Below are 72,089 nucleotides of genomic sequence, written 5' to 3' on the forward strand. Positions count from 1 at the left end.
CAGGGGCCGGCGTTGCACCAGCAGCTCTTGTGAGCTGCTGGTGCAATGTTAAATGTGGAGAGCGTATTGCTCTCCGCATTTAGCGAGGTCTTGCGGACCTGTTCCGCACTCTCGGATCAGGTCCGCAAGACCTTTGATAAATAGAGGCCTTGAAGTCCAGTGTGAAGTTTCCACAGTCTGTGTTGATTTGGGGAGCCATGTCATCTGCTGGTGTTGGTCCAATGTGCTTCATTAAGTCCAGGGCCAACGCAGCCGTCTACCAGGAGATTTTGGAGCACTTCATGCTTCCTTCCGCAGACGAGCTCTATGGGGATGCTGACTTTTTTTTTCCAGCAGGACTTGGCACTTGCCCACACTGCCAAAAGCACCAAAACCTGGTTCAATGACCGTGGGATTACTGTGCTTGATTGGCCAGCAAACTCGCCTGACCTTGCCAAGAGAAAGATGAGAGACATAAGACCGAACAATGCAGAAGAGCTGAAGGCCGCTATTGAAGCATCCTGGTCTTCCATAACACCTCAGCAGTGCCACAGGCTGATAGCTTCCATGCAACGCCGCATTGAGGCAGTAATTGCTGCAAAAGGGGCCCAAACCAAGCATTGAGTACATACAGTATGCATGCTTATACTTTTCAGAGGTCCGAAATTGTTCTATGTACAATCCTTGTTTTATTGATTGCATGTAATATTCTAATTTTCTGAGATTGTGGATTTGGGGTTTTCATGAGCTGTAAGCCATAATCATCACAATTATGACAAATCACGGCTTGAACTATCTTGCTTTGCATGTAATGAGTCTATCTCATATATTAGTTTCACCTTTTAAGCTGCATTAGTGAAATAACTGAACTTTTGCACGATATTCTAATTTTCTGAGTTTCACCTGTATATATAGAGGTTAATATGCAAGGTTTACAAAATATTGTATCAAAAAGCTTCTTTTTTTTTGCACAGAGGGTAGTTGAATATCATTACGAAATAGGTGGTGAGTAATTTTGAATATATAATTTTGATATTGTAAGCAACAGCATTCTTTCTATATATATTATACAGTGGGTATTGAAAAGAATCACCCCCCCCTTGAAAATAATTACATTTTGTTGCTTTGCAGCCTGAAATAAAGACAGACAGAGTTTTTGTTTAACCAGTTGCAATTACTCAGAGCAACTTATAACATCCAAGTCAAAGATTTAACACCATAATGTCAGGCAAAAATAAAGACAATTCAAAAACAGAATCACTGAGTTGGAAAAAGGATCACCCCCTTGTGTCAGTATTTTGTTTAACCACCATTTGCTTTAATTACAGCCTTTAGTCTGTTGGGATATGTCTCTACTAACTTTGCACATCTAGACTGTACAATATTTGCCCACTCTTCTTTGCAGAATTGCTCCAGTTTCATTACAGTTGATGGTGACCGTTTGTGGACTGCAGTCTTCAAGTCATGCGACAAATATTCAATGGGGTTTAAGTCTGGGCTCTGACTAGGCCATGCAAGGACACTTACCTTTTTCTCCTTCAACCACTGTGTGGTCATTTTTGCTGTGTGCTTTGGGTCATTGTCATATTGGAAGGTAAACCTTCTTCCCATTGACAACTTCCTGGCAGAGGGCAGCAGATTTTCTTCAAGAATTTGACAGTATTTTGCCCCATCCATTATTCCTTCTATCCTGACAAGTGCTCCAGTGCCTGCTGCAGTCAGAGAAACACCCCGATAACAGGATATTACCACCTCCATGCTTTACTGTAGGTATGGTGTTATTTGGATGGTGACCTGTATTGGATTTCCTCCAGACATATCGTTTGGTGTTGAGGGCAAATAATTCAATTTTAGTCTCATCTGACCATAATACCTTTTTCCATGTGGCCTCAGAATCTCCTAGGTGTGTAATGGCAAAGCTCAGTTGTGACTGCATGTGACCTTTCTTGTGGAGTGGCTTTTTTCTTGCAACCCTCCCATTTTCTTGAGGAGTGACTTTTTTCTTGCAACCCTCCCATACAAGCCACATTTGTGGAGAATTTGTGATATTGTTGTCACATGCACACAATGACCACTCTTTGTCATAAATTCCTGCAACTGTTTCAGAGTTGCTGTCGGCCTCTTGGTAGCCTCTCTGACCAGTTTCCTCTTGGCTCTTTCATCCAGTTTGTTGTGATGTCCTGATACAGAGATGGTCTATGTTGTACCAAATACCGTCCACTTCTTAATAATAGACTTCACTGTGTTTCTAGGCATTGATAAAGGCTTTGATATTTTCTTGTATCCATCTCCTGAATTGTGCCTGTCCACAACATTTTCCCGGAGATCATTTGACAGTGCCTTGCCACCCATAGTTGATTGTTTGCTTCAGTTGCACTACCAGGGACTGAGATGCTCCAGGAAAGTTGTTTTCATGCTAATCTAATCAATATGCCCACAGCTGATCACAGTTGAAGGTCAAATGGCTTTTTGTGTGCCGTTGAGAAGGTGATTAGCTACACCTGATTGAGTTTACAAGTAATTTTAGGAGGGGGTGATTCTTTTTCCAACTCAGTGATTCTGTTTTTGAATTGTCTTTATTTTTACCTGACATGTTGGTATTATATCTTTCACTTGGATGTTATTTGGACTGAGTAATTACAACTACTGGATAAACAAAAACTGTGCCTGTCTTTATTTCAGTCTGCAAAGCAATAAAATGTGAGTATTTTCAAAGGGGGTGATTCTTTTTAATACCCACTGTATATTAATGCAGTGGTGATCACATACGCTAAACTGAACATTAATTTAAAGCTATTAGTCAGTGAAATCAAAAGTATATAGTAAAGCTAACAGTACGATATGAGTTGATTCCAAATATGGAACTCTTAACAATAGGTCCAAAGAGCTGTTAATGAAATTAAAGCAGGTAATCATAAAAAAAATGAAACCATCAGAGAGATAACAGAAATAGTGATCAGATCAGATTCTTAAAAAGAAGAAACAAAATGGCGAGCTTAGCAATACCAAAAGGCTTGGATGACCATAGAAGGCAATTATGATATATCGCAAAATTCTTTCCTTGGTGAAGAAAAACCCCAAGTCAAAAACACATTCCAGGCAGTAGATGCATCACTGTCAAAGTCACAATCAAGAAAAGATGGTATGAAAGTAAATAGAGAGTGGTTACCACAAGGTGCAAACCACTAGAAAGCATTAAGAATAGGGAGGCCAGATTAGAATTTACCAAAAAATGAAGCACCAATCAGCAAGCGCTACCCAGGTGCTGGACCAGGTGCTGGTGATTGATCCGGATCCGGAAGGAGCGGAGCGTTTGTGTGTGCTCAGCTTCGCATGCAATTTGGAATACGGCAAACATCACCCATAACGCAGTATTCTTGGCCGACACCTCGTAGGCCTGAACCCGGGAACAGCAGTGCCGCATTAAGGATCCGAACAAAGGCAACGACCGCTTAATGGCTGAAGCCCACGTCAGACCTGGACTATAGTCCTACTAACGAGCAAGACCTCCACATGCTGCGAAGTGACTGGCGCATTCTGAATGAGTTGTAGCTGGGGATAAAAGGAAATAAGGTAACAAAACCTGATGGAAACCCCGCTGGCTACATATATGTATGCAAATGTGATGAGTAAAACGCTTGTGGAAATAGATAAAGGGTCGTTAAAAAGTGAAACTCAAAACTGCCTTGTAAATCATGGCAAAACACTACGCTTTCTGACTTTATTGTGCTCCCAAAACCGTGAGAAGGATAGGAGCTACCTACTGACCACTGTAAAGCAAAGACCTGGGATTGTAAAAAAGTAACTAGGTGTTGACGGCTGACGATATAATCTTTATAATGGATCACTGAGATCCAGATATTTGGAGTGCAGACTCCCATAACCGTGTATAGGGTAGGAGTTGGTTCTTTAACAGCCAACAGAGTACATGGCAGACGAACCATGTCAGCAATAAGGGCTGGACCATACTGCTCTAACAACATAATGCTTGGTTAAGACATTGATTTATAATAATATTACCCACATAGAAATGACTTTGTGAAACTTGCAAAATTTACGAGCAATATACAGGAATGGTGTCTGTCTGGTAATCAATACACCATCTCCCATAACCCTATTCAGGGAAGGAGAACAGGTGTGGGAACTTTGACTGTACAACTATACGCCTAACAGACCATGCTGCAAACTTAACAATTTGCTTCTGACTAATGCTATACTAATAACGCAGTATATGTCTATAACTTTGTGTTTTGTCACTTCCTTAATCTTGGTCTGAGCATATAAGACTGTCGGAGGAATAATAGAAGTGACTTGTAAGACAGGGATTCATTGCATTCTGGGACAGAGTATATAGTTGCTGCAAAATGCGCTCCCAAGACCCTGATGTAGGACAGGAGCAATCATTATTATATCCAGATTATATTATTCAGTATCTGCTAAAGAACTGCGGGACTGTATCATTAGTAAAAATAAGTGCTTGTGGATACACTAACTGGTTATTTGATTGCTGGATTTTGCTTTACTGTCCGTCTTTATGCTCTGTTTTGTTACTTTTTCTTTATTTTTTTTATTTATATATGCATTGTCACTGTAATATTGTGAATACCTGAAGTAGCTGTTGTGGTACTTCTTTTTTGGCAGACTGAAATTTAAGTAACCAAGTTTAACTACATCCATATCCGTGGTTTAAAGGGACAGTTTACTCAAAAATGATCTCCCCTTTAATTTGCTCCCAATGATCCACTTTACCTGCTGGAGTGTATTAAATTATTTACAAGTAGCTCCTTTACCCTTATATTGGCATTTGAAATAGCTGATTAAGCATGTGGTATCCCCACCTATTCTGAAAGTTTGTGGCTGCAGGTCCAAGCTATAGATAAGCTTTGTAAACACAGCCAGCAGAATAAATTACACTCCCAGTGGGATATATCAGAAATAAGTTAATAAAATGTTGATTTTCCATTGCTCTCTCCAGGTTCTGGCGATTGCTTTATGGACAGATATAAGATAAAGAAGCAGGTATGTGTACACAATGTGATACAGTAATGAGATCTGATTATACCGACAAGCTCAACCCATTTCATTAGGTTGTGGCTTCAAAACACAAAATCAGGGCTTTAATATACATAAATAAACCTTAAAAAGCTAATTTTCATAAATTTTTACTCTGCAGTTGTTAAAAAAAGCAATTGTAAACACATTAAGGGAAAAACTATTTTATAGTATACTGTCCCTTTAATCTAATTTAGTAATTTCACCTCATTATGGGTACCTGGCCATAAAATACACTAATTGTTTTTTCTTTTTTTGGTTTCTTTTTTCTCTTCACGCACTCTCCCCTTTAGTTGCATATTGCTATGTGTCTTGTTTTGTTTTTTTAATTCTTGTGCCATTAATATACTGCTCTATACTGCGCCTTAACACACTATAGGGCACATGCATCCTTTGTATCACCATATTGTTCTCAAAATTTAGTACCTTCCTTTCATTACTTCTACAGCACAAACAAGGGTTTTGCTATCCAATGGATAGATTTGTGTCACAACCTAAAGGTAATTCACCAGCCATGGCCCCCAAGAATAGGGGGAAAAAAACCCTAAATCCTTAGTTACTATTACTAACTCCTTCTCTGAACAGAATGAACGTCTGCCTCTAAATTGGGATCTAAATTTCACACCTAATTACTCAGAAATTAGAGAGCCTTAAACAAGAAATTAAAAGTGATATTAACAATTTAACTACCAAAGTGAGACAATTTGCATCCAGGATCACCGAGGTAGAGACTAGAGTATCAGAACTGGAGAATAGAATAAATATAGTTGAACAAGACAGTTTATCCTATGAGAGGAAGTTATCCATGGCCATGTTGAGGCTAGAGGACCGCTCATGGCGGAATAACCTTCGTACCATAGGATTACCCGAAAATCCTGAATTTCAGGATCTCATGGATTTCGCTACAGTAAAACTACCACAATTAATGGGAATACAAGATATAGCCACCCTAATACAAATAGAAAGAATTCATAGGGTTGGTATTCAACGAAAAAATTTAAATGGCACCACTAGACCCAGACCAATAATCATGAAATTCTTGAATTTTCAAGATAAGCTAGCATATCTCTCCCATTATAGGAAGATAAAATCACTTATGATTAGTCAGAATAAAATTCTTTTATTCCAAGATTTCTCTGCCGAGACTTCTCTAAAAGGAAAAGAAATGTCTCCTTTTTGCACGAGATTACTGAAAGCTAATTTTAATGTTAGAATGCTTTACCCAGCAAAATTAATAATCCATGCGGATGGAGAAAATAAAATCTTAAATTCTCCATCTGAGGCCAAGCAATTCTGTATAGATAATGGCGTGGAATAAATAAATGTTATGTATTGTATATCTGGATGTATATGAGAATACTGAAGAATAATGCGGTCAGCAGGTTTTATCCTTATGTTTTTTATATTTTATTTATTAGGCTGTATATATATATATATATATTTCTTTGTGGGGGGGGGGGGTTCTCCTTCCTCTCCCTTCCCCGCATACATTTGATCCCTTTTTAAGATGTCTTATCATTCTATATTCTATACATTGTATTATGGGGTCACTTAAGATTTTATCCTGGAATGTGGGGGGGGGGGGGATTATGTCTCCCATTAAAAAAGGAAGGCTATAATCAAACTTTTAGGGGTACATAAACTAGACATAGCTCTGCTACAAGAGACCCACTTACAACTTCAAGAATCAGACAAACTTCAAGAATCAGACAAACTAAATGGGTGGGGGAAGTACTCGCCGCACCAAGTCACTCAAGGAAAAATGGGGTCTTGATCCTGATAAATAAGCATCTAACATATGAAATCATTGATCATAAGGTTGATTCGGAAGGTAGATTCCAAATTATTAATATTAAAATAAACACAGCAGTACTTACCCTTTGTAACATATATGGTCCTAATAAGATCAATAAAAAGTTCTGGGATGACCTGGTCATAAAATGAATTAAACATAATGGTCAGAAATTAATTATTGGTGGTGATATGAATCTCACATTTATGCCTAATTTAGATAGAATGTCTAAAAAAACCCAGTTTAAACGCGATCGGAAAGTCCGGATTCTTAATAATTTTTTTAATAAAGTAGGGTTGAAGGATATTTGGCGTATCCAAAACCCTGATTGTAAAGCCTATACATGTATATCGAAGACACATCAATCCTTGTCAAGGATTGACATGTTTCTAATATCTGAGCGTTTGCTCGGGCTAGAAATAAAAGCCGAGATTGAAGGAATTGTGCTGTCAGACCACGCAATCATATCCTTAAAATTCAAAATCAGAGAGATTCAAATAAACACTACCAATAACTTTTTATTTCCGAAATACTTACTCCATAATATTAAATTTCAGAACTGGTTAAACCACAAATGGAATGAATTTATGCAATTAAATAGTTCTTATTTAGATAAAATAGAAACGTTGTGGGAGGCTGGGAAGGCTGTGTTGCGGGGAGAAATTAAGTCTTATCTGTGTACGTTTAAAAAAAAAGCAAAACAGATGGAAATTCAAGTATCTAATAATGTGAAAAATAGCTATAATGTATATATTGCCAATCCTACGAGAGAATTCTGGGACAGATATAATTATCTTAAAACTCAAAGAGATCTAATGATAAAACAAAAATGTGCCCAGGAAGATATACGTTTAAGATTTGTATGGCGGCTTTAGGGGTAGAGCTGCCAAATTCCTGGCAAGAATCACTAAACATAGAGTTAGTAACCATATTCCAGCAATTAAAACTGGCCAGAAAAGGGTAACAACTAATTTAGAGATACAGAAGGTTTTTTTTTAGTTTTTCCAGAATCTGTACAAAGCCGACACTACAGATGAAACTCAAAAATCTAGATTCTGGAGTAATGTAAAAGTACCAAGGCTACCGCAGGAAGCAATGACCCAAATAAACCTCCCAATTACACAAGACGAGATTCTATATGGGATTATGCATGCTAAATGAAATAAGGCTCCGGGGCCCAGATGCACTGCCAGTTGAATTCTATGGAATACTACAAGAACAAGTTATATCTATACTACATAAATTATATAATTCCTATTATATAACAGGCTCCACTAGCTCTAGATATTTTACATCCTCAAATATTACCTTAATATTAAAAAAAGATAACGCAGAAGATCCTGCATCATATAGGCCTATATCTCTTCTCAATTTTGATTGCAAATTACTTACCTCCATAATTTCTAAAACATTAGCCCCATATCTAGTCGATATAATACATGTAGATCAATCAGCCTTCATACCTGGTCGGAATCCTGTTAAAAATATACGAAAAACCATGATAGTATTGGATTATTATTGGAATAGGTATAAGGCAGATACACAAAAAATTTAAAATGCCGCAATATTAACGGTTGATGCAGAAAAAGCATTTGATTACATTAGCTGGGATCATCTATTTTATACATTACATAGATTTGGATTTACAGGTAATATTAATCATTTTATACATCTAATCTATAATAACCCCCATTTAGCTGTCATTGTTAACGGTGAAGTCTCTGAAACCTTAGTGTTACACATGGGAACCAGGCAAGGATGCCCACTTTCCCCACTCCTTTTTAATATGGTGATAGAACCTGAAAAAGGAGAGAAGCGCACGCAAGATTCAAATATAGAGATCAAAGTTTTATTTATAGCCACATGCTATGTAGGTACTCACAAAATATATAAGATTAAAATGCACATCTCTATACGTCCCCAAATAGTGCTGGGCTCAGTCGGTAGTATAATCCTGCTGTAACATATACTTTTCCGTTCGCTGGAAATGACCAATAATGCAGGTGTAGAAAACTGACCAGGTTGGGGAGCGTGAGCGTGGGAGATTAACAAAAAGCGCCCTCTGCTTTTCGTCAATAGGAATCCTCCTTACGATACACGTATTGCACGTGATACCAGAGGTCCTACGGCAGCCTCATAGGGTCAAACAGGAGCAAATAAAAAGATGTTCTATGCATTTTGTCCCAGTCAGAGGGACTTTCTCAAGAACTGATTTCTGTTCGATGTTAGGCTTCTAAAAAAAGGGAAATATCCCATACCTGCCCTTGTCTCTAAACCAATAGGGTTGAAGCTTGATGTGTGGTTGCCGATAATCAGAGGATTATATCTATTTTGTAACCTTTACATCTGGAAATGCACAGTGCTATTTTAATGAAGCCTAACATTAATTCAGAATATATACATACAGGGAGTGCAGAATTATTAGGCAAATTGTATTTTTGACAATTAATTTTATTATTGAACAACAACCATGTTCTCAATGAACCCAAAAAACTCATTAATATCAAAGCTGAATAGTTTTGGAAGTAGTTTTTAGTTTGTTTTTAGTTATAGCTATTTTAGGGGGATATCTGTGTGTGCAGGTGACTATTACTGTGCATAATTATTAGGCAACTTAAAAAAAACAAATATATACCCATTTCAATTATTTATTTTTACCAGTGAAACCAATATAACATCTCAACATTCACAAATATACATTTCTGACATTCAAAAACAAAACAAAAACAAATCAGTGACCAATATAGCCACCTTTCTTTACAAGGACACTCAAAAGCCTGCCATCCATGGATTCTGTCATTGTTTTGATCTGTTCACCATCAACATTGCGTGCAGCAGCAACCACAGCCTCCCAGACACTGTTCAGAGAGGTGTACTGTTTGCCCTCCTTGTAAATCTCACATTTGATGATGGACCACAGGTTCTCAATGGGGTTCAGATCAGGTGAACAAGGAGGCCATGTCATTAGATTTTCTTCTTTTATACCCTTTCTTGCCAGCCCCGCTGTGGAGTACTTGGACGCGTGTGATGGAGCATTGTCCTGCATGAAAATCATGTTTTTCTTGAAGGATGAAGACTTCTTCCTGTACCACTGCTTGAAGAAGGTGTCTTCAAGAAACTGGCAGTAGGACTGGGAGTTGAGCTTGACTCCATCCTCAACCCGAAAAGGCCCCACAAGCTCATCTTTGATGATACCAGCCCAAACCAGTACTCCACCTCCACCTTGCTGGTGTCTGAGTCGGACTGGAGCTCTCTGCCCTTTACCAATCCAGCCACGGGCCCATCCATCTGGCCCATCAAGACTCACTCTCATTTCATCAGTCCATAAAACCTTAGAAAAATCAGTCTTGAGATATTTCTTGGCCCAGTCTTGACCTTTCAGCTTGTGTGTCTTGTTCAGTGGTGGTCGTCTTTCAGCCTTTCTTACCTTGGCCATGTCTCTGAGTATTGCACACCTTGTGCTTTTGGGCACTCCAGTGATGTTGCAGCTCTGAAATATGGCCAAACTGGTGGCAAGTGGCACGCTTGACTTTTCTCAGTTCATGGGCAGTTATTTTGTGCCTTGGTTTTTCCACATGCTTCTTGCGACCCTTTTGACTATTTTGAATGAAACGCTTGATTGTTCGATGATCACGCTTCAGAAGCTTTGCAATTTTAAGAGTGCTGCATCCCTCTGCAAGATATCTCACTATTTTTGACTTTTCTGAGCCTGTCAAGTCCTTCTTTTGACCCATTTTGCCAAAGAAAAGGAAGTTGCCTAATAATTATGCACACCTGATATAGGGTGTTGATGTCATTAGACTTAATTGGTAGTAGGCTTTCGAGCCTATACAGCTTGGAGTAAGACAACATGCATAAAGAGGATGATGTGGTCAAAATACTCATTTGCCTAATAATTCTGCACTGCCTGTACAATTAATAAATTTCATAAATGAATAAACAAATCTTATAAACATATATACAACATACTCAATATAAATTCCATATTACGAATACACATGAATATACCATCTCAATAAAATACATTAGGTCAAAAAATTAATTACAAAAGTGTATCCATATGTATATATATATATATATACACATTAAAATGATTAATCATTCCATTTAGTATATCCAATTAATATATATATACACACTAAAAAACACTAAATAATAAAATATAATAAATAGAAATAAATATATTGTCCTGCTCATAATAAAGCTAAAATGTCTAATTCAATATTTAACCCTTTTGGATCAAGACAATCCAGTGTCTTGAGCCAAAAGGTTTCCCTTTGTCTCAACTTCAACAATCTGTTTGTTTCCCATTTATTGGGTGCCACCCAATCTATAATGCTAATGGTAAGATCTTGAGGGTTTTTATTATGAAACAATTTAAAATGATAAGATACACTATGATTATCAAATCCATTTATGATGTTATTCATATGTTCTCTCAGTCTATACTTTATCTTACGTTTAGTTCGTCCAACGTAAATCATTCCACATTTACAGGACAATTGGTACACCACATATGTAGTATGGCATGAGCATCTGCTCTTGCAGTTGTATTTTTTACTACCATCAAAATTTAAAAACTGAATATTATTAGGTGAGATCCGGGGACACATGACACAATCTTTCTGTTTACATGGAAACAGGCCTACATTTGCACCACACCAATTAGTTAATTTACCTCCATTCAATGGTTGGCGAAGTTTAGTGGGAGCTATATAGTTTTTAATGTCCTTATTTTTTCTAAAAATGACCTCCGTTTTTTTACCAAGTATTTTTCCCAACACAGGATCTAATTTGAAAACATTCCAATGCTTGGTTAAAATACTTTTTATTTTATAGTGTTGGTTGTTAAATTTGGTCACAAATTTGGGACCATTGTTCTGTGTACCAATGCTGTTAGTAAATGGTTTAGACTTGTTGTTAATTAAATCCATTCTATTCATTTTGTCAACTTTATTGAAGGTATCTTTCAGTAAGCGTGGATCGTAACCTTTTTCTAGAAACTTATTAGTTAAAATTTCAGATTCTCTTTTAAAATCATTAATGTCAGTACAATTTCTTTTTATTCTCTGGTACTGGACTAATGGAATATTATTTTTCCATTGTTTTAGGTGTCCACTTCTGGCATTTAACAAACTATTTCTATCGGTGATCTTGCAGTATTTTTTAACAGCGACCTTATTCGTAGCTGGATCATGATATAAAATTAAATCCAAAAAAGGAATCGATACAGCGGATATCTCATGTGTGAATTGTAGATTATATACATTCAAATTCATATGTGCAATAAACTGATTGATTTCTTCATTAGACCCCTTCCATATAAGTATAATGTCATCTATGTAATGAAAATATTTAATAATATTTCCTTTGAAAGGGTTATTGCTCCATATCATATTTGTTTCAAAGTGGGACATAAATAAATTAGCATACGATGGGGCAAAAGTCATCCACATCGCTGTCCCTTGGATTTTTTTGTAGTACATCCCTTCAAACAGAAAAAAATTGTTAGTTAGAATAAATAAAATAGAATCTACAACGAATGCAATTTGATCTTTAGGTAATTTGCTTTTATTGAGTATCTCTCTAACTACTGATGTCCCTAGTAAATATGGTATGCTAGTATAAAGTGCGGAGACATCGCACGTTATCCATATACATTATTTTTCCCATAAGAAACCCTCAAACTTATTGATAATATCGATAGTGTCTCTGAGATAGGCTCTCGTATCCCTCACTACAGGTTGTAGATACAAATATATATATTTAGATAAATTATCACATAGTGAGCCTATCCCAGAGACTATCGGTCTACCAGGGGGATTGTCGGCGTCTTTATGCACCTTCGGAAGGTGGTAAAAACTTGCTATCTTAGGTGCTATTTCATATATATACTTATATTCTTCCATGTTCAGAATATTTAAAGCTTTTGCCTCTGTTAGAAAGAACTGTAGCTCTTTCTTATATTTCTCAGTCGGATTAAACATGAGAAGGGAATAGGTCTTTTGATCTTGTAGGAGTCGATGAGCCTCTCCCAAGTAGTCCTTCCTATTTTGCACTACTATGCCCCCTCCCTTAGCTGCGGCCCGGAATATAATGTCTGTGGAGTTACTGAGCTCTTTCAAAGCCACTCTTTCTCCTTGTGTTAAATTGTCTCTACAGAAACCGGATTGTTGGTGAGGGTTTTTGGAAAGTAATTCAATATCTTGACAAACCAATTTATTGAATATTTTTATATATTCTGTTTGACTATTTGTAGGATAAAATATTGATTTTCTTTTTAGAGAACAATGTTGCACCAGAAAATCTTTCCCCTCCTCGTAAATAGATAATTCTAACAAATTATGTTCCTCAGTGAGGTTCTCCCTTGATTCAACTTCATCCAAGATCTTAATAAGTTCCTCATGCAAATGATCTGAATGAAAATCTGAATCTGTACTACAATCAAATTGATTTCTATGAAAATAACGTTTAAGAGTGATGTTCCTAATAAAATGTTGAACATCAATAAATACATCAAATTAATTAAAGGTGCTAGTTGGGGCAAAGTTCATACCTTTAATAAGTAAACTCAATTCGTCTTTTGAAAACTGTCTATCAGAGAGGTTGAAAATAATTTTCATCCCTTCCTCTAATTCCATCTTTCTCTGTTTCTCTTTCCTTGATTTTTCTCCTCCTCTAGTTCCCCTATATCTTCCTCTTCTAATGGTCTCTTGGGATTTCTCTGTTGTAAGGGGTATTGAACTTGGGGGCTCATAAGTGCCCCCCCCCATTCCATTAGGCCAGTACCAGAGAATAAAAATAAATTGTACTGACATTAATGATTTTAAAAGAGAATCTGAAATTTTAACTAATACGTTTTTAGAAAAAGGTTACGATCCACCCTTACTGAAAGATACCTTCAATAAAGTTGACAAAATGAATAGAATGGATTTAATTAACAACAAGTCTAAACCGTTTACTAACAGTATTGGTACACAGAACAATGGTCCCAAATTTGTGACCAAATTTAACAACCAACACTATAAAATAAAAAGATTTTAACCAAGCATTGGAATGTTTTCAAATTAGATCCTGTGTTGGGAAAAATACTTGGTAATAAACCAGAGGTCATTTTTAGAAAAAATAAGGACATTAAAAATTATATAGCTCCCACTAAACTTCGCCAACCATTGAATGGAGGTCAATTAACTAATTGGTGTGGTGCAAATGTAGGCCTGTTATGTAAACAGAAAGATTGTGTCATGTGTCCCCAGATCTCACCCAATAATATTCAGTTTTTAAATTTTGATGGTAGTAAAAAATACAACTGCAAGAGCAGATGCTCATGCCATACTACATATGTGGTTTACCAATTGTCCTGTAAATGTGGAATGATTTACGTTGGACGAACTAAACGTAAGATAAAGTATAGACTGAGAGAACATATTAATAACATCATAAGTGGATTTGATAATCATAGTGTATCTTATAATTTTAAATTGTTTCATAATAAAAACCCTCAAGATCTTACCATTAGTATTATAGAATGGGTGGCACCCAATAAATGGGAAACAAACAGATTGTTGAAGTTGAGACAAAGGGAAACCTTTTGGATCAAGACACTGGATTGTCTTGATCCAAAAGGGTTAAATATTGAATTAGACATTTTAGCTTTTTTATGAGCAGGACAATATATTTATTTCTATTTATTATATTTTATTAAGGTATAATGTTTTTTAGTGTGTATATATATATATATATATATATATATATATATATATATATTAATTGGATATACTAAATGGAATGATTAATCATTTTAATGTGTATATATATATATATACATATGGATACACTTTTGTAATTAATTTTTTAACCTAATGTATTTTATTGAGATGGTATATTCATGTGTATTCATAATATGGAATTTATATTGAGTATGTTGTATATATGTTTATAAGATTTGTTTATTCATTTATGAAATGTATTAATTGTATGTATATATTCTGAATTAATGTTAGGCTTCATTAATCTAGCACTGGGCATTTCCAGATATAAAGGTTACAAAATAGATATAATCCTCTGAATATCGGCAACCACACATCAAGCTTCAACTCTATTGGTTTAGAGACAAGGGCGGGTATGGGATTTTTCCCTTTATTTAGAAGCCTAACATCGAGCAGAAATCAGTTCTTGAGAAAGTCCCTCTGACTGGGACGAAACGCGTAGAACATCTTTTTATTTGCTCCTGTTTGACCCTATGAGGCTGCCGTAGGACCTCTGGTATCACGTGCAATACGTGTATCATAAGGAGGATTCCTATTGACGAATAGCCAAGGGCGCTTTTTGTTAATCCCCCACGCTCACGCTCCCCAACCTGGTTAGTTTTCTACACCTGCATTATTGGTCATTTCCAGCAAACGAAAAAGTATACGTTACAGCAGGATTATACTACAGACTGAGCCCGGCACTATTTGGGGACGTATAGAGATGTGCATTTTAGTCTCATATATCTTGTGAGTACCTACATAGCGTGTGGCTATAAATAAAACTTTGATCTCTATACTTGAATCGTGCGTGCACTTCTCTCCATTTTCAGCTTTTAGACTTTGTTTGGGACATCAGTATCATCATTAAAGAGGAGCTGCAGCACACATTTGAAATTTGGATTACTCTCCATACAGAAGCCTATGAACTTATACATATCCATATAAGTATTGAACTTTTCTAATTTGTTTATGCCTTATTTAGAATTCTCGGGAGCGCTCAAAAGAGCTTAAGAGTATCTAAATAGCAAATAACAATCTATATACACCAATATAAAATGTCATTAAAAATAGGATATAATACTTGTAACTTACAAGCGCAGAAAATTAACCACAAATGTAAGAACACATCTAATCTAATATCTTCTAGAACCAAACAACAAATAAATGAAGAGCAATAAAGGTGCCGGTTACAGTAAGAAACACATTTAATCAAAAATCAATTGTATTTAAAAATAATTCATGTGTTATTAAAAAACATTAGCAATATACCAAAATTAATAAGCAATTTTAATACATAAAATATTTCATCTAGGTCGACCTAGTACAATAAATGCATTTAAAATATAAATAAAAAATAAAAATGGAAAACAATATAAACAGTAATCGAAACACAGTTAATTTAGGAACAATAACTGCTAAGCTAAACCTAAATAATATTGCCTATAAGAATCTATATCGACCCAAGAGTAAACAGTGTTGACACTGACTAATCGTCTCAAATATCGTGGGTTCACAACATACAGCCTAAATAGCGTCAGTATATAGCTGATATCAACCCCACAAGTGGACAGTGTAGACACTGGCTGATCGTATCAGAGGCCTTGGGTATAGAACAAACAGTCTGTTAATGGAGTCGGCGTATAACCGGTAATAGCCAAGTCTTTATACGGATGTATAGGAACTCCAATACTGACGTCCGGAGTCTTTTTAACAGATGACAATGTACTCCTATGGACGGAGAGTTCTTTTAGTGTAATATCAAAAACTTCGTATTTAAGAAGTATATCCGTACTCACATCTCAGTTTAAGAAAGTTGGCATCAGGTATACAATGCACCGATCATGCTGTGTACCTCCCACAAGGTGAACCTCTCATTTAACAAATGGAAGTACTTGCAATATTTTAAACTAGATTTGGCTGGAAACCCAGTGAACACCAGCAGTTTTATCTTATGGGTTAGATTGTCAATACAAATACAAACACCCAAGACCCACCTGAATGGTCACACTGCTGTATCACCGCAAAGGGTTATTTTGCCAGAATCGGTTATTAAGATATAGAAGCTCCCTAAACAGGAGCGGCAGTAAGAGCAACGCGTTTCAAAACCGTAGTTTCTTTTTCAAGCTTGGAGTTATTGTTACTAAATTAACTGTGTTTCGATTACTGTTTATATTGTTTTCCATTTTAATTTTTTATTTATATTTTAAATGCATTTATTGTACTAGGTAGACCTAGATGAAATATTTTATGTATTAAAATTGCTTATTAATTTTGGTATATTGCTAATGTTTTTTAATAACACATGAATTGTTTTTAAATACAATTGATTTTTTATTAAATGTGTTTCTTACTGTAACCGGCACCTTTATTGATCTTTATTCATTTATTTGTTGTTTGGTTCTAGAAGATATTAGATTAGATGTGTTCTTACATTTGTGGTTAATTTTCTGCGCTTGTAAGTTACAAGTATTATATCCTATTTTTAACGACATTTCTCTTGTTAAGTGTATCCAGTCCACGGATCATCCATTACTTATGGGATATTAACTCCTCCCCAACAGGAAGTGCAAGAGGATTCACCCAGCAGAGCTGCTATATAGCTCCTCCCCTAACTGCCATTATCAGTCATTCTCTTGCACCCAACGAATAGATAGGATGTGTGAGAGGACTGTGGTGATTATACTTAGTTTCATACCTTCAATCAAAAGTTTGTTATTTTATAATAGCACCGGAGTGTGTTATTCCTTCTCTGGTAGAATTTGAAGAAGAATCTACCTGAGTTTTTCTATGATTTTAGCCGGAGTAGTTAAGATCATATTGCTGTTTCTCGGCCATCTGAGGAGAGGTAAACTTCAGATCAGGGGACAGCGGGCAGATTAATCTGCAAAGAGGTATGTAGCAGCTTATTATTTTCTGACAATGGAATTGATGAGAAAATTCTGCCATACCGATATAATGTAAACTCAGCCTTAAATGCAGTAGCAGCAACTGGTATCAGGCTGTCATGTATGTATATTTTACACTTCAGTATTCTGGGGAATGGCACTTCACTGGAATTATACTGTATGCATAAAACTTTAGCCTAATTTGCAGGGACTAGCAACAGGCTTTTTAATAACACAATTTATTAATGTTAAACGTTTTTTGCTGGCATGTAAAATCGTTTAATTTTCTGAGGTACTGGGTGAAAAAATGTTTTGGGCACTATTTTTTTCCACTTGGCAGTCGTTTTATTTAATTTATGACAGTTTACTGATCTCTCTCACTGTTATGTGTGAGGGGGAGGGACCTTTTTTGGTGCTTTTGCTACGCATCAAAAAATTCAGTCAGAAGTTTATTGTCTTCCCTGCATGATCCGGTTCATCTCTACAGAACTCAGGGGTCTTCAAAACTTGTTTTGAGGGAGGTAATCACTCACAGCAGAGCTGTGAGATTGTAGTTGACTGTGATAAAAAAAAACAGTTTATTTCTGTATTTTTTTTTATTTTTTTTTTTCTGCTATCAGGGTTAGTTATCCTTTGCTAATGGGAGCAATCCTTTGCTAAAATTGTGTTTTTTACAAAGATTTGATGCTATAACTTTTCAGTTTATTAATTTTCAACTGTCATAACTTTTTCTGTGCTTCTTATAGGCACAGTACGTTTTCATATTATAGTAAATTACTTGAAAAGTATTTCCAAGTTGCTAGTTTATTTGCTAGTGTGTTAAACATGTCTGATTCAGAGGAAGATATCTGTGCTATATGTGCTAAAGCCAAAGTGGAGCCCAATAGAAATTTATGTACTAACTGTATTGATGCTACTTTAAATAAAAGTCAATCTGTACAAATTGAACATATTTCACCAAACAACGAGGGGAGAGTTATGCCGACTAACTCGCCTCACGTGTCAGTACCTGCATCTCCCGCTCGGGAGGTGCGTGATATTGTAGCGCCGAGTACATCTGGGCGGCCATTACAAATCACATTACAGGATATGGCTACTGTTATGACTGAAGTTTTGGCTAAATTACCAGAACTAAGAGGTAAGCGTGATCACTCTGGGGTGAGAACAGAGTGCGCTGATAATATTAGGGCCATGTCAGACACTGCGTCACAATTTGCAGAACATGAGGACGGAGAGCTTCATTCTGCGGGTGACGGTTCTGATCCAAACAAACTGGATTCAGATATTTCAAATTTTAAATTTAAGCTGGAAAACCTCAGTGTATTACTAGGGGAGGTGTTAGCGGCTCTGAATGATTGTAACACAGTTGCAATACCAGAGAAAATGTGTAGGTTGGATAAATATTTTGCGGTACCCGGCGAGTACTGACGTTTTTCCTATACCTAAGAGACTTACTGAAATTGTTACTAAGGAGTGGGATAGACCCGGTGTGCCGTTCTTACCCCCTCCGATATTTAGAAAGATGTTTCCAATAGACGCCACCACACGGGACTTATGGCAAACGGTCCCTAAGGTGGAGGGAGCAGTTTCTACTTTAGCTAAGCGTACCACTATCCCGGTGGAGGATAGCTGTGCCTTTTCAGATCCAATGGATAAAAAGTTAGAGGGTTACCTTAAGAAAATGTTTGTTCAACAAGGTTTTATATTGCAACCTCTTGCATGCATTGCGCCTGTCACGGCTGCAGCAGCATTTTGGTTTGAGTCTCTGGAAGAGACACTTGAATCAGCTCCATTAGATGAGATTACACACAAGCTTAAAGCCCTTAAGTTAGCTAACTCATTTATTTCAGATGCCGTAGTACATTTAACTAAACTTACGGCTAAGAATTCCGGATTCGCCATTCAGGCACGCAGAGCACTGTGGCTAAAATCCTGGTCAGCTGACGTTACTTCTAAATCTAAATTGCTTAATATACCTTTCAAAGGGCAGACCTTATTCGGGCCCGGGTTGAAAGAAATTATCGCTGACATTACAGGAGGTAAAGGCCATGCCCTGCCTCAAGACAGAGCCAAACCTAAGGCTAGACAGTCTAATTTTCGTTCCTTTCGTAATTTCAGGAGGAGCATCAACTTCCTCTGCACCAAAACAGGAAGGAGCTGTTGCTCGCTACAGACAAGGCTGGAGACCTAACCAGTCCTGGAACAAGGGCAAGCAGGCCAGGAAACCTGCTGCTGCCCCTAAGACAGCATGAATCGAGGGCCCCCGATCCGGGAACGGATCTAGTGGGGGGCAGACTTTCTCTCTTCGCCCAGGCTTGGGCAAGAGATGTCCAGGATCCCTGGGCGTTAGAGATCATATCTCAGGGATACCTTCTAGACTTCAAATTCTCTCCCCCAAGAGGGAGATTTCATCTGTCAAGGTGGTCAACAAACCAAATAAAGAAAGAGGCGTTTCTACGCTGCGTACAAGATCTTTTATTAATGGGAGTGATCCATCCGGTTCCGCGGTCGGAACAAGGACAAGGGTTTTACTCAAATCTGTTTGTGGTTCCCAAAAAAGAGGGAACTTTCAGGCCAATCTTGGATTTAAAGATCCTAAACAAATTCCTAAGAGTTCCATCGTTCAAAATGGAAACTATTCGGACAATTTTACCCATGATCCAAAAGGGTCAGTACATGACCACAGTGGATTTAAAGGATGCTTACCTTCACATACCGATTCACAAAGATCATTACCGGTATCTAAGGTTTGCCTTTCTAGACAGGCATTACCAGTTTGTAGCTCTTCCATTCGGATTGGCTACGGCTCCGAGAATCTTCACAAAGGTTCTGTGTGCTCTTCTGGCGGTACTAAGACCGCGAGGAATTGCGGTAGCTCCGTACCTAGACGACATTCTGATACAAGCTTCAAGCTTTCAAACTGCCAAGTCTCATACAGAGTTAGTACTGGCATTTCTAAGGTCGCATGGATGGAAGGTGAACGAAAAGAAGAGTTCTCTCTTTCCACTCACAAGAGTTCCCTTCTTGGGGACTCTTATAGATTCTGTAGAAATGAAGATTTATCTGACAGAAGACAGGTTAACAAAGCTTCAAAATGCATGCCGTGTCCTTCATTCCATTCAACACCCGTCAGTAGCTCAATGCATGGAGGTGATCGGCTTAATGGTAGCAGCAATGGACATAGTACCCTTTACACGTCTACATCTCAGACCGCTGCAATTGTGCATGCTAAGTCAGTGGAATGGGGATTACTCAGACTTGTCCCCTACTCTGAATCTGGATCAAGAGACCAGAAATTCTCTTCTATGGTGGCTTTCTCGGCCACATCTGTCCAGGGGGATGCCATTCAGCAGGCCGGACTGGACAATTGTAACAACAGACGCCAGCCTACTAGGTTGGGGCGCTGTCTGGAATTCTCTGAAGGCTCAGGGACAATGGAATCAGGAGGAGAGTCTCCTACCAATAAACATTCTGGAATTGAGAGCAGTTCTCAATGCCCTTCTGGCTTGGCCCCAGTTAACAACTCGGGGGTTCATCAGGTTTCAGTCGGACAACATCACGACTGTAGCTTACATCAACCATCAGGGAGGGACAAGAAGCTCCCTAGCAATGATGGAAGTATCAAAGATAATTCGCTGGGCAGAGTCTCACTCTTGCCACCTGTCAGCAATCCACATCCCGGGAGTGGAGAACTGGGAGGCGGATTTCTTAAGTCGTCAGACTTTTCATCCGGGGGAGTGGGAACTTCATCCGGAGGTCTTTGCCCAAATACTTCGACGTTGGGGCAAACCAGAGATAGATCTCATGGCGTCTCGACAGAACGCCAAGCTTCCTCGTTACGGGTCCAGATCCAGGGATCCGGGAGCGGTTCTGATAGATGCTTTGACAGCACCTTGGACCTTCGGGATGGCTTATGTGTTTCCACCCTTCCCGATGCTTCCTCGATTGATTGCCAGAATCAAACAGGAGAGAGCATCAGTGATTCTAATAACGCCTGCATGGCCACGCAGGACTTGGTATGCAGATCTAGTGGACATGTCATCCTGTCCACCTTGGTCGCTACCTCTGAAACAGGACCTTCTGATCCAGGGTCCCTTCAAACATCAAAATCTAATTTCTCTGAAGCTGACTGCTTGGAAATTGAACGCTTGATTTTATCAAAACGTGGTTTTTCTGAGTCAGTTATTGATACCTTAATACAGGCTAGGAAGCCTGTTACCAGAAAGATTTACCATAAGATATGGCGCAAATACTTATATTGGTGCGAATCCAAGAGTTACTCATGGAGTAAGGTTAGGATTCCGAGGATATTGTCTTTTCTACAAGAAGGTTTAGAAAAGGGTTTATCCGCTAGTTCCTTAAAGGGACAGATTTCAGCTCTGTCCATTCTTTTACACAAACGTCTGTCGGAAGTTCCGGACGTTCAAGCTTTTTGTCAGGCTTTAGCTAGGATCAAGCCTGTGTTTAAAACTGTTGCTCCACCATGGAGTTTGAACTTAGTTCTTAATGTTTTACAGGGGGTTCCGTTTGAACCCCTTCATTCCATTGATATCAAGTTGTTATCTTGGAAAGTTCTGTTTTTAATGGCGATTTCCTCGGCTCGAAGAGTCTCTGAGTTATCTGCCTTACATTGTGATTCTCCTTATCTGATTTTTCATTCAGACAAGGTAGTTCTGCGTACTAAACCTGGGTTCCTACCTAAGGTGGTCACTAACAGGAATATCAATCAAGAGATTGTGGTTACATCTTTGTGTCCTAATCCTTCTTCGAAAAAGGAACGTCTGCTACACAATCTAGATGTAGTCCGTGCCCTGAAATTTTATCTACAGGCAATTAAGGATTTTCGACAAACGTCTTCCCTGTTTGTTGTTTATTCTGGTCAGAGGAGAGGTCAAAAAGCTTCGGCTACCTCTCTCTCCTTTTGGCTTCATAGCATAATACGGTTAGCCTATGAGACTGCTGGACAGCAGCCTCCTGAAAGAATTACAGCACATTCTACTAGAGCTGTGGCTTCCACTTGGGCCTTTAAGAATGAGGCTTCTGTTGAACAGATTTGCAAGGCTGCAACTTGGTCTTCTCTTCATACATTTTCCAAATTTGACACTTTTGCTTCTTCGGAGGCTGTTTTTGGGAGAAAGGTTCTTCAGGCAGTGGTTCCTTCCGTATAAAGAGCCTGCCTGTCCCTCCCGTCATCCGTGTACTTTAGCTTTGGTATTGGTATCCCATAAGTAATGGATGATCCGTGGACTGGATACACTTAACAAGAGAAAACATAATTTATGCTTACCTGATAAATTTATTTCTCTTGTAGTGTATCCAGTCCACGGCCCGCCCTGTCACTTTAAGGCAGGTAATTTTTCCATTAAACTACAGTCACCACTGTACCCTATGGTTTTCCTTTCTCTGCATGTTTTCGGTCGAATGACTGGTAATGGCAGTTAGGGGAGGAGCTATATAGCAGCTCTGCTGGGTGAATCCTCTTGCACTTCCTGTTGGGGAGGAGTTAATATCCCATAAGTAATGGATGATCCGTGGACTGGATACACTACAAGAGAAATAAATTTATCAGGTAAGCATAAATTATGTTTTTATATTGGTGTATATAGATTGTTATTTGCTATTTAGATACTCTTAAGCTCTTTTGAGCGCTCCCTAGTACTTTTTATTTTTTGCTGTAGAATTTTTATAGGCCTATTGAGAGAATCCTATATTCTAGTTGGAGTGTGTAGTATTACTTATTTGGCGCTGGTCACTTCATTTTTTGTTTTATTTAGAATTCTCACATTAATACATGAATTGTGTTGTTTATTAGGCTTGCTTTATATTTATATATATATGGTGAGTGGTTCACTTTTATCAGCACATTGACTTGTTTTTAGCCTATCATAGAAGGTTTTTATTTTATGCAACCAGCAGTTTAATCTTAGTTTTTATTTTAATCATATCTAATCTATATCTGCACTTCTCTTTTGCTACCCTGTGTTTGCAAAAAGTGTTTTAATGGCGATAGAAACGTTAGCAATTCTGCTACGGCAACATTTGGAGGGTATATGTATAGGTAATCAGCGTATTATCCTCTCACTCTATGCAGACAATTTGCTTCTGTTCTTGGGTAATGTGGAATCAGATCTAGACAGATTACTCATCGACATACAAGTCTTTGGATCATTTTCTGGATACAAAATCAATTTAGGGAAATCAAAACTTCTTCTCTTAGGTAAGACACCTATTTATCCTTTTTAGCATCCTTTTAAGGAAGTATATTAAATCAAATATCTAGGTATAATGCTGTCAAGGAACCCTGACGAGTGATATGAGTTAAATTTCCCCAGTTTTTTACGCAATGTAAAAAGAAACTATCCGATTGGGGAAATTTACCGATTTCCTTAGTCGCTCGAAGTAACCTGATTAAAACAATTCTGCTCCCCAAATTACTTTATCTACTTCAGAGTATACCCATTTTTCTGCGTATGTACGATATAAAGGATTTCAATCGGGTGTGTGCAAACTTTATATGGAAGGACAAAAAAACGCGTATCACCCTAAATAAGTTGACACGCCACAGGGAGGTAGTTGGCCTAGCATTTCCAAATATCAAGCATTATAATTTAGTGACAATCTTGAAGTTTGCAGCTGACTGGGTAACAGAAAAGGAGCATGTGACATTATTAGCATGTGAAGCAGATTTAGCTGCCCCATTTGATTTAAAAGCCATTCTACATTGTCCATTACCGAAAATACCTATAAATGTTTCTTGCTTTATAACCTTGAAAAATTGAATTATTGCATGGCAAAAATATTGTAATGAGATTAATTTAAACCCACACTGTACGGAATTTCTTCCAATGGTGGGCAATCCAGAATTCATCCCTGGTATTTATTATCCTATCTTTAAAGAATGGAAGAACAAAGGTTTATCGCAGGTCAAACAACTTATCTCAGATGAAAATACTATTTGTTCCTTCAATAATATCTTGAATCGCTTCCAATTGTCTCAAAGGGATTTTTTTTGCCTTTTTGCAACTTAGGCATTGTTTAGTTGAGTTAAAAAATAAATATGACCCTGACTGGTCATTGGGCCTGCTGTATAATAGGGTCAAGTTATACCAAGATGGAATATATTCTATTTCATATTTTTACAACTTAATAAATACCCACGCAGGCTCATTGCAATGGGCAAATATTTTAGCAAAATGGACAAAGTTTTTTCCTGAAATTGAGTTACAAAATATTCAAAACAGTTTTAAATTGATATATAAATCCTGGGTACCAACCTCATGGCAAGAATAACATTTAAAACGAATTAATCAAATTTACATCACTCCAGATAAGTTAACCAAATGGTATAGATACCAGGTTTATTGCGCTAAGTGTAACTCTAAATATGCAGATATTCTACACTATTTTTGGACCTAATGTACTAAGATTGTTCAGTTATGGGCGCAAATCAACTTTTGGACAAATAATGTACTCAATGTAGATTTTGCTGTCTCCTCACGGAACATCTTTTTCTTAGCCTCCCACTCCGAGGCAGGTTATAACTCTGACTTAATTAATACAATCATTTTATTAGTACGAAATCTCCTGCTAAAGAATTGGAAAGCGAGCTATGCGCCTAAATTTGCTTATTTCAAAAAATAATTAATTAGGTAAATTGTACTAAAACAATACACCATCCACAATCTTGAGAATAAACGTCTGAAGTACTTCTTCTATAAATGGCTCAAAGTTATCCAATCCCTTCAGAGGGACTCTCAAATCCGATTAGTTCAGCCTTTTAATAAGACAGAATATGTCCTTCAGAATATCCATGCATGCCATTTTCCAACATTCTGGGCCCAATAATAATAGATGTATCATAATGAATTATTACACGTGGTGGGCAGGAATATAGAAGAAATAATAGGTAAATAAATTTAAAATGCGGTGAGGGGAGGTGGGTAGTTCCCCCGTTTTTTTTGTTTTGTTTTGTTTTGTTTTTGTTCTGATGTGCCGATATGTATATAGTCTTGATACCATGCAGATATAAAATGGTAAAAAAATCCCAACAAAATGAATGTAAGATGGCAAAGATTTATGTTTTTGATTGTTTGTATTCTGTTTGTACTCTGTTTGTACTGCATTCATTTTGTTGGCTTTAAAATAAAGTATATATATATAAAAAAAAAAAGAATTTGCCAGAAAACATATAAAAAAAAAACTTTTTCAGGATCGAGGCTATTCAAAAAGATGCCTTAAGAGAGCACTTTATAAAGTAAAATTGGAAGAGAGGCAGAGTTTACTTTAAAAACAACAAACTAACCAAGACAAGGATGATAAGATTAGGTTCATTACTAAGTACAATTCCCATTGGGATAAAATCAAAATAATTTTGAATAATAATTGGTACTTGTTGAGTAATGACCGAGTCCTTCATTACTGTGTAGGTAACTTTCCACAAATGACAGCATGTAGAGTGAGCATCCTTAAAGATCTACTTGTGAAGAGTGAATTAAATTATGTACCTACACAAAATTGGTTGGAACAAAATGCACAAAAACTAGTGGGATGTTCTCCCTGTGGCCACTGTGTGTGCTGTAGATGTGTCCCAAGAACAAAATATTTTGGTACTACTACTGAAAAAGATTAAATAAGATTAAATCATTTATTAACTGTTCCTCTGCATGTGTGATTTATTTACTTTCATGTTCGTGCCCATTTTACTACGTGGGTAAGACGTACCGTGACTTTAGGTCACGTATCACTGAACATCGTAATGACATTTAGACCGTTAATACTGATAGCCCATTTGCTAGACATTTTTGTCAATATCACAACTCAAACATGGATGATTTGACTATCACTGGCATTTAGTTGGTTAAATCCAGCAAAAGAGGTGGAATACTGTTGCAAAAAGAAACCAGATGGATGTATACACTTCAAACCCTATCACCCACTGGTCTTAATGAAAAATGTGAATTTGCATCCTTTTGGGTGTAAAGATTTCTTGGTTAGGAAATTTTAGATTAGTTTGTGTAATATGGAGTCTCATGGATATTGCATGCAATATACTGAAAGAGAATAGTTGCATTTTTTCACCAAGATGAATAACAATTTTTTTCTGCTTAATTGCAGCACAGTTTGTTAAGAGATCAGTAATTTTGGAATGTCCAAGTACTATAGCGATATTGTCTACATTTGTCTCTACTTGATGTTCTTATACGAACTAAATAATTTGTTGCCATGTTTAGAATGCGGTCTGTATTAAAATACCAAATGAATAAACTTTTTTAGCTTAAGGAAAAGAAGCAAGGATTTTCTTGTGTCTACCTATATCATATGGGCTTGCATTGAATGATTGCTAATTGGAAATGTGTAAAACACGTTACTTTTTAAAATCAATGAAAAAGAACCATTCTTCGGATTACGACATCACCCAGAAGAAGCTCATGGCTGCATGTACAGAGGAACGAAACACGTGAGGATGCATTGGTGGTTTTGCAGCATACCCGTAGTGTGAACCCCCCATGGAACATAGTACCAGCAAGGCACCATTGTTTGAGCAACCTGCAGTTAGGAGGAGTGCCCATGCAGGAAGATACAGATATCTCCATAACGACCGGTATAGTCAGAGGACGCTCCAACGGCGATCTACCGGTTTGTTTGTTTGCGATTAAGTGGCACTATTCTTGATGGGTCGTATGAATATGGCCTTATGATTAACTGGGAAGAGGTCGATCTATACTTTGGGTCTGACCGGTCTTCTGGCCTGCACTGCCACAGCTCTCGATGCACTGTATTGAAGTTGTGCTTTTACCTTGGAACATTATAGCTGTGGTGCCCATTAGATTGCTTGCCAGCTTTAGTTTCTATAGTGTGGGATCCACTAGGGTATTTCTTAGTATTATGTGTATATTTGATTATTTATTCATTAAATCTTGCATGCTTTAACTGAAAACATGCCCGCATTGTTTGATTTTTTTAATGTGATTTTTTTAATGAGTGCTGTATCCTAATATTTTGAATGGATCCTATTTGATATATTCACTTTCTTTGTTTCTTTTTACTATAATACTTTGTTACTAGGTTGCACCTTCTTGGAAAACCTATTTGCTAATATTACTATCTGGGATGAGCAACCCTTTTTGATGTAGTTCCGTCTATAAAAAACCCTGCCCAGTTCTGGAAGAATATTCTTTGACAGATAAAACTACGATCGACCTGCACCAGAATGATGGGTAGAAAAGAGTATGGAAAAAGGAAGGGACAGATCTAAAGAATTAAATAATCTGTAGATCATTGTGGAGGCAGTTTTATGGCATGGATATTTATGACTGCCAATGGAACTGGGCCATTAGGGTTTATTGATGATGTGACAGCTGATATAAGCAGCAGGGTGAATGCTAAAGTATATAGGGCTATACTATCTGATCATATTTAACTAAATACTGCAAATCTTATAGGATGATGCTTCACAGTACAGATGGACAATGACCCAATACATACTGCAAAACAACCAAAAATATTTTCAAGGCAAAGAAGTAGTATATTAATTAATGTGCAAGCTAGTGACCTGTCCTTAAACCATTTGAGCAGGCATTTCCCTTGCGGAAGACAAGACTGAAGGCAAAAAAAACCTCACAAAAAGCAACGTAAGACAGCTACAGTAAAGGCCTAGCAAAGCATCACTAGGGAGGAAATCCAGAATTTGATGATGTCCATGGGTTTCAGACTTCAGTAGTTATTCACTGCACACTGCAAATGATTTTCAACCAAGTATTAAGAATGATCATTTTATTTATGATTATTTAAGGTTGTCCAATTACTTTTGAGTCCCTGAAAGGGGGGTATGCATTAAAATAACTGTAATTCTTAATGGTTCATACAATATTTTTGTTTAACCCCTTAAATTAAAGTAGAAAGTCTGCACTTGGATCACATATTGATTACTTCATTTCAAATCCATTGTGGTGGTGTACAGAATCAACATTATGACTCTGTTAAAACACTTATGGGCCTAACTATATTGCCCTTGTGAAGTATCTCATCTCTTAGTCAAGTTTCATTATATCATAGCTGAAGAGGTGATCTTGGTTTTAGTTCTCTTTAACTGTTTTCAAGTCTCCTTTTTTTGCATATGTTGTCAGGGACTGTTTTATAGAGGGAGTTTTTTTTATTTAATTTGTTTGCTCTATACTGTTTCAAACTCGTTCTATGGGAAGAGATGTGAACAGTTATGATATACAAGCTGCTCCAATAACTATAGTTTAGTGTGGCTTGCAATTCGCAAGAAAAGGCGCAGTTACAGATTTATATGAATTCTGTAATTTTTGAGTTCCAGAGTTTTGGTGTTTTTTTGCTGTAATGTATTGATTTCACAAACATTTTATTGCATCTATGCCAGTGCCTAATACTTATTATCCTAATTGTTCTGTGAGCTTCATGACAGCCATTATAGGTGCCAAGGGGTTTTGCTCACGTGCTGTGGTTGGCGAGGAGCTATAAGGCAGCTTTATGGATATTAACTGCAGAAGAGATCTTAAATAAACAGATATTTGAAATAAAGACCTTTTCTCAAAAACACTATATTCTAAGCAGTATATTCTGATGGAGGCCACAGAACATAAAGTTTATTATTCATGTACCCTACAGTTACATAGAAGACGGGAAAGCAAATTTATCAGATGCGTATGACACTTCTAACTTCCATTTACAGTGTAAATAATTGAGTAAAGTATGCAGTGGAATATGGTTGAACATTTTATAGTATTATAACAATGAAGAATGTCTCTTATTGTATGTTTTATAAAGCAGTAATGGCCAGTAGTCATTATTTTAGAAGCCTTAAGGTCAACATATAAATATATGACTTTTAAACAAACAAATAATAATATTCTTCCTAAAAATGGCCAGTGGGCAGGAGATTTAGGTAAGGTTGCAGGGTACCCTCTATCTATTTTTTTAGCCTTTGAGAAAGCCTTCGTTTGGCGAAATGCGCATCATGTGCTTGTTATGAGCTCTGCTACCTTATCCTATGTTTCTAATTTATATTATAAGTAGTATTCATTTAGTTAAGCATATTAGACTATATTGTTGACAGCTTTCTTGGGACTCAGACAGGATAGCATCACTCCAGTATTGCACTCAGAATAGTATAATTGTTTGAGGTCAATCCTCTTTTTTAGATAGTTCATATTGTGCAATCTGTGAGCATTTTTGGGTGCACACCTACCTGATACTCCCGTACTGTATATACTATCTTATCGTCACTGATTTTGATCCTACATTGTGTCACTTGATTATAGTACATAGGTATGGTTATTACCTGGGTATGCCAGCTCGCTATTTTAATCTAAGTTTTACATATACCTACACTGATAGTTTGTATCTATCTTTTATTTTATCTAATAAAAGTTAATTTTTAATTTCTCTTGTAAGGTGTATCCAGTCCACGGATCATCCATTACTTGTGGGATATTCTCATTCCCAACAGGAAGTTGCAAGAGGACACCCACAGCAGAGCTGTAATATAGCTCCTCCCCTAACTGTCATAGTCATTCTCTTGCAACTCTCAACAAGCTAGGATGTTGTAGGAGAGAGTGGTTAAATATAGTTAGTTTATTTTCTTCAATCAAAAGTTTGTTATTTTTAAATAGTACCGGAGTTGTGCTATTTTATCTCAGGCAGTAAATAGAAGAAGAATCTGCCTGAGGTTTCTATGATCTTAGCAGGTTGTAACTAAGATCCATTGCTATTCTCACATATGTCTGAGGGGATTACACAGATGAGGTAACTTCAGCGAGAGAATGGCGTGCAGTTTATTCTGCTATCAGGTATGTGCAGTTATAATTTTTTCTAGAGATGGAAAACACTAGAAAATGCTGCTGATACCGGATTACTGTAAGTTAAGCCTGAATACAGTGATTTAATAACGACTAGTATCATGCTTACTCCCAGGGGTAATACCCTTATGATATTGCAATATAAACGTTTGCTGGCATGTTTAATCGTTTTTATATATGCATTGGTGATAAAACTTTATTGGGGCCTAGTTTTTTCCACATGGCTGGCTTAAATTTTGACTAGAAACAGTTTTACTAAGGCTTTCCACTGTTATAGTATAAAAGTTACAGTTGGTGCAGTTAAAATTACAAACTGTGACATCCAGCTTCCCTCAGGAGTCCCCTGTATGCTATAGGACATCTCTAAAGGGCTCAAAGGCTTTCCAAAGTCGTTTATTGGGGAAGGTAGGACCACAGCTTGCTGTGGCAGTTGGTTGTGACTGTTAAAAAAAAAACAACAACAAAAAACAACAAAAAAACCGTCTATTTCTTTTTTTTTTTTTTGATCCGTTTTTTGAACTAAGGGGTTAATCATCCATTTGCAAGTGGATGCAATGTTCTGCTAGCCTATTACATACACTGTAAAATTTTCGTTTGATTTACTGCATTTTTTCACTGTTTTTCAAATTCTGACAAAATTTGTTTCTCTTAAAGGCACAGTACCGTTTTTTATATTTGCTTGCTAACTTGATTTAAAGTGTTTTCCAAGCTTGCTAGTCTCATTGCTATTCTGTATAAACATGTCTGACATAGAAGAAACTCCTTGTTCATTATGAAAGCCATGGTGGAACCCCCTCTTAGAATGTGTACCAAATGTACTGATTTAATTTTATGCAATAAAGATCATATTCTGTTTTTTTTTAAAAATTATCACCAGAGGAATCTGACGAGGGGAAAGTTATGCCGACTAACTCTCCCCACGTGTCAGACCCTTTGACTCCCGCCCAAGGGACTCACGCTCAAATGGCGCCAAGTACATCTAGGGCGCCCATAGCGTTTACTTTACAAGACATGGCGGCAGTCATGGATAATACACTGTCAGCGGTATTAGCCAGACTACCTGAACTTAGAGGTTAGCGAGATAGCTCTGGGGTGAGACAAAATGCAGAGCATACTGACGCTTTAAGAACCATGTCTGATACTGCCTCACAATATGCAGAAGCTGAGGAAGGAGAGCTTCAGTCAGTGGGTGATGTTAATGACTCAGGAAAGATACCTGATTCTAATATTTCTACATTTAAATTTAAGCTTGAACACCTCCGCGTGTTACTTAGGGAGGTTTTAGCTGCTCTGAATGACTGTGATACCATTGCAGTGCTAGAGAAATTTTGTAGACTGGATAAATGCTTTGCAGTGCCGGTGTGTACTGATGTTTTTCCAATACCTAAAAGGTTTACAGAAATTATTAATAAGGAATGGGATAGACCAGGTGTGCCGTTCTCTTCCCCTCCTATTTTTAGAAAAATGTTTTCCAATAGACGCCACCACACGGGACTTATGGCAGACAGTCCCTAAGGTGGAGGGAGCAGTTTCTACTCTAGCAAAGCGTACTACTATCCCTGTCGAGGACAGTTGTGCTTTTTTAGAGCCAATGGATAAAAAATTAGAAGGTTACCTTAAGAAAATATTTATTCAACAAGGTTTTATCCTACAGCCCATTGCATGCATTGCCCCTGTCACTGCTGCTGCGGCGTACTGGCTTGAGTCTCTGGAAGAGGCTTTACAGGTAGAGACTCCATTGGATGACATACTTGGCAAACTTAGAGCACTTAAGCTAGCCAATTATTTTATTTCTGATGCCATTGTTCATTTGAATAAACTAACGGCTAAGAATTCTGGTTTTGCTATACAGGCGCGCAGAGCGCTATGGCTTAAATCATGGTCAGCTGACGTGACTTTAAAATCTAAGCTACTTAACATTCCCTTCAAGGGGCAGACCCTATTCGGGCCTGGTTTGAAGGAGATTATTGCTGATATCACGGGAGGAAAAGGTTGTGCCCTTCCTCAGGACAGGTCCAAATCTAGGGCCAAACAATCTAATTTTCGTGCCTTTCGAAACTTCAAGGCAGGTGCGGCATCAACTTCCTCTAATAATAAACAAGAGGGAACTTTTGCTCAATCCAAGACAGTCTGGAGACCAAACCAGACCTGGAAAAAAGGTAAGCAGGTCAAAAAGCCTGCTGCTGCCTCTAAGACAGCATGAAGGAACGACCCCCTATCCGGTAACGGATCTAGTAGGGGGCAGACTTTCACTCTTCGCCCAGGCGTGGGCAAGAGATGTTCAGGATCCCTGGGCGTTGGAAATTATATCCCAGGCATATCTTCTGGACTTCAAAGCTTCCCCCCCAAAAGGGAGATTTCACCTTTCACAATTATCTGCAAACCAGATAAAGAGTGAGGCATTCTTACACTGTGTACGAGACCTCCTAGTTATGGGAGTGATCCATCCAGTTCCAAAGGAGGAACAGGAACAGGGTTTTTACTCAAATCTGTTTGTGGTTCCCAAAAAAGAGGGAACCTTCAGACCGATTTTGGATCTAAAGATCTTAAACAAATTCCTCAAAGTTCCATTGTTCAAGATGGAAACTATTCGTACCATCCTACCACTGATCCAGGAGGGTCAATATATGACTACATTGGATCTAAAGGATGCTTATCTTCACATTCCGATACACAAAGATCATCATCGGTTTCTCAGGTTTGCCTTTCAAGACAGGCATTACCAGTTGTAGCTCTTCCCTTTGGATTAGCTACAGCCCCAAGAATCTTTACAAAGGTTCTAGGGTCGCTTTTGGCGGTCCTAAGGCCGCGGGGCATAGCAGTAGCCCCTTATTTAGACGACATCCTGATACAGGCGTCAAACTTCCAAATTGCCAAGTCTCATACGGACGTAGTACTGGCATTTCTGAGGTCGCATGGGTGGAAAGTGAACGAGGAAAAGTGTTCTCTATCCCCACTCACAAGAGTTTCCTTTCTAGGGACTCTGATAGATTCTGTAGAAATGAAAATTTACCTTGACGGAGTCCAGGTTATCAAAGCTTCTAAATTCCTGTTGGGTTCTTCATTCCATTCCGTGCCCTTTGGTGGCTCAGTGTATGGAAGTAATCGGCTTAATGGTAGCGGCAATGGACATAGTGCCGTTTGCACGCTTACATCTCAGACCGCTGCAACTATGCAGGCTCAGTCAGTGGAGCGGGGATTACACAGATTTGGCCCCTCAACTGAATCTGGACCAAGAGATCAGGGATCCTCTTCCCTGGTGGCTATCTCGGGTCCATCTGTCCAAAGGTATGACCTTTCGCAGGCCAGATTGGACTATTGTAACAACAAATGCCAGCCTTCTAGGTTGGGGTGCAGTCTGGAACTCCCTGAAGGCTCAGGGATCGTGGACTCAGGAGGAGTCTCTCCTTCCAATAAATATTCTAAGAGCGATATTCAAGGCTCTTCAGGTTTGGCCTCAGTTAGCAACTCTGAGGTACATCAGATTTCAGTCGGTCAACATCACGACTGTAGCTTACATCAACCATCGAGGGGGAACAAGAAGTTCCCTAGAGATGTTAGAAGTTTCAAAAATAATTCATTGGGCAGAGATTCACTCTTGCCACCTATTAGCTATCCATATCCCAGGTGTAGAGCACTGTGAGGTGGATTTTCTAAGTCGTCAGACTTTTCATCCGGGAGAGTGGAAACTCCATCCGGAGGTATTTGCACAACTGATTCTCCGTTGGGGCAAACCAGAACTGGATCTCATGGCGTCTCGCCAGAACGCCAAGCTTCTGTGTTACGGATCCAGGTCCAGGGATCCCAAGGCGACACTGATAGATACTCTAGCAGCGCCCTGGTCTTTCAACCTGGCTTATGTGTTTCCACCGTTTCCTCTGCTCCCTCGACTGATTGCCAAGATCAAGCAGGAGAGAGCATCAGTGATTCTGATAGCACCTGCGTGGCCACGCAGGACCTGGTATGCAGATCTAGTGGACATGTCATCCTTTCCACCATGGTCTCTGCCTCTGAGACAGGACCTTCTACTTCGGGTCCTTTCAACCATCCAAATCTAATTTCTCTGAGGCTGACTGCCTGGAGATTGAATGCTTGATTTTATCAAAGCGTGGCTTCTCTGAGTCAGTTATTGATACCTTAATACAGGCACGAAAGCCTGTCACCACGAAAATTTACCATAAGGTATGGCGTAGATATCTTTATTGGTGTGAATCCAAGGGTTACTCATGGAGTAAGGTCAGGATTCCTAGGATTTTATCTTTTCTCCAAGAAGGTTTGGAAAAAGGATTGTCAGCTAGTTTCTTAAAGGGACAGATTTTTGCTCTGTCTATTCTTTTTCACTAGCGTCTGGCAGATGTTCCAGACGTTCAGGCATTTTGTCAGGCTTTAGTTTGAATCAAGCCTGTGTTTAAACCTGTTGCTCCACCATGGAGCTTAAACTTGGTTCTTAAGGTTCTTCAAGGAGTTCCGTTTGAACCTCTTCAATCCATAGATATCAAACTTTTATCTTGGAAAGTTCTTTTTTTTTTTTTTTTTTCTTTTTGGTAGCTATTTCCTCGGCTCGTAGAGTCTCTGAGCTATCTGCCTTACAATGTGATTCTCCTTATCTGATTTTTCCTACGGATAAGGTAGTCCTGCGTACCAAACCTGGGTTCTTACCTAAGGTGGTATCTAACAAGAATATCAATCAAGAGATTGTGGTTCCATCCTTGTGTTACACAATCTGGACGTGGTCTGTGCTTTAAAGTTTTACTTACAAGCTACTAAAGATTTTCGTCAAACATCTGCTTTTTTTGTTGTCTACTCTGGACAGAGGAGAGGTCAAAAGGCTTTGGCAACCTCTTTTTCTTTTTGGCTAAGAAGCTTAATCCGCTTAGCCTATGAGACTGCTGGACAGCAGCCTCCTGAAAGGATTACAGCTCATTCCACTAGAGCTGTGGCTTCCACTTGGGCCTTTAAAAATGAGGCTTCTATTAAACAGATTTGCAAGGCGGCGACTTGGTCTTCGCCTCATACTTTTTCAAAATTTTACAAATTTGATACTTTTGCTTCTTCGGAGGCTATATTTGGGAGAAAGGTTTTACAGGCAGTGGTTCCTTCCATTTAAGTTCCTGCCTTGTCCCTCCCTTCATCCGTGTACTTTAGATTTGGTATTGGTATCCCACAAGTAATGGATGATGCGTGGACTGGATACACCTTACAAGAGAAAACACAATTTATGCTTACCTGATAAATTTATTTCTCTTGTGGTGTATCCAGTCCACGGCCCGCCCTGTCATTTTAAGGCAGGTAATTTTTAAATTTAAACTACAGTAACCACTACACCCTATGGTTCCTCCTTTCTCGGCTTGTTTTCGGTCGAATGACTGGCTATGACAGTTAGGGGAGGAGCTATATTACAGCTCTGCTGTGGGTGTCCTCTTGCAACTTCCTGTTGGGAATGAGAATATCCCACAAGTAATGGATGATCCGTGGACTGGATACACCACAAGAGAAATAAATTTATCAGGTAAGCATAAATTGTGTTATTTAACTCGCCTTGCAAAGCCTCCACTCTGTTATATAGTATCTTTACTTGTCCATTTGAGTGCTCTATAACTATCAAATTTCCTCTTCTTTCATTACCCTCTATCTGCTGCTTTCCTATCCAGAGAATTATTTGATTTTTAGCTACCCTAAAGCACACATTTTTAGTTCCATCTTTTACTGAGGCCACAAAAACTATGGCACACATTTTTTTTTTTTTTTGCTGGGGCAAAAGAGTAAAGCAGAGAGCCGCATGGACTCTAGGGGGCTGATTTACCATGTTCGGGCGGATTATCATACGCTGTCAGCATTTATCATTGCATAAGCATTACGTGTGAAATGCTTGTGCAATACCACCCCCTGCACATTCACGACCAATCGGCCGCTAGCAGGGAGTGTCTATCATATTTGATTGGGCTAATTGCTGTCCGCCACCTCAGAGCTGGCGGACGAGTTAAGGAGCATCCCTGGTCTAAAGTATACACAATTTTAATGCCTTGCTATTGTTACACTTCTGGTGTTTTTCACAAGGGTTAGGGGGTTATTTTTTTAAATATGTTTCACTTATTATAGCAATGCTTTGCCTGAGGAGGTGTCACTTATTTGAGTAAAAATGTTTTTCTGCTTTTAGAAAATCCAGTGAGTACAAGGAGATTATTCTCATTTATGCATTGTTTTGGCTTAGCCTCCTGTGGTTACTTTTACTATAATGATACTGTGCAGTTGTTTTTTATGTGCAGTTGTTTAAGTTCATGGTTGGCTATGTATATACCAATCACAGAACTCCATTTTAAACCCAAGTGAAATGTGTTCACAAACAAGCTTTATGAAAATAATTTTTACTCAGCGTTTCTTTCTATTTAAAGTCTATTTGACTATTGAAACCTTTCATTTATATATATATATATATATATATATATATATATATATATATATATATATATACTGTACATATTTGTATGGGGCTCAAGTGGATCCAGAAATAACAGCAATATCCTTTGCCAATACTGATTAAAGAAGGCCCTATCTTATTCACTACTATTATTTCTCTCACAGACCCCCCCAACTGACCCTATTTGTGAGGGACAGTCCCTGATTCTGAGCTGTGTCCCACTGTCCCTCTAAGACAGCCATATGTCCCTATTTGCAGAATTTCTCTTGGATCCGCCTACAAACTGCCTAACCCGCCCACAAACTGCCCTGACACACCCACAAACTGCCCTAACAGACCCACAAACTGCCTGACACACCCACAAACTGCCTAACACACCCACAAACTCCCCAGACACGCCCACAGTCACTAAGAAATCCTTATAATCCCATCCACTACCCACCCTGACATGTACCCTTTTGACATGGCAGAACCCACAAAATAATTAAGGCCTTCCTCAACCTCCCGAGTCCCTAACTCCTAGCCACAAATGTTGGCTCAGATGCTCCTTGGATTAATACAGCTAAATTAAATCAGACAGGTAGAAAAGGAGGGCTCTATGCTTTGATTATTCTTGACATCCCTTTACACTCAGTTAGGGCTAAAGGCAAACAAAAATAAAAATTTGTGACCACATTTAATTATATTCCTAACATTTAACTTATGGTGTACATGTTTTTAATGTCACTTATCGTGGAGTTAGTAGAAATTATTAATGTCACTTTTTTTTCAACTTTTATTGACTCTGATTTAAAGGGACAGTCTAGGCCAAAATAAACTTTCATGATTCAGATAGAGCATATAATTTTAAACAATTTTCCAATTTACTTTTATCACCAATTTTGCTTTGTTCTCTTTGTATTCTTAGTTGAAAGCTTAACCTAGGAGGTTCATAGGCTAATTTCTTAGACCTTGAAGCCCACCTCTTTCAGATTGCATTTTAACAGTTTTTCACCACTAGAGGGTCTTAGTTCACGTATTTCATATAGATAACACTGTGCTTGTGCATGAGAAGTTATCTGGGAGCAGGCACTGATTGGCTAGACTGCAAGTCTGTCAAAAGAACTGAAAAAAGGGGCAGTTTGCAGAGGCTTAGATACAAGATAATCCCAGAGGTTAAAAGTATATTATTATAACTGTGTTGGTTATGCAAAACTGGGAAATGGGTAATAAAGGGATTATCTATCTTTTAAAACAATAAAAATTCTGGTGTAGACTGTACCTTTAAATACCTATACAACGGTGTTAATTTCGTTGACTAAAACTAGACTAAAATGACAATAAAACTAAAGAAATTCTGATGACTAAAATACGACTAAAACTAAAATGGTATTTTAGTTAACAGACTATGACTAACACTAAATCAAAATTACAGTTTAGTCAAAAGACAAGGACAAAAACTAAATCAAAATTTGCTGTCAAAATAAACACTTTATGCAAGGTGTTATAGTCAATCCATATCTAATTACTGTTCTTTTGTAAAATAAAAAAGGCTATCTTCTTGTTTATTTGCTAAACTTGGTTTTATTTAATTTTAAGATAAATAAAGACATGTTATATACCACAACAGTTAAATCTGTTAAATATGTATTGCATGTTCAAACCTTAATACCATATATAAAACAGGTTAATAAACCTTTACTTCAGGAGTAGATAATGAGTTTGGAAGTTCTAGAGCAGTGTTTTTTCGAATCTGTGAACAATCAATTGATTCTACCTATAGAAATAAGCATAACCCACGAGTATGGGTTAAATTATGCTGTGCCTGTGCTGTGTGATATTGAGATTATAAGTTGGTATGAACCATATCAACCTGTTGTTATGTGCACAATGGTAGAGTCAGGAAGTGCCTCTTGCATAGTGTGTGTATAGCATTCTTAATAAAGTTTACAGTTATAAAGACATGTGCTTGATCTCCTTATATAAACTAAGATAAAACATGGTGTCAGAATAAGGAGTTCCCTGCTTCCATCTGAACTGACAAGCAAGCTTCTTCTCATGAACTGAGTAAGTGCAACATAACTTGTACAACTGACTGATTCTAACAGCACTACGGACTTTTATATTAATACTGCATAATTCAGAACATTAAGACGGAAAAGTTAAATCCTCCACCAGAATTCAAAATGACTGGTAATATGGAAGATGCATGGCAGAGGTTTAAGCAAAGATTCCAGCTATATGTTAGAGCTATAGGAGCTCAGGAGCAAGATGATGAACAAAAGATTGCAATAGATGTATACAACACCTTCACATTTACAGATGAAGAAAGGGATGTTTATCAGGTTGTTCTAGACAAATTTGAACAGTACTGTGTACCTAGACGCAATGAAACCTATGAAAGGTATCTTTTCAGATGTAGAATGCAGAATGAAACAGAGACTATTGAGGAGTATGTAACAGACTTAAAACTGAAGAGTAGATCATGTAATTATAGAGCAATGTGTAACTCATTAATCAGAGACCAGTTAGTCATGGGCAGCAGAAATATAAGGGTTAAAGAACGCTTGCTCAGAGAGAAAGATTTAACACTGGAAAAGGCAGTAGAAATTTGTCAAAGTTCAGAGGCAGCACAAGAACAAGTGCGCACACTCTGCCACAGTACAGCAGCAACACCAGTAATGTCAGTTACAGTGAGGAAAAACAAAGTGCATCCACATTATGAAAATAAAATGAAAGGAAAAAGTTTTATCACACAAACAGCAAATTCTCAGCCTGAATCAGACTGGCTATGTACCAGATGTGGAAAGCAGCATGGCATAAGACAATGTCAGGCTTATGGGCAAATCTGCAGAAAATGTCGAAAAAGGAATCACTTTCAAAAGATGTGTAAAGCTAAAAAAACGGTTCACATTGTTGACCAGTCAGAAAGTGAGGAATCAGAAGAATTCTTTATTGGAATACTTGACTTAACCAAAGCTACAGATAAGGAGTGGGTCATTGAAGCTATTACAAATGGCACTAATATTGCTTACAAAGTAGATACAGGTGCACAAGCTAATTTGATGCCTGAGAGCAAGTATCACCAATTGAAGAACAAACCAGAACTTCTGAAAAGCTCAGTTAAACTAAAGACATATAATGGGGATTTTATCCCAGTGCTTGGCAAGTGCAGTGTGTTCCTGGAATATGGAAATCAAACGCATAAGATGAACATTCTGGTAGTTCCAGGAAACAAACCAGCTCTACTGGGTCTTCAAATGTGTGAAACTTTAGGACTGATTAAAAGGGTAAATGCCATTGATGGAACTAATAAAGAAGAGGACATAGAACATTTATTAACAGACTATGCTGCAGTATTTGAAGGAATAGGATGTCTTCCAATGCAACATAAAATACAACTAAAAGAAGGTTCTCATCCAGTAGTGCATGCCATGCGAAATGTTCCAGTTGCTCTAAGGGATCGTCTTAAACGGGAACTTGCCAGGATGGAGGATAAAGGTATTATAAAGAAAATCAAGACACCTACTGAATGGATTCATTCTATGGTGTTGGTGGAAAAACCGGATGGGGGTCTCAGAATCTGTATTGATCCCAAGGAACTGAATAAAAGCATCTTAAGAGAACACTTCCATTTACCAACAAAACCAGAATTGCTTGGGGAGCTAAGTGGAGCAACTGTATTCAGTAAACTGGATGCATTCTCAGGATTTTGGCAAATTCCACTGGAGGAGAAAAGCATGAAACTCTGCACTTTTAATACTCCTTATGGGAGGTACTGTTACAAACGATTGCCCTTCAGCTTGTGTTCAGCACCAGAAGTGTTTCATAGTACCATGCAGCAACTTCTTGAACGAATACCAGGCACAACCGTATTCATTGATGATTTCTCCAACATTGGTGTGTCCGGTCCACGGCGTCATCCTTACTTGTGGGATATTCTCTTCCCCAACAGGAAATGGCAAAGAGTCCCAGCAAAGCTGGTCACATGATCCCTCCTAGGCTCCGCCCACCCCAGTCATTCTCTTTGCCGTTGCACAGGCAACATCTCCACGGAGATGGTTAAGAGTTTTTTGGTGTTTAAATGTAGTTTTATTCTTCTATCAAGTGTTTGTTATTTTAAAATAGTGCTGGTATGTACTATTTACTCTGAAACAGAAAAGGATGAAGATTTCTGTTTGTAAGAGGAAGATGATTTTAGCAGACAGTAACTAAAATCGATTGCTGTTTCCACACAGGACTGTTGAGATAAAGTAACTTCAGTTGGGGGAAACAGTTAGCAGTCTTTTCTGCTTAAGGTATGACTAGCCATATTTCTAACAAGACCATGTAATGCTGGAAGGCTGTCATTTCCCCTCATGGGGACCGGTAAGCCATTTTCTTAGTTAAACATAAAAGAATAAAGGGCTTCAAAAAGGGCTTAAAAACTGGTAGACATTTTTCTGGGCTAAAACAATTGCTTTACTAGGCATATTATGCAGATTCTAACTAATTATTGGTATTATAATCTTGGGGAACGTTTAGAAAAACGGCAGGCACTGTGTTGGACACCTTTTTCAGATGGGGGCCTTTCTAGTTATAGACAGAGCCTCATTCTGGGACTGTATAGGGGTTAAATGTAAAAACGGCTCCGGTTCCGTTAATTTAAGGGTTAAAGCTCTGAAATTTGGTGTGCAATACTTTTAATGCTTTAAGACACTGTGGTGAAATTTTGGTGAATTTTGAACAATTCCTTCATACTTTTTCACATATTCAGTAATAAAGTGTTTTCAGTTTGAAATTTAAAGTGACAGTAACGGTTTTATTTTAAAACGTTTTTTGTGCTTTGTTGACAAGTTTAAGCCTGTTTAACATGTCTGTACCATCAGATAAGCTATGTTCTATATGTATGAAAGCCAATGTGTCTCCCCATTTAAATTTATGTGATAATTGTGCCATAGTGTCCAAACAAAGTAAGGACAGTAATGCAACAGATAATGATATTGCCCAAGATGATTCCTCAAATGAGGGGAGTAAACATGATACTACATCATCCCCTACTGTGTCTACACCAGTTATGCCCCCACAGGAGGCCCCTAGTACATCTAGTGCACCAATACTTATTACCATGCAACAATTAACGGCTGTAATAGATAACTCCATAGCAAATCTTTTATCCAAAATGCCTACTTATCAGAGAAAGCGCGATTGCTCTGTTTTAAACACTGAAGAGCAAGAGGACGCTGATGATAACTGTTCTGACATACCCTCACACCAATCTCAAGGGGCCATGAGGGAGGTTTTGTCTGATGGAGAAATTTCAGATTCAGGAAAAATTTCTCATCAAGCTGAACCTGATGTTGTGACATTTAAATTTAAATTAGAACATCTCCGCGCACTGCTTAAGGAGGTGTTATCTACTGGATGATTGTGACAATTTAGTAATTCCAGAGAAATTATGTAAGATGGACAAGTTCCTAGAGGTTCCGGTGCCCCCCAACGCTTTTCCTATACCCAAGCGGGTGGCGGACATAGTAAATAAAGAGTGGGAAAGCCCGGCATACCTTTTGTTCCCCCCCCTATATTTAAGAAATTATTTCCTATAGTCGACCCCAGAAAGGACTTATGGCAGACAGTCCCCAAGGTCGAGGGGGCGGTTTCTACTCTAAACAAACGCACTACTATTCCTATCGAAGATAGTTGTGCTTTCAAAGATCCTATGGGTAAGAAATTAGAGGGTTTGCTTAAAAAGATTTTTGTACAGCAAGGTTACCTTCTACAACCAATTTCATGCATTGTTCCTGTCACTACGGCAGCGTGTTTCTGGTTCGAGGAACTAGAAAAATCGCTCAGTAAAGAATCTTCGTATGAGGAGGTTATGGACAGAGTTCAAGCACTTAAATTGGCTAACTCTTTTGTTTTAGATGCCGCTTTGCAATTAGCTAGATTAGCGGAGAAAAATTCAGGGTTTGCTGTCGTGGCGCGCAGAGTGCTTTGGCTAAAGTCTTGGTCAGCGGATGTGTCTTCCAAGACAAAATTGCTTAACATTCCTTTCAAAGGTAAAACATTATTTGGACCTGATTTGAAAGAGATTATTTCAGACATCACTGGGGGAAAGGGCCACGCCCTCCCACAGGATAGGTCTTTTAAGGCTAATAATAAGCCTAATTTTCGTCCCTTTCGCAGAAACGGACCAGTCTCTAATTCTGTATCCTCTAAGCAAGAGGGTAATACTTCACAACCCAAACCAGCCTGGAAACCAATGCAAGGCTGGAACAAGGGTAAGCAGGCCAAGAAGCCTACCACTGCTACCAAAACAGCATGAAGGGATAGCCCCCGATCCGGGACCGGATCTAGTGGGGGGCAGACTTTCTCTCTTTGCTCAGGCTTGGGCAAGAGATGTTCAGGATCCTTGGGCGCTAGAAATAGTTTCTCAAGGTTATCTCCTGGAATTCAAGGAACTACCCCCAAGGGGAAGGTTCCACAGGTCTCAATTATCTTCAAACCAATAAAGAGACAGGCATTCTTACATTGTGTAGAAGACCTGTTAAAGATGGGAGTGATACATCCAGTTCCAATAAGAGAACAAGGAATGGGATTTTATTCCAATCTGTTCATAGTTCCCAAAAAAGAGGGAACATTCAGACCAATTTTGGATCTAAAGATCCTAAACAAATTTCTCAGGGTACCATCGTTCAAAATGGAAACTATTCGAACAATCCTACCTACTATCCAGGAAAATCAATTTATGACTACCGTGGATTTAAAGGATGCGTACCTACATATTCCTATCCAAAAGGAACATCATCAGTTCCTAAGGTTCGCTTTTCTGGACAAGCATTACCAGTTTGTGGCACTTCCATTTGGATTAGCCACTGCTCCAAGGATTTTCACAAAGGTACTAGGGTCCCTTCTAGCGGTTCTAAGACCAAGGGGCATTGCAGTAGTACCTTACTTGGACGACATCCTGATTCAAGCGTCGTCCCTGTCAAAAGCAAAGGCTCATACGGACATCGTCCTAGCCTTTCTCAGATCTCACGGATGGAAGGTGAACAAAGAAAAAAGTTCTCTGTCCCCGTCAACAAGAGTTCCCTTCTTGGGAACAATAATAGATTCCTTAGAAATGAGGATTTTTCTGACAGAGGTCAGAAAATCAAAACTTCTAAGCTCTTGTCAAGTACTTCATTCTGTTCCTCGTCCTTCCATAGCGCAGTGCATGGAAGTAATAGGATTGATGGTTGCAACAATGGACATAGTTCCTTTTGCACGAATTCATCTAAGACCATTACAACTGTGCATGCTCAGACAGTGGAATGGGGATTATACAGACTTGTCTCCGACGATTCAAGTAGATCAAAAGACCAGAGATTCACTCCGTTGGTGGCTGACCCTGGACAATCTGTCACAGGGAATGAGCTTCCGCAGACCAGAGTGGGTCATTGTCACGACCGACGCCAGCCTAGTGGGCTGGGGCGCGGTCTGGGAATCCCTGAAAGCTCAGGGTCTATGGTCTCGGGAAGAGTCTCTTCTCCCGATAAACATTCTGGAACTGAAAGCGATATTCAATGCTCTCAGAGCTTGACCTCAACTAGCAAAGGCCAAATTCATAAGGTTTCAGTCAGAAAACATGACGACCGTTGCATATATCAATCATCAGGGGGGAACAAGGACTTCCCTGGTGATGAAAGAAGTGACCAAGATAATTCAATGGGTGGAGGATCACTCCTGCCACTTGTCTGAGATCCACATCCCAGGAGTGGAAAATTGGGAAGCGGATTTTCTGAGTCGTCAGACATTCCATCCGGGGGAGTGGGAACTCCATCCGGAAATCTTTGCCCAAATAACTCAATTATGGGGCATTCCAGACATGGATCTGATGGCGTCTCGTCAGAACTTCAAGGTTCCTTGCTACGGGTCCAGATCCAGGGATCCCAAGGCGACCCTAGTAGATGCACTAGTAGCACCTTGGACCTTCAACCTAGCTTATGTATTCCCACCGTTTCCTCTCATCCCCAGGCTGGTAGCCAGGATCAATCAGGAGAGGGCCTCAGTGATCTTGATAGCTCCTGCGTGGCCACGCAGGACTTGGTATGCAGACCTGGTGAATATGTCATCGGCTCCACCATGGAAGCTACCTTTGAGACAGGACCTTCTTGTTCAGGGTCCATTCGAACATCCGAATCTGGTTTCCCTCCAACTGACGGCTTGGAGATTGAACGCTTGATTTTATCAAAGCGTGGGTTTTCAGATTCTGTAATAGATACTCTGATTCAGGCTAGAAAGCCTGTAACTAGAAAAATTTACCATAAAATATGGAAAAAATATATCTGTTGGTGTGAATCTAAAGGATTCCCATGGAACAAGATAAATATTCCTAAGATTCTATCCTTTCTACAAGAAGGTTTGGAGAAAGGATTATCTGCAAGTTCTCTGAAGGGACAGATCTCTGCTTTATCTGTTGTACTTCACAAAAGACTGGCAGCTGTGCCAGATGTTCAAGCATTTGTTCAGGCTCTGGTTAGGATCAAGCCTGTTTACAGACCTTTGACTCCTCCCTGGAGTCTAAATCTAGTTCTTTCAGTTCTTCAAGGGGTTCCGTTTGAACCCTCACATTCCGTAGATATTAAGTTATTATCTTGGAAAGTTTTGTTTTTGGTTGCAATTTCTTCTGCTAGAAGAGTTTCAGAGTTATCTGCTCTGCAGTGTTCTCCGCCCTATCTGGTGTTCCATGCAGATAAGGTGGTTTTGCGTACTAAGCCTGGTTTTCTTCCGAAAGTTGTTTCCAACAAAAATATTAACCAGGAGATAGTTGTACCTTCTTTGTGTCCGAATCCAGTTTCAAAGAAGGAACGTGTGTTACACCATTTGGACGTAGTCCATGCTCTAAAATTCTATTTAGAGGCTACTAAAGATTTCAGACAAACATCTTCCTTGTTTGTTGTTTATTCTGGTAAAAGGAGAGGTCAAAAAGCGACTTCTACCTCTCTTTCCTTTTGGCTTAAAAGCATTATCCGATTGGCTTATGAGACTGCCGGACGGCAGCCTCCTGAAAGAATCACAGCTCACTCCACTAGGGCTGTGGCTTCCACATGGGCCTTCAAGAACGAGGCTTCTGTTGACCAGATATGTAAGACAGCGACTTGGTCTTCACTGCACACTTTTGCCAAATTTTACAAATTTGATACTTTTGCTTCTTCGGAGGCTATATTTGGGAGAAAGGTTTTGCAAGCCGTGGTGCCTTCCATTTAGGTGACCTGATTTGCTCCCTCCCTTCATCCGTGTCCTAAAGCTTTGGTATTGGTTCCCACAAGTAAGGATGATGCCGTGGACCGGACACACCAATGTTGGAGAAAACAGAATTTATGCTTACCTGATAAATTACTTTCTCCAACGGTGTGTCCGGTCCACGGCCCGCCCTGGTTTTTTAATCAGGTCTGATTAATTATTTTCTCTAACTACAGTCACCACAGTATCATATGGTTTCTCCTATATATATATTTCCTCCTGTCCATCGGTCGAATGACTGGGGTGGGCGGAGCCTAGGAGGGATCATGTGACCAGCTTTGCTGGGACTCTTTGCCATTTCCTGTTGGGGAAGAGAATATCCCACAAGTAAGGATGACGCCGTGGACCGGACACACCGTTGGAGAAAGTAATTTATCAGGTAAGCATAAATTCTGTTATTCTGATCTGGGGTAAAACCAAGCAAGAACATGATGAAAGGCTAAAGATGGTCTTAGATGTTGCTAAGGAGAATAATTTGAAGTTCAATAAGACAAAGTGTCAATTCAGAAAAACTTCAATTCAATATTTGGGAGAACAACTCACGGGAGGTGGTGTTTTACCAGACATGAAAAAGATTAAGGCAATTACAGAAATGCCACAGCCAGAAAATAAGCAAGATATACAACGCTTACTAGGAATGGTGAATTACCTTGGCAAGTTCATACCTAATTTACCAGACAAAACTGTACTAATGCGACAACTACTCAGAAAAAACTATGCCTGGGAATGGTCAGAGAATCACCAGAAAGAATGGAAGTTTTTGAAGGACATGCTTGCTACTGCAATTCTTTGATCCAACAGCAAAAACAAAGTTGTCAACTGATGCTTCACAAAATGGATTGGGAGCAGTTCTATTTCAAAATCAAGGCTCAGGATGGATGCCTGTGGCTTATGCATCTAAGGCATTGACAGATACTGAAAAATCATATGCTCAAATTGAAAAGAAACACTGGGACTAGTTTACGGATGTGGAAAAATTCATGTTTATTTGTATGGAAGAGTATTTTCAGCAGAAACTGATCACAAACCTTTGATTCACATCTACCAAAAGGGCTTGATAGATGCACCTCCAAGAATTCAACGTTTGTTGCTGAGACTTCAAAGGTATGACTTCACCTTGGATTTTATACCTGGCAAGGAGTTGGTGGTAGCGGATGCTCTGTCACAAGCTTACTTACCATTTAACAATGAGGACTTACAGTTGCAGAAAGAGGTGACTGTTCACGTCAATCTGATCTTGAAGACAGCCCCGTTTAGTCATGCAATGTGGGCAGCAATAGAACAGGCTACAGAAACAGATGCTCTTTTAAGTCAAGTGAAGAAAGCAGTTTCTAGTGGCAAATCTAAGACACTAATGCCATCACTGTATAGACCATACATTTCTGAAATTTCTTTGATAAAAGGGGTACTTTTGAAAGGACAAAAGATAATTGTACCAGCGAGTTTGCAAAGTCAAATACTGAAAAGACTACATGAAGGTCATTCAGGTATAGAAAAGACAAAAAGACGAGCTAGAGACATTTTGTACTAGCCAAATATGAATGAAAACATTGAGACAATGATCACTCAATGCCGGACTTGCCAAAAATTCAGACCTCAGTTACCTAAAGAGCCTATACTGGATATGGACTTCCCGTTGGCACCCTGGGAAAAGTTAGGAATGGACTTGTTTGTTTTCAAAAATCAGCATTATATCTTAGTAATGGATTACTTCTCTAATTACCCAGAGATAGCATTATTGGAAGATGAGTCAGCATGTACAGTGATCAAAAAAGTAAAAGCAATTTTGGCGAGACATGGCATTCCAAGAGTAATAATATCAGACAATGGTCCTCAATTCAATTGTAGAGAGTTTAGGGTTTTTGCCAGTACCTATGAATTTGAACATCGAACATCCAGCCTGGGATATCCACAAGCAAATGGATTAGCAGAAGCTGGAGTAAAAATAGTGAAAAACATACTTCGTAAAGCAACAGATGCAGACGAGGATCCATGTCTGGCTCTTCTTAGCTATAGAGCTACTCCTTTAAAATGTGAGATGTCACCGGCAGAATTATTGTTTGACAGACAGCTGGTCACACGAGCACCAGTTGTGAAACCTTAGAAAAGGTTCCCACAAAAACATGTAATAGAAACCAAATTGAAACTCAGAGAAAAAAGGAATGAATACTATGACCGAGCTGCAAAGCCTTTGGAGAATCTTCAGGTACAAACACCTGTGCGAGTACAAGGTTCAAACAGCTGGAATACTGAAGGGACAGTTATCCAGCAATATTCTCCAAGATCGTATGTAGTTCAAACCAATGATGGGCAATGTTTACGTAGGAATCGTAGACATTTGATGGCTATTCCATCAGTTCACAACAATTCGGCAGTGAAGGAAACCTGTGAGGATACATTGAACACTCCATTGCAGCTGGAGAATGAAGATGCCAGAGAAACTTTGCAAAGCTCGACTGACTTGCCTGCCAGTGATGCAATGCAAACAAGGTCAGGTCGATATATCAAAAAACCTAATCATCTAATTGAACAATGTTAAAAGGGACTGAAGTTTTTTCACATAGACTACAGTTAAAAAAAATGTACTTTAAGTTTTCTGTTGTTTAAAAAGAAAAGAAAAAGGGAAATGTGTGATATTGAGATTATCAGTTGGTATGAACCATATCAACCTGTTGTTATGTGCACAATGGTAGAGTCAGGAAGTGCCTCTTGCATAGTGTGTGTGTGTGTATCGCATTCTTAATAAAGTTTACAGTTATGAAGACCTGTGCTTGATCTCCTTATATAAACTAAGATAAAACATGTGCTAGCTGCAGAAACTTTTTGTTGTGTTGAGTTACTTGATACTTGTTTTAATTATTAACAGAGAACTGTTAAAGTTTTTATATTGGGTAATATGTGCAATGGCGTTACAGCCAATACAATTTACAGTTTGTTTTTTTATATTTTAAAGTACTTCTGTTTGTTTATGAAACTTGGTTTTATTTCATTTTAAGTTTAATAAAGACGTTTTTTTATAATTTATATTATACATATTTTTAACAATAATCAAATACTATTTTTTTATATAATTATATTTACCGCTTCATAAATATAAGTAATATGTATTGCCCTATGCCCTAGGCATAGGTCTAGCTTGAATTCTGTAGATATGTTCTTGCATACATTATTATATTTAAATCTATACTGATATTTCTATTAGAATATAAGTTCAACTTTTCCTTTACATGAGACAACAATAAATATTACTTATAACAATTTAGTTCTACATTAAAACACTTGCAATATTTGCATGTTTCATAATTTCAATAGAAAATAGGTCTCAAAAACCACAATTTTCCTCTTTTACACCTAGTTGAGCTGGGTGTAATATTTCTCAATGTATCGACAGCCTCCAACAGTGTATTAACGGTTTGCGCTTTCATTGGAAACCTGGTATAATTTATCTATTAACGGCTTCTATTACTTTCTATGGGACGCAAAGATTTTTTTCGGCAGCCGAAGTCCGGCTGCCGATATTGAGGTATAACGCGCCATTGGAAACAGTCGATAAACGAAATTGCTTTATCGGTTTGCGAGCGCACGCAAAAAGATTTACGGCTCAATGGAAACGAGCTCTATGGGGGATATTTAACAAAGGTCTGGCAGATCTGATCTGACAGTGCGGATCAGGTCCGCCAAACCTCGCTGAATGCGGAGAGCAATACGCTCTCCGTATTGAACATTGCACCAGCAGCTGGTGCAACGCCGCCCACTGCAGATTCTCGGCCAATCAGCCGCCAGCAGGGAGGTGTCAATCAACCCAATCGTACTCGATTGGGTTGATTTTCGGCGATGTGTGTCCGCCTGCTCAGAGCAGGCAGACAGGGTTATGGAGCAGCGGTCTTTAGACCGCTGCTTCATAACTGCTATTTCTGGCGAGTCTGAAGTCTCGCCAGAAACACGGGCCCTCAAGCTCCCTCCAGAGCTTGATAAGTGTGCCCCTAAAACTAAGACTAAATTGAAAGTTGCCGTCAAAATTAACACTGCTGTAAAAGAGCTTCCGTATGCAGCCATTAGAAATCTATCACATACTGATGTGCTCTAACAAGAAAGAAAAGGCTCTCCACATGGGTCTTTCTTTTATGATGTACTTTATCTCTGTTTTGCTTTACAACTGCCTTAAGCAGAATTTCACTTGAAAAAAAGCTTAATTTGTTTAAAAGTGCTGATGTCCTACAAAATGAATTATCTTATATAATTTGTCATGGTGGTGAGGTATTCCTATGTTATACTGATACATATACAGTAGAGACAGATACTGTATATAGATAGACAGACAGACAGAGAGAGAGGGAGACAGACAGACAGATAGATGAGAGAGATAAATAGATAGAGGGATAGATAGATAGATAAATATATAGATTGACAGACAGATAGAAAGATAGTCAGAGAGAGGGAGACAGACAGACAGATAGATAAAGCAGTTAAGGCTTCAAGAACAAAATCAAGGGCAAAATTTGACTGTGAGAAACACAGATTTATTTCAGCTCTATCTTTAAGGAAATTTTAGACTATAAGGCCGATTTTTCATGCTGCAAATACAGCAGTTTCCACGCGAGCCTTCAGGCTTGCCCGAAACATAATTTAAGAAGCAGCAGTCATAAGACTGCTGCTCCTTAACTCGTCCGCTACATCGGGTTGGATATCATCGGGTTGATTAACACCCCCTGCTATCGGCCGATTGGCCGCGAATGTGCAGGGGCCGGCATTGCACAAGCATTTCACAAGAAATGCTTGTGCAATGAAAAATGCCGACTGTCGGCATTTTCCGATGTCGGGCGGACATGATCTGCAAGGTCCTTCCTGGTAAAATATTTTATAAATAATAATAATAATATGCGCGCAAGGTCATATTTTTTGTAAAAAAAAAAAAAAGAACTAAAATAACTCAAACTAAAATTCAGACTAACATAGGATTCATCAAACTACCAAACTTCATGAAGATTAATTCTTACAATTCACTTTAGCTAAAAAAAAAATCCTCTTTCTATTAAAAAATAAAAAAAATTCACACTAATACTGAACCAATTTAAGTAAAAAAAATTGGATTTGTATTGATCTGATTGACAATCAAAACGGAAAAAATGTTTATACATTTAAAAGTTATGTTTGTTTTAATTTAAAAGAACATAAAATTAGAAATAAAACTTTACAGTTCAGATAGAATATGCAATTTTAGGGGAGGCTCACGAGCAGTAATGCACTACTGGGAGCTAGCGGTTGATTGGCGAATACTTACTGATGCCTTTGTCATTGGCTTACCATTTATCAAGGTCCCAGTAGTGCATTGCATCTCTGTGCTTACTTTAATTATGTGTTTAGTATAAAGTAAGGTTAGCGTAGGTTGTATGCATCCCTGAACAGTAGAGTCTTTAGGGAGCGCTTGAAGCTTTCAAAACTAGGGGAGAGTCTTATGGAGCGAGGCAGAGAGTTCCACAAGATGGGAGCCAGTCTGGAGAAGTCCTATAAACGGGAGTATGATGAGGTAACAAGAGAGGAGGAGAGTAGGAGGTCATGGGCAGAGCGAAGGGGATGGGAGGGAGAGTATCTGGAGACAAGGTCTGAGATATAGAGGGGAGCAGTGCAGTTGAGGGCTTTGTATGTCAGAGTGAGAATTTTGTGTTTGATCCTAGAGGCAAGAGGAAGCCAGTGAAGGGATTGGCAGAGAGGTACAGCAGATGAAGAGCAACGTGTAAGGAAGATGAGTCTGGCAGAGGCATTCATTATGGATTGTAAAGGAGCTAGGCGGCAGGTGGGGAGACCAGAGAAGACAGAATTGCAGTAATCGAGGCTGGAAAAAATGAGAGAGTGGATTAAAATCTTAGTTGTGTCTTGTGTAAGGAAGTGTCTAATTATAAAGATGTTTTTAAGGTGGAAGTGGCAGGCTTTAGCCAAGGAATGAATGTAAGGAGTGAAAGAAAGATCTGAGTCAAATGTGACCCCGAGACATCGGGCATGCAGGGTAGGGGTAATGATGGAGTTGTCAACAGTTATAGAGAGATTGGGGTGGAGATTTTGGAAGAAGGGGGGAAAATGAGGAGCTCAGTTTTGGAGAGATTTAGCTTGAGGTAGTGAGAGGACATCCAGGAAGAGATGTGAGAAAGACTGTTAGTGACACGGGCTAGCAAGGAAGGAGATAGGTCTGGTGCAGAGAAGTAGATTTGGGTGTCGTCGGCTTACAAATGATATTGGAAACCGTGGGACTTTATTAGGGAACCTAGTGATGACGTGTAGATTGAGAAGAGAAGGGGACCGAGGACAGAGCCTTGCGGTACTCCGACAGAAAGTGGTGATGGGTCAGAGGAGGCCCCAGAGAAGGCTACACTAAAGGTACGGTTTGACAGGTAGGAAGAGAGCCACGAGAGGGCTGTGTCACAGATGCCAAAGGATTGGAGGGTTTGGAGCAAAAGAGGGTGGTCAACAGTGTCAAAGGCTGCGGACAGATCAAGGAGGATAAGCAGAGAGAAGTGGCCTTTTGATTTTGCTGTAAGTAGGTCGTTGGTAACCTTAACAATTGCTGTCTCTGTGGAGTGATAGGGACGAAATACAGATTGCAGTGGGTCAAAAAGGGAGTTTAACGTAAGGAAATGGGATAGGCGTGCATATACTAGTTTTTCAAGAAGCTTTAAGGCAAGAGGGAGGAGGGAAATAGGGCAGTAGATGGATGGGGAATATTTTTCTATTCTCTTTTTCTAAATAAAATAAAATTAACATTTTTTTTGTTCTTATGCTTGTGGGGTGTGTCTGTTTCCACTAATAGAGGTCTGTCTAGTAAGTTTTATCAATTTTGATATAAAACAAGTTTTTTTCTCTCCATGATTTAGAAAGAGCAATGCAATTTTAAACAACTTTCCAATTTATTTATATTATCTAATTTGCTTAATTCTTGTGATATCCTTTGTTGAAAATCTAAATATGCTCAGTAGCTGCTAATTGATGCCTGCACAAAGATGCCTCGTGTGATTGGCTCACGCAGGTGCATTGCTATCTCTTCAACAAAAGATACCTAAAGAATTAACCAAATTAGAAAAAAAGAAATACGGTAATTGGAATGTTGTTTAAAATTGTATTCTCTGTCTGAATCATGAAAGAAATTTTTGGGGTTTCATGTCCCTTTAAATAATAATGAACAACTTTAAACTACAGCTGCACTGCCATGCACCTATAATATAATGAACATTCTCTCTCATTAAAAAAAATAAACTAAAACTAGTTTGAAATCTTTTCACTCTCTGCCTTAAATCTACCTTGTCACCATTAGCTGAGCACTGTGACAACTGTGGTTGAGAATCACTGTCAAGCAGAGAGTATTCAGTGTACCTCAAATGTTCAGTTAACTGTCAAAAAATGTCTACTAGTAGAAAACGTATAGCATGAGAATTGAGAATTATGTTTATTTATTTAACATATAATCCTTTATGCATGTTTTATTGTTATTACTGTTTACAAAATTATACAAAGTTTTGGAAACAGGCACAAGCTATCTTAAATTGTCTGACATCAGTGAATCAACTATTTAAAGGAACAGTACACACCAATTTTCATATAACTGCACGTAATAGACACTACTATAAAGAAGAATATGCACAGATACTGATCTAAAAATCCAGTATAAAACCTTTTTAAAAATTACTTAGAAGCTCCAAGTTTAGCACAGTTGATGCGATTAGCTGGAACACCCAGCGAAGGGGGCTGGGAGCAGACACTCCCCCTTCCTTGCATATGAAAAGACAGATTAGACAAACAGGCGTCAGCAGTAGTCTGTAAACGCATGTATACATCTGACACTTTGGGGCTTGGTTAGGAGTCTAAAACTCAGCACAGTGTTATTAAAAAATAAGCAAAACTATACATTGTTACAAAAACACAGTTGGGCTATATAAATGGATCATCTACAAAACATTTATTCAAAGAAAAATCTAGTGTACAATGTCCCTTTTAAAGGAGCATTAAAAGCTACTTAAATTAATTAATGTAATCAATTAAACTATTGTTGTAAAATACACTAATTACTTATTTAACTTGTTGTTATTATAAATTACCTCTGGAAATTGGGTTTGTCTGATGCTTCCTTGACAACCTAGACTTGCTGTTCATGGGCTGCAGTCATCTGCCATCCTATGGTAGCAACGCATGATCGGTGCTCCGTTACCGTATGAAGGCAGATTGCCAGATTAATACAGGCAATGACACTGTTTATATCACTGTCTGTCTGGTCCCGTTGGGAGGTGTGGGAGTGAAGGTAGGAGGCTGGTGGGTGGCACAGTGGCATAGGGGGGAGAAACCCTACATTGCATAAACAAAGTTTGGAAAGAAGAGGGAGGGATGGGAAGCTACACGACAGAAAATGGGGATATAAGAGGGAGGGGGCCCTAAATAACCATTGTGGGAATGAGGTAGGTGGGAGGGGACCCCTACACTACAGGAAAAAAGTTAATTAAAAGGTAAAGTAAAAAAGAAATGAAAGCCCAAAACTGCATACTTATAGACTGTCTGCCAGTACCTAAGATGACAGTGAGATGACGATGAGGAGTGTAGATTGTGGGGAGAGAATTGTTTAGGAGGGATCAGGGAGGTGGGAGGTGTCAGGTGGGAGGGTAATCCCTACAGTAGAGTACAGTAATATCACACTTAGTTCTGCCTGTGTCCCTTTTTTCCCCAGAGAAGGCTCCAAATTTATTCTTGTGCTCTTGATGGATTGCTTTGTAGACTATTGCCTGTATGGTAGAATTACTTCCTCTCCCTCTTGGCAGGTGCTTGGTATCCTCCGGGAGTATGGTATTAGTCTGTTTCTTGCAGTAGTATTTCCATAGAAAAGAAAAAAAATCACATAGCATAATCCCGTCTTATAAAAAGTATTTATTTGTATACATAAAATAAGATGCACTTACATTAAGAAACCTCAATCCTTGATGAGGTAAGCTTTAAAACATACACTTTAACGTGTAAAAGGGTGTATCCCCTCTTCAGAACTGAATGTTGTATATAGGGCTGTATCCGTTCTGTTTATCGTTATACCTTCTGCTACACGTATAAACAGTTCAATCCTCCCATATAAATATTTAAAACATTTTTTTGTGTATGGGCGAGTAGAGCGCTGGAACTATAAAGATCCCAAACACCCTATAAATATAAGATCCTTCGGTCTTATGAAATAACTGGTCTGAGGTGGGGGGTATATAGGGGCGTTGTTACCAACTTAAGGGATCGTTATTAGCTATATTAGTAAATTTTTTCAGATATAAGGTAAATAGAAAAGCGCCACAGGTGGTTACCCTTATGCTATATACGTGAGGCTTCCTAGCTGGCCTCAAATGGACTGTCAAATAGTGAAGAATAAGTATAAAGCGCCTAGATGGCTGGGTAATAGCTGGCCTGACGTCCTGACCAGGCTACAATATAGTATAAAAGCCCTTTAATACGTTATATGCCATAAAAAAAACCTGTATTAGGGGGTTAAAATCTTAATTTATTACAGAAAATAATATCTTAAAAGCAAACACATAAAAACACAATAAAATACAATGATAATAAGATCCCGATCTGATAAGTGTTCTAAATGTTCAATGAATATCCACAAAGCTGTCCTGTGTGTAAAATCCTGAAAGTGCTTTAAAAGTCACACAGTCACAAAGGGTTTGTTCTCCAAATGTTAAGTGTTAAAACTGAGGTGATGCAAACGATGAATAAATTAAGGGAAGATAAAATCAATATAAACAGTATGTGGAAAATGTGAAAAATTAGTGAAAAAATATTTTAGAAAAAATATATAAAAATATGAAAAAAGAAAAAATAAGTGACCAATTATATATATATATATATAAAAAAATAAGTCAACGCGTTTCGGCCCCTGTGAGGCCTTTTTCAAGACATCTTGAAAAAGGCCTCATAGGGGCCGAAACGCGTCGATACTGGGTAAGCAAATTTCTAATCATTGTTATTTTATTTATATGGAATACACTATGTTATTTTGTTGTTTATAGGACACTACATCAAACAGGATTGGCACTGGGACACTACACCGAATAGGATTTACAGACACAACCACTATCAGGATCATCTCTGGAGGATTGTTTTTTGGTCTCTCTTTTTTTCACAGTTTTTTGGCTATCACAGTTTTTTGGCTAACACATTTTTTGACTAATATATTTTTCACTATTTTTTATCATCACATTTTTTGTATTTTTACACTAGTATTTTTACCCTTTACTTTGGATTTTTATATATATATATATATATATATATATATATATATATATATATATATATATATATAATTGGTCACTTATTTTTTTCTTTTTTCATATTTTTATATATTTTTTCTAAAATATTTTTTCACTAATTTTTCACATTTTCCACATACTGTTTATATTGATTTTATCTTCCCTTAATTTATTCATCGTTTGCATCACCTCAGTTTTAACACTTAACATTTGGAGAACAAACCCTTTGTGACTGTGTGACTTTTAAAGCACTTTCAGGATTTTACACACAGGACAGCTTTGTGGATATTCATTAAACATTTAGGACACTTATCAGATCCGGATCTTATTATCATTGTATTTTATTGTGTTTTTATGTGTTTGCTTTTAAGATATTATTTTCTGTAATAAATTAAGATTTTAACCCCCTAATACGGGTTTTTTTTTATGGCATATAACGTATTAAAGGGCTTTTATACTATATTGTAGCCTGGTCAGGACGTCAGGCCAGCTATTACCCAGCCATCTAGGCGCTTTATACTTATTCTTCACTATTAAACTTTTTCAGATACATGGGGTATAAAGTTCACCTCCAATTGGAGCAAGAATACAATAACCTTTCTAGATCTAGAGATAATGGTCATAGAAAATAAATTGGAAAGTTGGAAACAAAAACCCATTTTAAAAAAACAGACGCTAACAATTACATACATTCCAAGAGCTGCCATTTAGACATATGGAAAGAAAATATCCCATTAGAACAATTCTTACGTATAAAAAAGAACTGTTCTAGACCTTTTGATTTTGAGGAACAGGCAGAGAAGCTAGAAAATAGATTTCTTGCTAGAGGATACAAAACTGAGATTACCAAAAAAGCATTTGACAAAGCAAAAAATATGAATAGAGATAGTCTGCTTACATATAAAGAGAAACAAACTACAAATACAGATAAAATTACAATACCTTTCATAACTGATTACAATGCAGACCATAACATTATTAAAAAAAATAATAAAAAAATACTGGCACATAGTGATAGAGGATGACATTTTGGGAGGCAAAATCTCAGAAAATCCAAAATTCATTTTTAAAAAAGCGAGTAGTTTAAAAACTATTTTGGCCCCAAGTGACCTTAAACAAAACAAAATTGGTCAAAAAGTACAGAAAGATTTAATGGGCAGGAATATAAGGGGCTTCTTTCCTTGCTACTCATGCAAGGCCTGCAGTCACAGCAATAAAATAGCAAATCTCAAAATCAAGGGTTCAGACAAAACATTTCTAATAAAAGACATCATAAGATGCTCTACAAAAAATGTAATTTACATTCTAAAATGCTCTTGCAATTTATTTTACTTCGGGGAAACCAAAAGAATGGTCAAAGATCGAATTAGAGAACATTTAAACAACATAAAGAATGGCATTGACAACACCCACCTTTATAAACACTTTAAAACAGTGCATAAAAGCAATACCAAAGATCTGATATACTGGGGAATAAAAAAGGTACATAGACATTGGAGAGGTGGAAATATAGAAAAGAAACTGTTAATAAAAGAGGCAGAATTAATATATAAATATAACACTTTATTTCCACATGGGCTCAATTCAGAACTAGACCTCTCCCCATTTCTTTTTGAGTGACAATAAATTTCTTTTTGAGTGATAATATTCTTCTATCAATATATGACCCATACAAAATTTCACACTCACAATTACCATATAACATTTCTCTCACTATGGCCTAGATTTGGAGTTTGGCGGTAGCCGTGAAAACCAGCGTTAGAGGCTCCTAACGCTGGTTTTAGGCTACCTCCGGTATTTGGAGTCAGTCAAAAAAGGGTCTAACGCTCACTTTTCAGCCGCGACTTTTCCATACCGCAGATCCCCTTATGTCAATTGCGTATCCTATCTTTTCAATGGGATCTTTCTAACTCCGGTATTTAGAGTCGTGTCTGAAGTGAGCGTTAGAATTCTAACGACAAAACTCCAGCCGCAGAAAAAAGTCAGTAGTTAAGAGCTTTCTGGGCTAACGCCGGTTCATAAAGCTCTTAACTACTGTACTCTAAAGTACACTAACACCCATAAACTACCTATGTACCCCTAAACCGAGGCCCCCCCCACATCGCCGCCACTCGATTAAATTTTTTTAACCCCTAATCTGCCGACCGCCACCTACGTTATCCTTATGTACCCCTAATCTGCTGCCCCTAACACCGCCGACCCCTATATTATATTTATTAACCCCTAACCTGCCCCCCACAACGTCGCAGCCAGCTACCTACAATAATTAACCCCTAATCTGCCGACCGCAAAGAGCCGCCACCTACATTATAGCTATGTACCCCTAATCTGCTGCCCCTAACACCGCCGACCCCTATATTATATTTATTAACCCCTAATCTGCCCCCCTCAACGTCGCCTCCACCTGCCTACACTTATTAACCCCTAATCTGCTGAGCGGATCGCACTGCTACTATAATAAAGTTATTAACCCCTAATTCACCTCACTAACCCTATAATAAATAGTATTAACCCCTAATCTGCCCTCCCTAACATCGCCGACACCTAACTTCAAACATTAACCCCTAATCTGCCGACTAGAGCTCACCGCTATTCTAATAAATGTATTAACCCCTAAAGCTAAGTCTAACCCTAACACTAACACCCCCCTAAGTTAAATGTAATTTTAATCTAACGAAATTAATTAACTCTTCTTAAATAAATTATTCCTATTTAAAGCTAAATACTTACCTGTAAAATAAATCCTAATATAGCTACAATATAAATTATAATGATATTATAGCTATTTTAGGATTTATATTTATTTTACAGGTAACTTTGTATTTATTTTAACCAGGTACAATAGCTATTAAATAGTTAAGAACTATTTAATAGCTAAAATAGTTAAAATACTAGACTATCAATAAATTAATTAAATTAAATACCTACAATTACCTACAATTAAACCTAACACTACACTTTCAATACATTAATTAAATACAATATCTACAAATAAATATAATGAAATAAACTAACTAAAGTACAAAAAATAAAAAAGAACTAAGTTACAAAAAATAAAAAAATATTTACAAACATTAGAAATATATTACAACAATTTTAAACTAATTACACCTACTCTAAGCCCCCAAATAAAATAACAAAGCCCCCCAAAATAAAAAATGCCCTACCCTATTCTAAATTACTAAAGTTCAAAGCTCTTTTACCTTACCAGCCCTGAACAGGGCCCTTTGCGGGGCATGCCCCAAGAAGTTCAGCTCTTTTGCCTGTAAAAAAAAACATACAATACCCCCTCCCCAACATTACAACCCACCACCCACATACCCCTAATCTAACCCAAACCCCCCTTAAATAAACCTAACACTAAGCCCCTGAAGATCTTCCTACCTTATCTTCACCATACCAGGTTCACCGATCGATCCAGAAGAGCTCCTCCGATGTCCTGATCCAAGCCCAAGCGGGGGGCTAAAGAGGTCCATGATCCGGCTGAAGTCATCATCCAAGCGAGAGCTGAAGAGGTCCATGATCCGGCTGAAGTCTTCATCCAAGCGGGAGCTGAAGAGGTCCATGATCCGGATGAAGTCTTCTATCTACGGCATCTTCAATCTTCTTTCTTTGGGAGCCATCATCTTCCATCCGACGCGGAACATCCATCCTGGCAGACGACTGAACGACGAATGACGGTTCCTTTAAATGACGTCATCCAAGATGGCGTCCCTCGAATTCCGATTGGCTGATAGGATTCTATCAGCCAATCGGAATAAAGGTAGGAATATTCTGTTTGGCTGATGGAATCAGCCAATCAGAATCAAGTTCAATCCGATTGGCTGATCCAATCAGCCAATCAGATTGAGCTTGCATTCTATTGGCTGATTGGAACAGCCAATAGAATGCGAGCTCAATCTGATTGGCTGATTGGATCAGCCAATCGGATTGAACTTGAATCTGATTGGCTGATTCAATCAGCCAATCAGATTTTTCCTACCTTAATTCCGATTGGCTGATAGAATCCTATCAGCCAATCGGAATTGAAGGGACGCCATCTTGGATGACGTCCCTTAAAGGAGCCTTCATTCATCGGTAGTCCGTCAGGAAAGAAGGGTGTTCTGCGTCGGCGGGCTGAAGATTCAAGACCCGGCTTGAAAGATGACCTCGCCCGGATAGAAGACTTCTTCAGCGCCTCTTGGAAGATAACCTCGCCTGGATGGAAGATTTCTTCAGCGCCGCTTGGAGGATCACTTCATCGGATGGAAGATTTCTTCAGTGCCCCTTGGATGATCACTTCTGCCGGTTCGGATGTCCTCTTCAGTTCCATCGGTGGCTCGGCTGAGTGAAGACGACTAAAGGTAGGATGATCTTCAGGGGATTAGTGTTAGGTTATTTTAAGGGGGGTTTGGGTTAGATTAGGGGTATGTGGGTGGTGGTTTTTAATGTTGGGGGGGTTGTATTTTTCTTTTACAGGCAAAAGAGCTGAATTCTTTGGGGCATGCCCCCACAAAAGGCCCTTTTAAGGGCTGGTAAGGTAAAAGAGCTTTGAACTTTTTTAATGTAGAATAGGGTAGGGCATTTTTTTATTTTGGGGGGGTTTGTTATTTTATTAGGGGGCTTAGATTAGGTGTAAGTAGCTTAAAATTGTTGTAATATTTTTTTAAATGTTTGTAACTTATTTTTTTTATTTTTTGTAACTTAGCTTTTTTTATTTTTTGTACTTTAGTTAGTTTATGTAATTGTATTTAATTGTAGTTATTTGTAGTTAATTTATTTAATTAATGTAATGATAGTGTAGTGTTAGGTTTAATTGTAACTTAGGTTAGGATTTATTTTACAGGTAATTTTGTATTTCTTTTAGCTAGGTAGTTATTAAATAGTTAATAACTATTTAATAACTATTCTAACTAGCTAAAATAAATACAAAGTTACCTGTAAAATAAATAAAAATCCTAAGATAGCTACAATGTAATTATTAATTATATTGTAGCTATCTTAGGGTTTATTTTACAGGTAAGTATTTATTTTAAATAGGAATAATTTATTAAAGTTTAGTGTAGTGTTAGGTGTAAATGTAACTTAGGTTAGTTTTTATTTTACAGGTAAATTTCTCTTTATTTTAGCTAGGTAAGCTATTAAATAGTTAATAACTATTTAATAGCTATTGTACCTAGTTAAAATAAATTGAAAGGTACCTGTAAAATAAAAATAAATCCTAAGATAGCTACAATATAATTATTATTTATATTGTAGCTATATTAGGGTTTATTTTAAAGGTAAGTATTTAGTTTTAAATAGGATTAACTTAGTTAATAAGAGAAATATTATTTAGATTTATTTAATTAATATTTAAGTTAGGGGGGTGTTAAGGTTAGTGTTAGACTTAGGTTTAGGGGTTAATAATTTTATTACAGTGGCGGCGGCATAGTGGGGGGCAGGATAGGGGTTAATAAATTTATTATAGGTGGCGACGGTGTAGGGGGAGGCAGATTAGGGGTTAATAAATTTATTATAGGTGGCGACGGTGTAGGGGGGCAGATTAGGGGTTAATAAATTTATTATAGGTGGCGACGGTGTAGGGGGGGCAGGATAGGGGTTAATAAATGTAATAGAGGTTACGGCGGGTTCAGGGAGCGGCGGTTTAGGGGTTAAACTATTTATTTATTTGCGGCGAGGTGCGGGATCAGCAGGATAGGGGTTAATAAATTTATTATAGGTGGCGACGGTATGGGGGGGCAGGATAGGGGTTACCAGGTATAATGTAGGTGGCAGCGGTGTCCGGGAGCGGCGGTTTAGGGGTTAATACATTTATAAGACTTGCGGCAGGGTCTAGGAGCGGCGGTTTAGGGGTTAATACATTTATAAGACTTGCGGCAGGGTCTAGGAGCGGCGGTTTAGGGGTTAATACATTTATAAGACTTGCGGCAGGGTCTAGGAGCGGCGGTTTAGGGGTTAGTAACTTTATTTAGTTTCGGGGGGCTCCGGGGGTGCCGGTATAGGGGGTAGAACAGTGTAGTTTAGTTTGAGTGCTTAGTGACAGGCTAGCAATAAAGCTGTCAAACAGCCGAAGAGCAGCGAGATCGGATGAGTAATAACTCTCACAGTCCGCTGCTCATCGCCCCGCGGCTTTTTGACAGCTTTACATGATAACTTAGGCGAATTTTTTCAGGTCCGCGGCGGCAATGTGAGGCGAGCTTAGGCGGGCGTATTGGGCCGGCGAAGGCAGGAAAGTTGACACATTGATAACTACCCCCCAAAGTTTTAAAACACTAGGAACACTAAGCATCACATTTTCACCTGGCACATTGAACTGGTAGAATATCAGTTATACACGATTATAAAATACATATTTTGTTAGTAAGTTAATATTTAATACATATTGTCCCTTATATTACCATTCTCTATCATTGTAGTCTGGGTGATAATGAAAATATATCTGTGAGCCTTATAAGTAAAGTCGTATAGTGATAAGCCGTCCGGTGTCTCAAATATATGTTACTGCTGTAGAACAATCTATACTTTACTCTATTGCTCACTGCTGATGTGCCGGTCTCCAGTGCTGTACACCCACTCGTTTAGAATCCTTACGCGTTTTGAAGTTCTTAGGTAACTTCTTCATCAGAGGAAAAAAGTAACTTTGGGTTAATGAGTTGTCTTCCACTCTTGCAAAGCAGAGTGGTATCTAATCAGTGCGCTGTGTTCATACTAATTGTTTCGCTTTGATAATTAATTATTTTAATATGATTGCATTTGGCGGTGAAATGGTGGCTTGAACTATACCAAACTGGGACTAAATTAATACCTTGGTGTAGTCTACTTAACCCCTTCGTTACCAGGACTTTCAGAGAAGTACTTGCCAAAAATACTGGAGAATTTTTAGCATTTTTGCTATCACTCCATTTAAACAGATATAGAGCCTCGTTTTTTTACAAACCCGTCGTTAAAAGGCAAGAAGTGAGCGTTGAGCAAAATTTTGCTCATTACCGCGCTCCAATACCAGCGCTGCTTAAGTCAGCGGTGAGCTGGTCATACGTTCTCGTGCACGATTTCCCTATAAGAATCAACGGGGAGAGACGGCTGAGAAAAAGTCTAACACCTGCAAAAAAGCAGCGTAAAACTCAGTAACGCAGCCCCATTGATTCCTATGGGGAAACACATTTTATGTTTACACCTAACATCCTAACATGATCCCCGAGTCTAAACACCCCTAATCTTACACTTATTAACCCCTACTCTGCCGCCCTGACATCACCGACACCTGTAGTAAATTTATTAACCCCTAATCTGCTGCTCCGGACACCGCCACAACCTACATTATACTTATGAACCCCTAATCTGCTGCCCCCAACATCGCCGACACCTACATTATATTTATTAACCCCTAATCTGCCGCCCTGAATGTCGCCGCCACCTACCTACACTTATTAACCCCTAATCTGTTGCCGCCAACGTCGCCGCCACTATAATAAACATATTAACCCCTAAACTGCCGCACTCCCGCCTCGCAAACATTAGTTAAATATTATTAACCCCTAATCTGCCATCCCTAACATCGCCGCCACCTACCTACATTTATTAACCCCTAATCTGCCGCCCCCAATGTCGCCACCACTATACTAAATGTATTAACCCCTAAACCTAAGTCTAACCCTAACACCCCCTAATTGAAATATAATTAAAATAAATCTAAATAAAATTACTATAATTAACTACATTATTCCTATTTAAAACTAAATACTTACCTATAAAATAAACCCTAAGCTAGCTACAATATAACTAATAGTTACATTGTAGCTAGCTTAGGGTTTATTTTTATTTTACAGGCAAGTTTGTATTTATTTTAACTAGGTACAATAGTTATTAAATAGTTATTAACTATTTAATAACTACCTAGCTAAAATAAATTCAAAAGTACCTGTAAAATAAAACCTAACCTTAGTTACAATAACACCTAACCCTACACTATAATTAAATAAATTAACTAAATTAAATACAATTACCTAAATTAAATTAAATTAGCTAAAGTACAAAAACCCCCACTAAATTACAGAAAATAATAAACAAATTACAGATATTTAAACTAATTACACCTAATCTAATAGCCCTATCAAAATAAAAAAAAGCCCCCCCAAAATAAAAAACCCCCTAGCCTAAACTAAACTACCAATAGCCTTTAAAAGGGCCTTTTGCGGGACATTGCCCCAAAGTAATCAGCTCTTTTACCTGTAAAAAAAAATACAAACAACCCCCCAACAGTAAAACCCACTACCCACACAAACAACCCCCCAAATAAAATACTATCTAAAAAAACCTAAGCTCCCCATTGCCCTGAAAAGGGCATTTGAATGGACATTGCCCTTAAAAGGGCAGTTAGCTCTTTTGCAGGCCCAATCCCTAACCTAAAAATAAAACCCACCCAATACACCCTTTAAAAAACTTAACACTAACCCCCTGAAGATCGACTTACAGTTCTGAAGACCGGACATCCATCCTTAAGGAAGCGGCAGAAGTCTTCATCCAACCGGGCCGAAGTCCTCAACGAAGCCGGGAGAAGTCTTCATCCAAGCAGGGCAAAGTGGTCCTCCAGACAGGCAGAAGTCTTCATATAATCTCTGCCGACAATATCACCACATTCCTTGAACACTGTGATAAAACTGACCATGGTTTTGCTTGTAGGTATACTTCCCCAATCTTTGAACCTTGTCTATTGGCATCTGAAATTAATTAGTGTACGTGGTAGATATATCCTGCAAATGTCTGTTATGCTAGAGATAGCCCCTCAAACTGTGTGTCTATCCACAAATGTTCGAGTTGGCATTCCTACTATTGACAGTCAGTTGCCATTCTCTGGGTGTGTGTGTAATGTTAGCTTTATGATATGGGATAGTAATAGTTATTACTTACAGCCCGCACTGACTATACATAAAAATACTTTCTTTGTGCCCCATGTCCTACCTATATCTTCTTATCAATTGCCGATCTCTACTATACTACAGTTAATAGAAGGTCAACATGACATGTTCACTCACTTACAAGAACATGCAAAAGCTATATCTCATGGGGAAATATAGACCCATTTTGTTAAAAACAAATCAATTTCTGTTTCCTCGAAAATAATTAATTATTTTAATATGATTGCATTTGGCGGTGAAATGGTGGCTTGAACTATACCAAACTGGGACTAAATTAATACCTTGGTGTAGTCTACTTAACCCCTTCGTTACCAGGACTTTCAGAGAAGTACTTGCCAAAAATACTGGAGAATTTTTAGCATTTTTGCTATCACTCCATTTAAACAGATATAGAGCCTCGTTTTTTTACAAACCCGTCGTTAAAAGGCAAGAAGTGAGCGTTGAGCAAAATTTTGCTCATTACCGCGCTCCAATACCAGCGCTGCTTAAGTCAGCGGTGAGCTGGTCATACGTTCTCGTGCACGATTTCCCTATAAGAATCAACGGGGAGAGACGGCTGAGAAAAAGTCTAACACCTGCAAAAAAGCAGCGTAAAACTCAGTAACGCAGCCCCATTGATTCCTATGGGGAAACACATTTTATGTTTACACCTAACATCCTAACATGAACCCCGAGTCTAAACACCCCTAATCTTACACTTATTAACCCCTACTCTGCCGCCCTGACATCACCGACACCTGTAGTAAATTTATTAACCCCTAATCTGCTGCTCCGGACACCGCCGCAACCTACATTATACTTATGAACCCCTAATCTGCTGCCCCCAACATCGCTGACACCTACATTATATTTATTAACCCCTAATCTGCCGCCCTGAATGTCGCCGCCACCTACCTACACTTATTAACCCCTAATCTGTTGCCGCCAACGTCGCCGCCACTATAATAAACATATTAACCCCTAAACTGCCGCACTCCCGCCTCGCAAACATTAGTTAAATATTATTAACCCCTAATCTGCCATCCCTAACATCGCCGCCACCTACCTACATTTATTAACCCCTAATCTGCCGCCCCCAATGTCGCCACCACTATACTAAATGTATTAACCCCTAAACCTAAGTCTAACCCTAACACCCCATAATTGAAATATAATTAAAATAAATCTAAATAAAATTACTATAATTAACTACATTATTCCTATTTAAAACTAAATACTTACCTATAAAATAAACCCTAAGCTAGCTACAATATAACTAATAGTTACATTGTAGCTAGCTTAGGGTTTATTTTTATTTTACAGGCAAGTTTGTATTTATTTTAACTAGGTACAATAGTTATTAAATAGTTATTAACTATTTAATAACTACCTAGCTAAAATAAATTCAAAAGTACCTGTAAAATAAAACCTAACCTTAGTTACAATAACACCTAACACTACACTATAATTAAATAAATTAACTAAATTAAATACAATTACCTAAATTAAATTAAATTAGCTAAAGTACAAAAAACCCCACTAAATTACAGAAAATAATAAACAAATTACAGATATTTAAACTAATTACACCTAATCTAATAGCCCTATCAAAATAAAAAAAAGCCCCCCCAAAATAAAAAAAACCCCTAGCCTAAACTAAACTACCAATAGCCCTTAAAAGGGCCTTTTGCGGGACATTGCCCCAAAGTAATCAGCTCTTTTACCTGTAAAAAAAAATACAAACAACCCCCCAACAGTAAAACCCACTACCCACACAAACAACCCCCCAAATAAAATACTATCTAAAAAAACCTAAGCTCCCCATTGCCCTGAAAAGGGCATTTGAATGGACATTGCCCTTAAAAGGGCAGTTAGCTCTTTTGCAGGCCCAATCCCTAACCTAAAAATAAAACCCACCCAATACACCCTTTAAAAAACTTAACACTAACCCCCTGAAGATCGACTTACAGTTCTGAAGACCGGACATCCATCCTTAAGGAAGCGGCAGAAGTCTTCATCCAACCGGGCCGAAGTCCTCAACGAAGCCGGGAGAAGTCTTCATCCAAGCAGGGCAAAGTGGTCCTCCAGACAGGCAGAAGTCTTCATATAATCTCTGCCGACAATATCACCACATTCCTTGAACACTGTGATAAAACTGACCATGGTTTTGCTTGTAGGTATACTTCCCCAATCTTTGAACCTTGTCTATTGGCATCTGAAATTAATTAGTGTACGTGGTAGATATATCCTGCAAATGTCTGTTATGCTAGAGATAGCCCCTCAAACTGTGTGTCTATCCACAAATGTTCGAGTTGGCATTCCTACTATTGACAGTCAGTTGCCATTCTCTGGGTGTGTGTGTAATGTTAGCTTTATGATATGGGATAGTAATAGTTATTACTTACAGCCCGCACTGACTATACATAAAAATACTTTCTTTGTGCCCCATGTCCTACCTATATTTTCTTATCAATTGCCGATCTCTACTATACTACAGTTAATAGAAGGTCAACATGACATGTTCACTCACTTACAAGAACATGCAAAAGCTATATCTCATGGGGAAATATAGACCCATTTTGTAAAAAACAAATCAATTTCTGTTTCCTCGAAAATACAACATCATCTTGCACATCACTGGTATGACTCGCTTTCCGGATGGTCTCCTACAGGCACACATATGCTGCAGATGTCCTTTTATCCAATCCTCATAATATTGCTTACACAGTCACTATTAACCCTGCGGAATCTTTACCTCACATGCACTCTTCGGAGAAGAATTCAGTCCACTATTAAAAAACACACTGAGCATGAATATGGCATACACCTTCCCCATATGAAACCCCAGACAGTCACGTATATGCCTTAACCGACACTCATGTATAGGCCGTAGCTTTTTCTTTGTATGATCACGTTGTGATAAAAGAGGGGAATGTTGGGTTATAGTCTCTGTACTCTATGCTTTGTTTCATTTCTATGTTATATTACTGCCTACTGTTACAGGGTCATGTTATTGTTTTGCACTCCTATGTTGTTATATTTCTTTATCACTTGTTCTGCTTTATCTTTGTATTGCCAAATGATTTGTTATGCTGACAACCACATATTACTGACTGCTGTTAATCATATATCATGTGTTGCTGAGAAGAATATATTGTTTACTGCTGACAATGATATTATGTATTGCTGACAAGCTCACATGATATACCCATATGTGATACAACCATATATGGCAAAACCAGACTTACTTCTGCTTTTTGTTACACTATAAAGACCTTTGTGTTGCTACAAATAAACAGAGCTGCTAAGAAATGATTCTGTGTCTGCGTTATGTTTCTTGGTGGTCTCTCCAGGGCTCTGTGAAGGAAGGTGCCTACTTTCCCCAGTCAGGGAGCCCCCGGCCGGAGGACAAACCCCTACAGACGGCCTCCAGCGGGTCCATCTTCAAGACATCCGACGCAGAGCATCCTCTTCATCCGACGACTACCAGACGAATGAAGGTTCCTTTAAGTGACGTCATCCAAGATGGCGTCCCTTAGATTCCGATTGGCTGATAGAATTCTATCAGCCAATCGGAATTAAGGTAGAAAAAATCCTATTGGCTGATGCAATCAGCCAATAGGATTGAGCTGGCATTCTATTGGCTGTTCCAATCAGCCAATAGAATGCAAGCTCAATCCTATTGGCTGATTCGATCAGCCAATAGGATTGAAGTTCAATCCTATTGGCTGATTGCATCAGCCAATAGGATTTTTTCTACCTTAATTCCGATTGGCTGATAGAATTCTATCAGCTAATCGGAATCTAAGGGACGCCATCTTGGATGACGTCACTTAAAGAGATATTCATTCTGAAGAAGATGTCGTTTGAAGAGGATGCTCCGCGTCGGATGTCTTGAAGATGGAGCCGCTCCGCGTCTGGAGGACCACTTCTGCCCGTCTGGAGGACCACTTCTGCCGGCTTCGTTGAGGACTTCTTGCCGCTTGGATGAAGACTTCTCCCGGTAAGTGAATAATCGGGGGTTAGTGTTAGGATTTTTTAAGGGTGCATTGGATGGGTTTATTTTTTATGTTACGGCTTTGTGCAGCAATAGAGCTAAATGCCCTTTTAAGGGCAATGCCCATCCAAATGCCCTTTTCAGGGCAATGGGGAGCTTAGTTTTTTTTAGTTAGGCTTCTATTTGGGGGGTTGGTTGTGTGGGTGGTGGGTTCTACTGTTGTATTTTTTTTACAGGTAAAAGAGCTGATTTCTTTGGGGCAATGCCCCGCAAAAGGCCCTTTTAAGGGCTATTGGTAGTTTAGTTTAGGCTAGGGTTTTTTTTTATTTTGGGGGGGCTTTTTTTTATTTTGATAGCGCTATTAGATTAGGTGTAATTAGTTTAAAGATCTGTAATTTGTTTTTTATTTTCTGTAATTTAGTGTTTTTTTTTGTTGTAATTTAGCTAATTTTATTTAATGTATTTAATTGTATTAATGTAGGGAATTTATTTCATTGTAGTGTTAGGTGTTAGTGTAACTTAGGTTAGGTTTTATTTTACAGGTAAATTTGTATTTATTTTAGCTAGGTAGTTAATAAAAAAAGCAGCGTTAGGACCTGTTAACGCTGCTTTTTTACGTTAACGAACAACTCGTAATCTAGCCATAAGTGTTTAAATTTTGGTGATTAATAAAAAAAACCCAGAAAGAAATTTAAAGTTGACTATTAACAAAGTATTAATATGATTCAAAACCATAGTCCAGTAAGGCTGATATTTACCTGTATCTTTTCATTGAATTGCCAGGGTTAAAAACCAGTTTAATGCTTTCCTCTCTTCGGACTTCAGAGATTGATGTGACAATACTCTTAAGACCGTATTATTCTATATTTAGGTCCAATGCCTAAGGGCATGACACTGCTGACATGACCAGTCTACATGACTATAGATTTATATTATAATAACAACACCTGTAAGCTAAAATGGCATGGTTGCTGTGTGTAAGAAAAAATGGAACTCATGTATTCCTATATTGTACAATATAAAAAGGCAGTTTTACAATTAGCTAAGTAAAAAAAAAGAGTCAATCTGTGAAGACAGAAAACATGGAGTGCAACAAAGTGCAGATGATTCAAATTCGGTATATTATACTTAAATAAAAAGATGTACACTCACAAGATACACCCTTAAACACATGAGGTATGTACAAACGTTGGTTAAAAAGTTGTCCTCAAACAACGATTTCACAAAATGTGTAGATGTCCCTTGTACTCCTGATGGGTGTATCTTGACCCTTTAGGATGTGTGGGATATTTACAGCTGACAGTATTTCAACATATTCCTCCTACACAAAGAGTAACTAGGGCTACGGGACAGGGATTCTTAACACATCAAAGAATATAAATGGAGGTGGTCTAGCTGAGGCAGTTGTAACTCTGTAAGGAACCTGGCTTCAGAACCGCCGCTACACACAGCTCACCTGTGTCCTCTGATGCGTAAAATGGGCGTAGTCTAACATGTTTTGCTGGGCTCCTCCCAGCTTCGTCGAAGGCAATGCCCATCCTCAACAACAGAGTTCCTTTATAGCCGACTCACATCTAGACCTCCCACAAGCAGGGGAAACAATTTTATTGGTCATACGGTGTATCAAATATAAGGAAGCCTGGATACTACTCATACTCTTGCAACTCAAATCTTAAAATAAATAAACACACATGTATAAATAACATCTTATTACAGCCATATAAAACAAAGTCAGAAAAAGGCTATTCACATTATCATAAAAAAATTGTGTTTGCGATGACCTATGTCCTATACATAACAGAATGGTCACATCATTACAGACTTTCCATGTATCCAAAAACATAATTTGAACTGACTAAAGGTTTGTGCTACAGTTAGGTATTACTCCTTGATGTATATCTAATAATTATAAAAATAAAAATGTATAAAACAGAACCAATTAAGAGACCGTGTACTGGGTGGAGAGGGAAGAAGGAGTCGCCCTATACAGCCAATCAGAACCTGTATGGATTTACTACTGCTACACTGTAAGCGGACAATATAAAATAATTATCAAGATTCCTCTCATATTATAATTTTAATCACATTCAACTTGCTGTTTATCACGGAGATCACACCAGTGATTTGAAAAGGAGCTGCATTTTGGATACACAGAGATCACGGAGTTTGGGAGAGGAAAAAAGAGAAATCAAGTATTGGTATTTCTTTATTGAAAGACTATTCATTTATTCTGCTGGTTTTGGTTTATGGACTGTAAACTACAGCGTTTTAAGTGCACTTATACATTTTATATATTGTTTTATATATATATATATATATATATATATATATATTTTTTTGTGAGTGTTTGTTGTGGCGCTACCTTAATATTGTGTTATTGCAATATTGTGGTCTTTTTACAATTAGATAAACTATCCATTTTTAACATTTTCAAATAAAAACTCACCTGGTTCAAAACATTCACAACAGGCCAACTTACAATATCTTCAAATGTTTCCTGAGGAAAAGCAGATGAGAAGGAGTTTTGGCCAATAGCCCACTGGCGTTTGGCTGATGGAGACACAACAGGGGTAGGATAGTGGGTGTGTCATGGGCAGAACCATGTGTATCAAGGGTGGGGTTGGGCAGAGTTAGGGTGTGTCAAGAGCAGAGCATGGAAACTGGTATTTTTGACCTGATGGCTGTGGAAGGGACGGTGGGAAGGAATGGGGTCCTTTCTCCAAACTAAAATGTTAGTGAAATACTTTCTAATATGGTTTGTTACTGCCTGAACATATTTTTAATCAGTCACATGGGATTTAGCTCTGGTCAGCTTCATCTATTGTTTGTATCTTGATTATTTCTAGGTAGAATTTTTATTCTATGGATAAATTATTCTGTTTTTTTTTCATATCCTTCATTTAACAAGGAAAGATTTACAAATTTGAAGAATAGTATCATAAGTAAACACACTCTCTAGTGTCTAGTGTAATGTTGTATGCATGTATTTCTCTTATAAGGTGTATCCAGT

Source organism: Bombina bombina, chromosome 11 (assembly GCF_027579735.1).
Source record: "Bombina bombina isolate aBomBom1 chromosome 11, aBomBom1.pri, whole genome shotgun sequence".
NCBI lineage: Eukaryota > Metazoa > Chordata > Amphibia > Anura > Bombinatoridae > Bombina > Bombina bombina.